The sequence below is a fragment of the Nuphar pumila genome, chromosome 7, assembly GCF_984573655.1.
Source record: "Nuphar pumila chromosome 7, dmNupPumi1.hap1.1, whole genome shotgun sequence".
NCBI classification, from domain to species: domain Eukaryota; kingdom Viridiplantae; phylum Streptophyta; class Magnoliopsida; order Nymphaeales; family Nymphaeaceae; genus Nuphar; species Nuphar pumila.
In genome coordinates, this window is record NC_143255.1 from 91,273,549 (window position 1) to 91,345,637 (window position 72,089).

The 72,089-nt window shown below is 37.3% G+C and overlaps 1 protein-coding gene across 4 annotated transcripts; it reads left to right on the plus strand.

Annotated features, from left to right (window-relative positions):
* The first annotated feature begins 6,624 nt into the window (after positions 1-6,624).
* Positions 6,625-57,403, plus strand: LOC149832462 (ENHANCER OF AG-4 protein 2-like). 4 transcript variants are annotated; one of them, XM_090014498.1, is made up of 14 exons: positions 6,625-7,022; positions 7,528-7,604; positions 17,350-19,602; positions 19,714-20,245; positions 20,499-20,607; positions 21,742-21,854; positions 21,937-22,124; positions 26,154-26,730; positions 26,827-27,358; positions 27,501-27,596; positions 27,737-27,849; positions 28,104-28,339; positions 28,756-28,974; positions 57,160-57,403. In XM_090014498.1, exons 1-11 carry the CDS (start codon positions 6,912-6,914, stop codon positions 27,814-27,816), a joined length of 4,668 nt encoding a protein of 1,555 aa, XP_089870624.1. In that variant the 5' UTR covers positions 6,625-6,911; the 3' UTR covers positions 27,817-27,849; positions 28,104-28,339; positions 28,756-28,974; positions 57,160-57,403. The 4 variants fall into 4 exon arrangements, with proteins under 4 accessions (XP_089870624.1, XP_089870626.1, XP_089870623.1 ...); XM_090014500.1 differs by lacking the exon at positions 28,104-28,339 and having other exon boundaries at positions 17,350-18,662; positions 18,759-19,602; XM_090014497.1 differs by lacking the exon at positions 28,104-28,339.
* The last annotated feature ends 14,686 nt before the right edge of the window (positions 57,404-72,089 follow it).

Consider the following 72,089-nt stretch of genomic DNA (forward strand, 5'->3'; position numbering starts at 1 on the left):
TTCAAATAGCCCTAATCAAACTAACTGATTGTGAGAACATTAAATACCAATCTATCTAAGAAAAATATAATTATAAAAGACTAATAGATTGAAATACTCTAACTAACCAGATTTCAAGAAAACAAATTGAAGTAAAACTAACTACCAGTAGACATTAACAAACTAACAAATTGATAAAAATTTATGAACTACTCTAACTAGATGCCGGAACTGCCTTTCCGGCAAGGAAGGGGGTTAAACCCCCTGCCGGAAAGCACGGCAGGGGGTTAAACCCCCTGCCTTTCCAGCAGGGAAGGGGGTTAAACCCCTTGCCGGAAAGGCAGTTCCGGCATGGGGGGTTGACCCCCTGCCGTGCCTTTACGACAGGGGGGGTCGACCCCCATGCCTTTCCGGCAGGGGGTCGACCCCCCCTGCCAGAAACGCAGGGGGTCGACCCCCCCTGCCGGAAAGCACGGCAGGGGGTTAAACCCCCTGCGTTTCCGGCAGGGAAGGGGCGTACAACGTGAAGAAGAAGAAGAAGAAGATTACCTGCGCATCGCCGGACGGTGGCGGGAGGTTGACGGGGAGCGGCAGCTGGCGAGCGTCGGCTGGCGAGCGGTGGACGGGGAGTGGCGGCTGGCGAGCGGCGGCGGCCGGACGGTGGCGAGAGCCGACGGGCGGCGGGAGGGAGCAATACAGCGAAACAGGGAAAAGAGAAAGAGGGATGGGATTAGGGATTTACGCGACATTTAGCGACGGCTTAGCGACGGAATGTTTCCGTCGCTAAGCCATCGCTAAACCAAAATACAAAAAAAACGACGGAATATATTTTGTCGCTACGCCGTCGCTAATTAGCGACGGATTAGCGACAACAGAGTTCCTTCTCTAAATCCATCGCTAAAATGGTGTTCTTGTAATAAAAAGTAGCGGCAAAAACATGCAGTCGCGAATCCGTCGCTAAGTAGCGACAGATTAGCGATAAAAGTCGTTTCCTCGCTAATCCGTCGCGAATTAGCGACAAATTCTATCTCTAGCTAATCTGTCGCTAAGTAGCGACGGAAAAAATCCGTCGCTAATTTTCGTCGCTAATTAACAATTTTCTTGTAGTGATAAAAGGCTCAGCCATATGAGCGATAAGAGACAACAAGTCCTAGTTAAGAAAGAGCTTCTGGCGGGTACAACAGGTACATCTTTGGAACCTTGTTTTCATTGCTTCCATGGTAAACAAAACAAAGTTTCTTTCTATAGAAGCATTGCATCTAAAAAATTTCATATTTTAGATCTTTGTGACTTTCATTGATGATCACTCTAGGAAAATCTGAGCTTATACACTGGAAACTAAAGACCAAGTTCTAGATGTATTCAAGCATTTTCAGACCATGACTGAAAGTGAAACAGACAGACAATTGAAGTGTGTTCGCTCGGATAATGGTGGTGAATACATTAAGCCATTTGATAAGTATTACACCAATCATGGCATCAAGCATGAAAGGACTATTAGGATGACACCTCAACAGAATGTGGTTGTTGAGAGAATGAATCACACCATTCTTGAGAGAGTCAGATGTGTGTTGTCACACTCTAAATTACCAAAATCTTTCTAAGGTGAGACAATCAGGACAACAATTGATCTTATCAACTTGTCTCCTTCTATTCCCTTGAAGGGAGATGTTTAAGAGAAAGTTTGGACAGGGAAAAAACCTTCCTATGGACACTTAAGAGTGTTCGGCTGCAGAGATTTTATTCATGTTTCGAAGGAAAAGAGGTCCAAGCTTTATCCAAAAGCCAAACAGTGCATATTTCTTGGCTATGGACATGAAGAATTTGACTACAGACTCTATGACCTTGTTGATAAGAAGGTGGCCAGAAGTCGAGATGTTGTCTTCTTGAAAGATCTGACCATAGAAGACATTGGTAAGTCTGAGCCATCAGAGTCCAGTAAACGTGTTCTTATTGACTTAGATCCCCTTGATGCGTCGATTGTTCAGGATTTCGTGAAGGAGATGCCACCTCCTCAAAATGATGCAGAGAAAGGATACAATGAGACATAAATTGAGGGGGAGCCAACACCCCAAGAGTCACTTCCTCAGACTCCGATAAGGAGGTCTAACAGAGAGAAACAATCATCCAAAAAATACTAATCGAATGAGTATATGATTATTACAGATCAAGGTGAGTCAGAAACTTTTGAAGAAGTTTTGGAGGACGAAAACCAAACTGAGTGACTAAAGGCAATAAAAGAGAAAATGAATTCATTGCATGAGAATCACACCTTTGATCTGGTAAAGACACCTAAAGGAAAGAAGGTGTTGAAGAACAAGTGAGTCTTCAGGCAGAAGACTGATGGGATTAACTCTCAACCTATATACAAGGCACGACTTGTAGTGAAAGGTTTTGCTCAGAAGAAGGGAGTTGATTTTGATGAAATCTTCTCACCAATTATAAAGATGTCCTCCATCCGAACTATGCTCGGTATAGCTGCAAGTATGAATTTTGAAGTTGAGCAGCTTGATGAGAAGACTGCACCTCTGCATGGTGACTTGGAAGAAGAAATTTATATGGAGCAACCTCAGGGCTTTATTGACAAGGGTAAAGAGCACCTAGTCTACAAGTTGAAGAAGAGTTTGTATGAATTGAAGCAAGCACCAAGGCAGTGGTATAAGAAGTTTGATTCCTTTATGACTTAGCATGAATATTCAAGAACCTCCACAAACCATTGTGTGTTTGTGAAGAAATTTTTACATGATAATTTTACTATTCTCTTGCTTTATGTGAATGATATGCTGATTGTGGACCAAGACATCAACATAATAAACAAGTTAAAGTTGGAGTTGAGTGAGACCTTTGCCATGAAGGATTTAGGTCCAGCAAAGCGGATTCTTGGGATGTGAATTGTTCGTGACATATCACATGGGTTGATCTGGTTATCGCAAGAGAAGTATATCAGAAAGGTTCTTGAGAGGTTCAACATGGACAAAGCAAAACCTGTTAATTGTTCACTTGCAGGTCATTTCAAACTTAGCTCAAGTCAATGTCCTGTAAATGATGAAGAAGGAATTGAGATGCAGAAAATTTCCTATGCTTCGACAGTAGGTTCATTGATGTATGTTATGGTCTGTACTCGACCAGACATAGCTTATGTTGTTGGAGTTGTTAGTCGATTTCTATCAAATCAAGGGAAGGAACACTAGGCAACAATGAAATAGATTTTGAGGTATCTTCAGGGCACTTAAAAGTTGAGCATACGTTTTGGAAATGGTGAACCTATTTTTGATGGGTTCACAGAGTCTGATATGATTGGTGATATAGACAGTAGAAAATCTACTTATGGGTATTTGATTACTTTTTCAGGGAGAGCACTTGCATGGTAGCCAAAATTATAGAAATGTGTAGCCCTCTCCACTACAGAAGATGAGTTCATCGCTATTACAGAAGCCAGTAAGGAATTGCTGTGGGTGAAGAAATTTTTGCAAGAGTTGGGCTTGAAGCAAGAAGAGTATGCTCTTCACTGTGATAGCCAGAGTGTGTTTCACTTTAGTAAGAATTTCTCGTTTTATTCAAGATCAAAACATATCGATGTTCGATACCATTAGATTCAAGATGTCTTGAATAAAAAATTATTGTAATTGGAGAAAGTACATACTGATGACAATATATCAGATATGTTGACCAAGTCATTGCCCAAGGACAAGCATGAAAAGTGTCGGTTCCTAGCAGAAATGGAATAAGCTTCTACATAAGTCAGGAAGGAGGAGAATTGTTGGGTTCCCCTCATTTGTGGGATTCATTGGTTCGATGCACATTCAGTATCGCTGCAGAATTTCAAACACGATGCTTGATCTTCTTGAGGACGATTTTCGTATTCGCTGGATAGCAATTTGTAGAAGTCCTCTCAGCTGAATGACAATTCAGTTGTTGAGAGTTTGAGGATCAGCAATTTGTGGATAATGATTTGATGAATAGTGCTTTAACCTGGATAGCGATTTGTGGTATCACTGCATAATGATTTGTGGTATCGCTATATAGCGATTTGTAGTAGTCGTTGAATAGCGATTTGTGGTTTCAGATGGATAGCGATTTGTGCTAATGCGCTTTAGGCGCATTGTAAGTTGTGTAAGATGTTTAGTCTTTCACATTAAATGCGGGTCTCATCCTCTATTTAAGGGATGGATGGGAGAGAGAAAAGAAGAAGCTGAAAAGAGCGAAAAGGTGTGAAAAACTTTTTTACGATACCGAAAGGGTGTGGAGTGAACAAAAGCAAGAAGTGCGGCTGCACTTCTTTCAAGATAATTTCGTCAAGCTGGTTCTTCAGATCATTCATTCTTTGTTTCTCAATGAGATATATCCTCTTGCTCTTTTCGTTACACCTTGTGTGTTTGTAAGACTTTATGTCTTTTGGCCGCTCTGTGATATTTGTTTGAAGAAAGTGAAAGTTGTTGACCTATTGGTTGCCGTGGACGTACCTCAGTTGAGAGGGAATCACGTAAATCGCTCTGTGTTGTTTTGTTTTCGCTGTTGGTTTATTTTGGTTTTATTTCTTTCACTGTCATTGCATTATTGTTTCCATTGATTCACACTTGTGGGGAGACCCGGGTCCATTTTAACCTCAACAAATGTTTCATTAAGGTTTGATAATGAAATGAGGCAATGAACTCACAATCTTTCACGACAATTAGTTCAGGCTTGTTGTCTTTAGATATCTAAATTGGATCAGAGTTGCAACCTGATAACCAAGGGACCTTGAGTTTGAATGACGACTATGAGGATGCAAGTGGGTGGGATCCAGCTGGGATATATGACCTGACCAAAGGTATTTTTGTTGGATATGGTTCATAAAATGACATCTGTTTTAGGAGCGAATTGATTCAAAACAAACAATTTATATTTAGTCAGATCCGGGTTGGAATAAATGATAAGATCCAAACCATGTTGGAACTGTCTGGTTCAACTAATTTTATCCGTTTTTACAGGTCCCATTTTCTGCGGGAACCATTAGTAAATTAATGTATGTAAGCTTCCCAACATAACTGGGAAATGGACGATTAGTATCGAGTTGCCTCATGCAAACAAGCTGTACGCTGGTTAGTACAAAGTAGGTCAGGGTTTCGGATCTGGATACTGGGATGAATTCATAACTTATTTCCTTGCGATCAGGAAATAAGCTGCATAAGGATCTTATGAAATGGATATCTGGTTACTGGTTAGTCATGGGTCTGCATCGAAAACAGCAACAATCCCGGTCTGTACCATTGTTGGCTTTAGTCATTGCCTAACATGATCTCCTAACTTAATTGAAGCACAAGATGGGCATGGATCCAGCCTGGTCAGGTCGGATTCATCTCAAGATCCAACCCCACTGTTAGCCCTACAAAGTAGGGCTGGTAAACTTGCTAAACGTTGGCTCATTCTTGTGGTGAGCCAAGCTGAGTTCAAGCTCATAATGAGCCAAAGTTAATATGAACTAAGTTCAAGCTTTGTTTGTACTAAAAAATGCATTGCTTCTGAGTTGGGAGAACTAGTATTATAAAAAATTACATGTAAAGTGTGTAAAATATATTTCTGACAACGTAAGGAGCTTATACGAGTGGAGTTGAGCCGGCTATCTATTGTTCATATTCAGCTTGCAGAGCCTATTTTTTGAGCTTGAACCAGCTCTTTAAGAGCGAACATGAGCCGAGCCACCAACGGCTCGGCTCAGCTTGTTTGCACTTATGAACAACGCCAGAATTACTCTAAGGCGGACAACAGGTCGGATACCCAACCAATTATTGGTGCACTTTAACCTTCCCAAATAATTTGCAGTGTTCTTCGGATTTGAGTTAGGGTTTTGGTAGTTCAACAAAATGGAATATTAAACCCATCCCATATGATTTGTAACTTTTACTTAGAAAACATACAATATACCAAAGTACGGTCTATAAGTCAGGTCAGTACATGGGAATTCGGGTTCAAATCAAGATGGATACCTAGACATGTCCAACCCGTTGACAGCAGCCACAAGCTAGGTGTCCCCTCAGTTTGGGTGTGGAATCCAATTCTAAATCCACATATTTGGCAGCAATTCAGAATCTATATTCGGATTTGAACTATGTCCAATTTAGTGAATTTAAATGACAGTACTGGATCCGATACAAAAATGTTGAAAACAAGTATTGCATGTAAAAAACGTGCAAATACATTAGGGCTGACCTGCTCCTGATTTGGATCCGACATAAATTATTGGTCGGGATTTGAACCAAATATGAAGAAAATCCAGGTTCTAATCTGATCCAAATATACATTGAAGATCCAAATCCAATAATAATATAGCGGATTGGAAATGGAGGTCCGAATGAATCCGATCCATTTGCATCCCTAACACAACCACAAATACAAACTTTTAGTTCAATTTTGAAAAATCATGCAACGCGAGATATTCACCGTCCATTTTTCAGACAGACGGCCAATAACGATATACCGTACCGAAACCGAGACCATGGACCTAAAAAACGTCGCACGATCGGATCCACTACCGACCTAAACCGCCGTGGTCGGCTCTTAACCGCAGTAAACAATCTCTACTTGACGATACTAACCATGGTTAATAGTCAGAAACTATATAAGACACCCTCAACCCTCTTCCCATTCTCTCTCCTCCAAGGCGTTTTCTCTCGGAAGTAAAAAAAAAAAAAGAGGGAAAAAAAGAAAAAGAGGGAAAAAAGAAAAATAAGAAAATTAGGCCAAAAAATAAGCATCCCTCCACCGCCGTCCTCCGCCACCGGAAGTCCGCCCCCCGCTCCGGCGTCTCCCCTCTGAGACTCGTCGGAAGTCCTCCGGCCGCCGGACTCCCTCCTCGTCCAGCCAGTTTCCAGGGCTCTATCGTGGCCATTGCTCTTCTAGGGGTTCTAGGGTTTCCTTCCGCCGGAGGGAGGCCGGGCTAGGGTTTTCTCCCCATGGCTCCGGGGCGGAGGAAGGGAGCCGGAAATTCCAAGGAGAGGAGCCAGTTGACCCTGGGAGATCTCGTCCTCGCCAAGGTGAAGGGGTTCCCGGCGTGGCCTGCGAAGGTATGCCTTAGATTTCGTTGTTGATGCGCCTGTTCTGGTTCGTCCTTGCTTCTATGTATATGGTGCGTTTTTTGCTTTCGGTCTTGGCACGGATATCTTGTTTGTTATTCCTTTAGAATTTGTTCTGTGGACGAGTTTTTATTTGGCTAATAAGCGGGAAACTGGAAACGGGTGGACATTGCAGTGTTTGTTTCACATGCTAAGCCTCTGTTTATTCTGTACATAAGTTCTGATGAATATCTTTTTGCATTGTTTTTACACATCTATTTTTATTTTTTATTTGGATGTTAAAATATAATTGTTCGAATGTCTTTTGGGATGTGGTTTGCGGTTTATGTTTTTTTTTATTAGTCATGTTTATTCTGTAGAGGAACCAATGCTTTCCTATTCTCTTTATTTTCCTTTTTGGATTTAATTGATGACGAGACATTTCAGTTTGGTAATGTTCTGAGAATGAGTTGCTTTGCAAAACTTTGAGATTATACCTTTTGGGTTTTCCTTCTAGATAAGTAAACCGGAAGATTGGAACAAGTCGCCGGATCCAAAGAAGTACTTTGTTCAGTTCTTTGGCACTGCAGAAATGTAAGTTATTTGTTCTTCTTTTTTTAAATTAAAAATTATTTTGTGTTAATATTGGTGGGCATCTTCTGTGTGAGAGTTTTATTATTGCTACGATATTTGCTTGTGTAGTTGTAGGTGTAACTGAAACTGGGTATTGCAAACAAAATCAAGGAGGTTTGAAGATAAATCTAAAACACTACCCTTGTGCATATTTACGGTTAGTCTGGTCCTCCAACTCTGTGGTTGCCAAGATAGTAACCTTCATAATAATTGGTGTAAGATTTGGACCTATTTGGCCAAATATCGTAGGTTAATGCATTGTTAATATAACATGCGTTGGATTTCATTAGTTAGGCCTGGTATATAAGCCCATCAATGGTTGATGCCTCCGTATCACTTGATTCCAGTATGATAATTTATCATTGATACCTCCATATCGCGTAATTCCATTAAGATAGTTTGTCATTGATACCCCCATATCGCTTGATTCCATTAAGATAGTTTGTCATCAGCGTTGAAAATTTAACCTGATGGGTTTTTAAATATCCTAGCCCATCAGGTGCATTTCTGTGGACTGCTGTTTCTGTGTAGTCTCTATGTTGTAAAATTTATTGTTCATTTCTTGTGTCATACGATTGCCCATTGGTAACCTTTTCTCGTTAAAAATCTTATTGTTTATTTCTATGCTTACTGTATTTTTTATCTGCATCAAATTGTGCAAGATTAGTGTAATTTATTTTTTTCTGAAATATTGGTTGAATATGTTAAAAACAGATAGTGTTATAGACTTATAATCAATATGAATGTTAATGTTATCATTGTTAATTATGATCCATACATCAAGGTGTGACTTAGTGCTTGACTTTTTGATAGATTGTTATGTCATATAAATTCCTTTGTGAATCCATGCTTGTAATTCTTATTGGTATCTTACAGTTGCTATCCTCAAATGTTTGTTTCATAGTGATAAAAAAGCATAGTCACCAATATAGCCACTATTTTTAAAATGTCATGATATTAATGGGGTTTTCTCAACAGCTGATAAAAATGTGAAAATATCATGATAAATATAGGTGATGACATAAATATTGGTATAATATCACGATATTTCTTTTAAAATTCTTGCACCCAAGATTTTTTTCCTGGATTTTCTCTGGAAAACCACTTTCTAGAAAAACTCATGGGAGAAACGTAGCCAAGAAATTGCTGAGTACGACACTGGTGACTATGATTTTAGGTAATAACATTTGCTTGCTACTTTTCATTATTTAATGCAATCCATAGCATAGGTATATTTGATGCTATAGCAGACATGGTTATAAATCTTTTATCCCACACTTTGGTATGTTGCTCTATTGTGTGCAGTTTTTTTTGTACTAAGCATGCCATAGGATGATCAGCCCGTACGCATGAACATATATGCATTCATTCATGTTTCTGTTTATTTATGCTATGACAGATACACTTGCCAATACCTTTTGCATAGCCTGCCTGCGCAACCCAATGGGCAGGCACTGCCTCTGATAGTTTTTACAGGTTTCTATAGGAAAGAAATCATTTTTTGTTTTTTTCTATGAAAATCATAAATAGGTTAGATATCACTTTCTTTCTGTTATATAGCCACATGTGCTTGGTGTCATGCATGATGCGTGAGAAGTATGTGGTATGTAATAGTGACATGATTTGCTTTCCACTCAATTTTCTAAGAAATTGTAGAAGACTGTAAAATGGAGAGATAATTGATAATTTTCTGTTCTGATTGTGTAACCAAGAATGAATAAAAAAGTCAGCATATTTAAAAGTGAGCACCTTATCATGTAAAAGATATTATGTACCAAATTACTGTTCATGCTCTACCAAAAGATATCCGAACCATTGAGGGAAGGGGAGTTCAAAGATGATCATGGAAACTGATATATGTTAATTAGATAAAATTAATTCGCCAGCAGGCACCCTTTTTATTCCTATTGGCAAGAGATAATTTCCCATGAAATTCCTTCACCAGTGATAGTACTAATGTACTCTTATTGTATAATGTAACCAAAATGTACCTGCCCACCTACCCCTAAAATCTTAGAAGTTCCACAAAAAAAGTAGATTTTTTATCTGTTTTTATTTTATTATCACAAAGAGGGGACTTTCTGCCAAGAAGTGTTCTTGTTTATACAGACGTTAACAAATGATTGGAAAACAAAAATATACGAAGGAAATAACAGGTTTTGTGGAGATTATAAGTTTTTAAGTAGATACAGTGATAACCAAAAAGGACTAAGCATAATGTTTGCCCTGATTCTCGTTCTCTCTTTCTTACTCTTGTTTTGTTGATGCACCATGGAAAGTCGAAAAAGAAAAAGAAAAAAAGGGAAAAGACTAAATAACAACCACATGGATTTTTACAGCATTGAGCCATCGTATCAAGAGTCAATATAAAGAATTTTGTTGGAAGAAATTTTCATTATGTATTTGTGTATAAAATCAACAACATAGTTATTCCAAATTTATTATTGTATATAAATTTTGTTGCAAACTAATCCAAGTTCTGACAATACTCATTATCATACATAACATACAAATTTGTTCAAAGATAGGACATAGACAATGTGACATGGACTGCATTTTACACAAAACAAATTGGTTGCAAGAGTGCACTGGTTAAGAGAGAGAAAGAGCAAAGTATGGGGTGGACAAAGCTATTTGACAAGAAGATAATCACAAAAACATTAAAACTTATCCATTGTCAGTTGGAAATTGAGCAAGTCCGTTATATACACACATGTGTATGTATGCGAGTCTGTAAATAAATAAATAAATGTGTGTATATGTATGTATGTATATATTTGTTATGGTGCCATGATTCCATGCCACATCTAGAGATCATAGGTGCAGGTTCTTTTGACCCAATTAGACCTCATGGATGTGTTCAACATGTTCCAAATGCTGGGGATCGGTTCTTGGATTATGTTTTTTCATACGAAAAAATACAATTTTATGAGTTGAGAACATGTGCACATTGTAGGCCATTGATTTTTGAGGCCTTACAAAAACTTGTCTACATGTTGCAATTGGACAATCCAAGAGCCTATTCCTGTTAAGCAAAATATGTCGATCACATCTTTAAGGTTAGTTTCATGAAAAACATCTACCTCATGGCGATATGAGCAAATATTAACCCATATATATATAATGTGTGTGTGTGTGTATTGCTTGAAAACCTAGTAAAATAAAAATACTTCAAATTTCTTTTCTTAATTGCTTAATGATTCACAAGTGTATTTCAAAGGCTTTGAGATAAACTATTCATTATTTTAAGGGTTTCGTCTTTTGGTTTAGATTTATTGATGGAAGGGAAAGGTGACCTGGCTTGGAAATAATTGTGAACTGCATGCATCTAGAATGATTCACTTTGGCATATGTAGGTTCAAATGTCATTGTAGGGCGTGACACCTTTGCACAACCTTGTTGATGTTTCTATATTTCAAGTTGTGTTTGTGTTGAAATAGCTATGAGTTTAAGAGAAGTAGATGAATTAAGGAAGTGGGTGTAAAGAAGTATGCAGAAATGTAATACAAGAATGCTAATGCATTCACAATGTCCAATAAGGGACAAGCGCCTTTAAAAGGCTACACACATAAAAAAGTAAAGAGCTTTATTGAATGAGAGCTCACAAAGCTTAAGAATACAAGGGGAGAACACCCCTATTTATACACAAAGAGAGTGGGAAAAAAGGGAGCCATTGGGGGCTCCCACATGTTGTCGTTGGGAGCCCCCAATGGTCATATTTATGACTCTTGGGGGGTCCCAACGATTATAATGTGGGACCCCCCAATGCATATTAAATAATGAAAAATAAAAGAAAATAAAAAATAAAAAAGATAAAAATAAACTACCTATTAACATAGTTATTTCTAGAAACAACTATGTAAAATGACCAAAATACCCCTATCGCGTATTATATATATGTTTATACATATATTTTAACACCCCTCCTCAAACTTTACGGGGAGATGGCCAAAAGTTTGCTAAGAAGAAAAATAAAACGAGGAGTAGAAAGAGCTTTAGTGAAGAAGTTTGTCAACTGATACTCTGATGTGACATATGACATGGTAACAATTTCTCTCAGATGTTCATCATGTACATAGTGACAGTCTATCTCTATATGTTTGGTGCGCTTATGGAAGGCGTGATTGTTGGCAATGTAGATTGCACTTTTGTTATCGCAACATAGCTTCGAAGGACTCGAGATGTCTACACTCATATCTTTGAGAAGACTTTGTAACCAAACGAGTTCCATAATGGTAGTTGCCATAGCCTGATATTCAGCTTCAGTAGAGGATAGCGAGACTTTTTGTTGCTTCTTGCATCTCCAGGCAATTAGAGAATCTCTCAAAAAGACACAAAAACCAGTAGTTGAGATTTTATTACGAGGATTTTTTCTTCAATCAGCAACAATATAAGCAAGTAAATTTAATGAAGAGGATGAGGATAAAAATAACTTTTTAGTGATGGTATTCTTGAGGTATCTGACGATTCTTAGCGCAACACTCATGTGGACAGTTGTAGGAGCATGCTGAAACTGGGTAGCAGAGTGAACGGCATGAGCAATATCTGGTCTGGTAATGGTGAAGTAGATTGAAGAGCCAATGAGTTGTCTATAGGGTGTGGGATCTTCCAGAAGAGTCCCATCCTCTAGTCTTAATTTAGCATTGATCACTTTAGGAGTTTTCACCTTATCATCTAAAATTCCAGATTCAGTACATATATCTGCAACAAGTTTCATTTGAGAAAGTATATATCCGCGGGGAGAGTATGCAACTTCAATTCTTAAAAAATATCTTAAGAATTCTAAGTTAGACATATCAAAATTATTTTTTAACATATTTTTAACATTACGAACACCAATTTGACCATTCCCTGATATAATCATATCATTTACATAAAGTAGAAGAATAACAATACTAGTTCTTGCAATTTTCACAAAGCGAGCAGTGTCAGTATAACATGAACGAAAACCCAGACTAGTCATGACATCACTAAATCTATCGTACCAAGTCTTGGGAGCCTGCTTAAGACCATACAATGCTTTTAAAAGTTTAAGAGTTTTTTCCTGATCGATGTTAAATCCCGGCGAAGGATTCATCTAGACTTCTTCATTTAGGTTTTTATTAAGGAAGACTTTTTTAACATATAATTGATATATAGGGCATTTTTTAGTTGATGCCACAGCTATTAGGGTCCTAACACTAGTCATTCTAGCCACGGGTGCAAAGGTTTCCTCATAGTCAATACCATATTCTTGTGAGTATTCTTTAGCTACTAATCTTGCTTTATATTGTTCTAAAGTTTCATCACTTTTAGTTTTAACTTTAAAAATCCACCGGCAACCAATAGGTTTCTTGTTGGGAGGAAGTTTAACTAATTCTTTTTGTTCGCTTTCTTAAGAGCATCTAGTTCTATATTCATGGCTTCAATCTAATGTGGTATATTTTTGACTTGACCATAATGTGCGGGCTCATGATGGGAGTGTAAAGTTATTAAGCAAGCCCTATAATTAGGTGTTAGTGTTTCATAGGAAACAAACCTATTTGGTGGAATGGATTCTCTAGTAGATCGTCTAAGAGAGGTTTCTTCTAGTGACTCATTGTTTTGAGAAAATTTTTCTAAGGCACTAATAGGTTTATTTTGCTCACGCCGAGTATAAACTTGATTTTTAGAATTATCAATGATGTCATCACTACTTGGTGATGTTTCAATATTAGAGTTTTCATGATGTGTGTCATCTATGATTTCAAAATGATTCAATGAATCATCACTAGAATCCATATCTTTCGTTGGAGAAAGATCATATAAAAACATGTAGTCAATTTTACCTTTCTTATCAAGATTTTCAAAACCATTTTATTCTTCTAAGAATGTCACATCTTTGGAAACATAAAGTTTGTTATTTTTTGAAATCAAAGCATCTATATTCTTTTTTATTTTCACCGTATCCAAGGAAAACACATTTAATTGCTTTTGGAGACAACTTATCTCTTTTGTGTAAAAGTACAAAGCATTTACAACCGAAAACGCGTAAGCGATTGAAGTCAAGTGCCATGTTAGAGAAGTTTTTCATAAGGAGAGATGTTTTTCAAAGTAGATGATGATATATGACTTATTAAATAAGTGGAGGTTAAAATGGCTTCGCCCCAATTTTTTTTGGGGATATTTTTAGAAATAAGCAATGTTCTGGCGATTTCTATAATATGCCCATGTTTTCTTCTCGCTAGCCCATCTTGTTGAGGTGTTATAGGACACGATCTTTGATGACAAATTCCATTTATCTTTAGGTAATTTTGAAAATCATTAGATAGCTATTCTCCACCTGAATTGGATCTAAGAATAATTATATTGCTTTGAAATTGATTTTTAACTTTTATGCAAAACTCTTTGTAAAAGAAAAAGACTTGATTTAAAATTAAAAAAAATAGATCCATACATACCTAATAAAGTCATCAATATAATATGAATAACCACTCTTAAACAAAATCGGAGATGGACCCAATAGATCGGAATGCACCAATTCAAAAGGTCTTGTTGAAACAAAGGTTCTAGTTGAAAATGAAATAGATTTCATTTTCCCATGAATACAATCTTTGTAATTTATATCTTTTTCTTTACAAAATTTGTTCTCAAAAGGAAAAAGATACATTTTTGAGTAGCTTGGATGTCCAAGTCTTTTATGCCAAGTTTCAATGCTCTTGTCTTGGATATATATACAGAATGAGTTGGAAGGAAGAGTCAGATAATCCATAAAGTAAAGGACTCCCTTCTTATGGCCTTGCTCAATCTGCTTCTCGGATTGGCGATCCAGCACAAAACACCCATTAGATGAGAAATATATTTCACATCCATGGTCGACAATTTGAGAAACCAAAAAAAGATTTAAGTTTAGTTTTGGAACAACTCTAACCTTTGGGACAAAAAACTTTTGAGAATTTTTGGGATCTAGTGTTCCTATACTTTTTATTTTTAAAAAGGTTCCATCGGCTGAAGAGACATATGATATTTTTGAATTGGTGCATACATTGGTTAAAGCATTTTCATGGGGAGTCATGTGAAAGGATGCTCTCGAATCTAAAATCCAAGAATACGTACCGGGTGGTGATGTAGAGGCAATGGCGACACCTGATGTAGAGAAGGTAGCATTGAGGATTTGTTGAAGAGCCATGAAAATTTGTCTAAGTGTATCTTTAAGATCTCCACCCTTGCCTTCGTTTTCCTTTTTGATTGTTGATTTTTCAACGGAAGTAACCTTATACTTGAAAGTTTCATTCAATTTTGGGCAAGCGGGTTTAATGTGACTCGACTCATTACATTGATAACAAATGATCATCTTTCTACCTCTACCATAGTTATCATTGTTGGTATAGTTACCTTGTCTCCCAAAATATGGAGGCTTATATATTTTAACATTGTTGCCGGGTTTAGACATGGCTAAGACCTCATCAATACTTTTACTCATGCCAAGTCGAGTTTCTTCAATAATTTCGGCAATGACATCCTCCAAAAGAGGAAGAGTAGATCTATGTAGAAGAGAGGATCTAACTTGTTGAAACTCAGGATGATGCCCAAATAGAAATTGAAAAAACTTTTCTTGTTCCATTTGCTTTTGCCTAAGTTCCACATCCTCAATGGCAATCCACTTAGGCTCTGAGAGTGCTAATTCATTACATAAAGGATTTAAAACACTATAATAATCTTGAATGCTTAAATCACTTTGTTTGGTGGTTCTCACTCTTTCTTGCAAAAAATATACTCTTGGAAGATCTTTTTGGGTATACATACCCTTTATAGAGAACCAAGTCTCATTGGCTTTATGAAATTTGGCAATGTTAGCACATACCTTGAGTTTTACTTTGTTCATGAACTATGAAAGTATCTTTGCATGATTGTTCTCCCAATCTTTCATCATTTTTTATGTTCTTCAATGGCCTTGAGGCGAGCATCTCCCTCAAGAGCTTTCTCTTGACCTCCTTCTATCTTGGTGAACTCTAGTTGAGGTTCGGGAATAGAACCCATTACATAACCCTAAAGTTTTTTTCTTTTGAGATTATTCTCCATTGCAGATGCACACATCATATGATTCTTGCCATTGAGTTTGAAGAAGAGATCAATCTTGGATTCCATTGTACGGAGAAGTGATAGAGCGTTGTCACGACTTCAACTCCAAGAACCATATGGCTTTGATACCATGTAAAGAAGAGTGCGAAAATGTAATACAAGAATGCTAATGCATTCACAATGTCTAATAATGGACAAACACAAAGGCACAAGAGAGATAGTAAAGAAGTCCACTAAGTGACAATATAAAAAGCCTTTAAAAGGCTACACACGTAAAAAAGTAAAGAGCTTTCTTGAATGAGCGCTCACAAAGCTTAAGAATACAAGGGGAGAACACCCCTATTTATATACAAAGAGAGTGGGGAAAAAGGAAGCCGTTGGGGGCTCCCACATGTTGTCGTTGGGATTCCCCAACGGTCATATTGATGACCGTTGGGAAATATAACCGTTGGGGGGTCCCAACGACTATAATGTGGGACCCCCAATGCATATTAAATAATGGAAAAGAAAAGAAAAGAAAAAATAAAGACGATAAAAATAAGCTACCTATTAAAATAGTTGTTTCTAAAAACAACTATGTAAAATGATCAAAATATCCCTATGGGGTATTGTGTGTGTATATATATATATATATATATATATATATATATTTGAACAGTGGGCTGCAGAGTTAATGTCGGAGTTGCAACCTGCTGAGCCACTGCGGGAGGTCATCCTAGATTTAGATGATGAAATTGCTGACGAAATCCCATCATCACACTCATTGCTTTTAGGAGTCAAAAAATCCCCCAAGCGTACGAAAGAACCAAGGGAGATATATAGATGAAATTTTAACAGCTTCTATTTCAAAGTATATGAAGTAGCTTAGTCTTAGGAATTAGAAGTTGGGGTATTTAGACTTTAGAGTTAGATTTAGGAAGTTGGGCAACTAGGAAGTTGTGGTTGAATGATATCTCTTATCTTTATTTTGTTTGAAAATCTGTGGATGCTGACTCTCCAGGAAATGTTGCAAATACTTCAAATATTTAAATATTAAATATTTTGATTGCTTATATTTGCTTATTGGGACCTATGACTTATTAGTTTGATCCTTAGAGTATTGAATAATTTGCTTTTTTTAATAGTTATGAATGTCATTAATAATTTATTATTTTGATTATTTGGTATTTGGTGTTTTATGTGGTTGATTATTATTTGCTATGTAATATTTTCGTTTTATTTTGTAGATACTAGCATTAGTTTCTTGCATTATGAAGTTATTGGATTATTTTATTTTGTTTTAAGTTTTTTGAATTTGTAAGTATAAATTTGTGATTTTTTTGATATGTTACGTTATGCATCTTATAATATTGGTTGGGTTAGTTGCATTCATCAACAGCCACTTCTAGCTGTTGTTTAGAGGACACTGTGAGGGTTGCTGTTGCCGCTATGGTAGTCACCTTTGTGGTGATGGTCGGCATTTAGGTGGTATATTTTAAGTAGTTTTCCATCTGGGAACAGCATGCATTGGGTAATCCCGTTTTTTGGAGTTATTTCACTTTTTATTATTTAATCTGTGTTTAGCAGTTATGTTTCAATATTCAGTGCCTGATTATGTGACTTTGCACAGTTTCTAAAAAGATAGCTACCAGCCCTTTAAGCACCGTATTATTTGTTTTTGATCCAGTGGATTTGTTGCCCCTCCTGATATTCAAGTGTTCACTCATGAGTCAAAGAATAAGTTGTCAGCTCGATGTCAGGGTAGAACTGTCAAACATTTTTCTCGTGCTGTGAAGGAAATTTGTGAGGCCTTTGAAGAGTTGCAGAAAAAAAAGACTGCAAGTCCGAAAGGAGACACTGATGGACCATCTCAGCAACATGAACCCTCTCAAAATGGGGGTACTGAACGTCCCATGCACGTGGAATGCTCTAACTTGGCTTTAACACGGGACAGTTATCTGGAATCTTATTCCAAAGAGCAGCTTAATGAGACTGCTACCAGTAGCGAGTGTCCAGATAGTGGAGGTCATGGGTTGGAACGCTGTTCTCTGAGTCGTTCGGCGTCTTTGGATGCCAAGGATGGGGCTACGAAGGTCATGGAAGGGCAGACATCTCCACTTCTATCTGTCAAGAAAAGGGTTAAAACTGCCAATAGAACCCCACGTCCACCAAACAAAGGTGTGGTGCCTTCCAAGAATGTTTCTAGGTTCTCTCCAAGAAAGGAAGGACTTTCTCCAGATCATGATCAAAGCAGTAAGCTTAGAAATATTAATTTTGGCAGCATTTTCCCAGAGCTCAATAGTGTGGATGTTTGCTCAAAAGGCACAGTTGGTGGTAAAAGTCTTGGTGCTTCTGATACTTCCCCTTCTGATCCTGATGACAAGGAACATGTGGCATCTCTGCCTTTGTTCACATCCATTGGTTCTAAATATTCTACTTGTGGAACTAGAAAAGGGATTCATGTTTCTAAAGTAAAAGTTGACACCTCCTCTGAAGTAAAACGAAAGGCTGTCGCAGGTCCCAAATTGAAACATGAAGATTCTAAGGGTTCTAAGCCAGCATCATCAAAGCGTTTGAAAGAGGAGAGTGCCCATAGTGACATGCTGCAAAAAATAGCCTCCAGCAATAGCAAGCAGGAGTCATCTCCAACATCAGATGTGGATGTTATAAGTTCAAAAAAGTCAAAGAGCATTTTTAGAGATAACAGGATAGCTGATAAGAATGATCTAAGAGGAGCAGAAAACTTGCTGAATGTTGATCATGGTAAGGAAGCTTTTGATCACTTGGAGGACCCAAAAAGTGTTAAGTTGTTGTCATCAAAAGATCAAATGAAAAAGTGTAAAACAAGCGGAAAAGTCATCTTGGATATGGATGAAAAGATTCGTCCAGCAAAGAGATTGAGAATCTCAGAGATGGACGATGACATTGTTGAGGAATCACCTTTTGTTGGTGGAAATGATAAGTCAAATGACTCTCCACATGTAACGATTGACAAGAAAGGTAAACTTTTCTCAGATTCTAAGAAATTGGATTCCGACTCATCTAATGGTTTAGCTTTGAAGCCTAATAGATGTAAAGGTGGAGGCCATTCTTCAGGTGATGAAGATATCCTTCCATTGACAAAGCGACGTCGCCGGGCGCTAGAAGCCATGTCAGCCTCTGTTGCTGACAGTAATGCTGATTTGCATTTGGGGAGTCCAACTTTGGCTAAAAGCAAATCTTCCATGCATGTTGATAATGGTAGGTCTCCTGGTTCTGGAGTTGAAAGCAGACAAGCTTCTTTTGGTTCTGTCAGTGTTAACGATGAATGCAGGGCAGTGGTACACAGTGAAACTACAAGTCTTGCCTGTAAGGCTTCTGAAAAAAATCTAGATTCTCTTCAAACTGTCCATATGCAGTTGGAAAGTTCAGGTAAATTGTTAAAGACTGAGACTATCAAGGGTGAATATCTGAATTCAGTTGATGATGCACAGAAATCTATCAATAATACAGTATCTCCTGATGGACCTGCAAAGGAGCTTTTATCTAGTCCAAAGCTAGTTGAACAGAAGAGGATGAAAGGTACTGTTGTAGAATCTCAGAAATCATCTTCCAAGCCAGTAAAGTCACCCTCCTCTCCTCCAAAGAACCTGGTTGGGCACGTCAAACTTGCAACTAAGCTACATGATCAAAAAATCAACAAGTCTCATGCTAAGACATCAGATTCTCCAGCAGTGAAGAAAACTCAGTTTGGATCCTATAGAAGTTCTTACCAGGATTCAGAAAGTTTAGGCAGTGGGCATGCTGCCACTCCACAAAGAAATAAGACAGATGCCACATCTGAAAAGATGAAAATTTCTCAAAAAACTAGTTCACGGTTGCAGGGGCCTATTGAAAATAGGCCCAGGATTGCAGTTGCAACAAACCACAGTGCTGAAGGGGATGTTCTGCGGAGAGAACGGTAATCATAACTTGCACTTAGCTTATTGAGTTTTCACATTGGTAATCTTTGTGTAAAGTGTGGTAACGTCATTTTCCTTACTCTCACTTGGTTTTCTGTGATTACTTTCAGTATCGAATCTGGAAAAGAGTTTAAACCTGGTAGTTCATTAATAGAAACAAAGGCCGCAGAATCTTCTCCATCCATGAGGAACCTTATTGCAGCTGCTCAGGCCAAGAGGCGCCAGTCACGCTCTCAATCTCTTATTCATGATGATGTTGATGCTCCTGTCACTTCTCTTATGTCCACCACCCCTGTACAGGGAAAGACTTTCAGTCCTGTTCCTTCACTTCAGCCATTTTCCTTGAGCAACGGTGTGCAAGAGAGTTTAAATGGATTTTTTCTTCATTCATCATTTGAATCTCCATCAACCCATGCCCATCAATTCGTACCACAAGAGCAGATGGACCCGAAAGAATATGATGAAGCTAAAGTTGGGCCAGAATACAAGGGAATCAGCGGCTCATTGAGTGGTGGAACTGAAGCAGCTGTTGCTCGTGATGCTTTTGAGGGAATGGTGGAAACACTATCTAGAACAAAAGAAAGTATTGGTCGAGCTACTCGCCTTGCAATTGATTGTGCCAAGTATGGGATTGCTGGAGAAGTAAGTTAATTAATTTGCATGCACTTGCATTTATATTTCACTTATTCTTGCTGTTGTCTGCCATTCATTTTACTGGAATTATTGGTCTGTAGATTATTGAATTCTTTATTTAGAAACCTTTACCTTGTGTGAATAGAATATCCTACAGTGTTCCTTCTCCTTTGCATTTCCTTTTTTTCCTTGGTTTTTTATTTAGGACTGGATATATAAACTTTTGCACATGTTGAGCATGATAAACATGTTTTGTGTGCAGGTTGTGGATATTCTTATTCGGAAGTTGGAGAATGAAGCCAGTTTTCATCGAAGAGTTGACTTATTTTTTCTTGTTGATTCCATCACACAATGCTCACACAGTCAGAGAGGTATTCATTTTGATGGATATTTCCTGTTGTGCTTTCAGTTATCTTTTTTGTCACATTTTTTTGAACTAATGGGTCTCACATATGGTACAACTGTTTTCTGCAAAAATTTATTTTTGTATGGACGATGTTATGAAGTTTGTTCAAGTTCTGTTAATTTTACATAATGTCCGCAGTTTGATGCGGTCACCTAAGAATACTAATGCAGTTGTTTTATTCAGTCACAAGGTTCTCCAACATTGTGGTGAAATTTTAGCCTTATGGTAGTCATAAGCCATGGAAAAATTGACCAAGAAATTCCCATTCAATAAAAATCAATAAGGATTGAAAACAAAATGAACTTATCAAAAGTGAAAATGTAATGCATGGTTGCAGCTGTACATGAGATGCGTTTATTCTGGTTATGGCCATGATTGTGTGTCTACATGTGTGTGGGGTGGCTGGGTGCTTTCTGGCTTGCCAAAAGCTGCAACTATCTTTTAGCAACATCAGTAAGATCCTGCTATAAAAATTCCAATGGAAACATAATCAAAAGGTAGCACCGTACTTGTTCTTTTAATAAAACTATATACATTTAAAGTGATTGTGCTAAGCTTGATTCTTTTAATAAATGTCAATTGCATCTATATTTACCCAGCATTAGATTGAATGAAGCTGTGAGAAAAAAGGGAAAACAGTCATTTCATTTGGCCTTAAATATACTAGAATTGTAAGTTGTAGTGCTGAAGTCATTTGTTATAATCACTCTCACACATCCCCCCTGTTTTGAGAAGCATGAATTGAATGTGAAAATTAAAAAAATTCTAATATTTGGGTGTTAGTGGAAATGCTAATATCTTACAGCTGTTGGAGGATGACTCCTTTTCCAGGGCATATGTTTACTGTCTCCAGGGTTGTGTGACTCTTGGATAGTGGAGATTAAACCCCCTTCTGAATTAATAGCGCGTATATCTATGGTACAATTTCACTTGTGTACATCTCTTGGCTTTATGAAGCATAAATATCTGTTTGGCTTCTGTAGCACCTCAAGGTGTTTCATGTACTATTTGATTCAAATTGTCAGTGTTTGATAAGCTTTACCTGTTTTACCATTACATTATTCATTTTCACTGCTTGCAAAATGTCTGGTTGCTGCAGGTATTGCAGGGGCTTCATATATTCCAACAGTACAAGCAGCTCTTCCACGGCTCTTGGGTGCTGCTGCCCCACCTGGAGCTGGTGCACGTGAAAATCGTCGTCAATGCCTGAAGGTGATCATTTTGTGGCCTTTGAGATGTGGTTATGATCTTTTGCTTTTTCCTTGGATATTGATCACTTTGTTTTCTTTGATAGGTCTTGAGGTTATGGCTTGAGCGGAAAATCCTTCCAGAATCAGTTCTTCGTCGCTACATGGATGAAATAGGATCATCAAATGATGATATTACTGCTGGTTTATTTCTAAGACGTCCAACTCGAGCAGAACGTGCTGTGGATGATCCACTCAGAGAAATGGAAGGAATGCTTGTTGATGAGTATGGCAGGTATGTTGATTAATTTTGTCCCTTTCTTTGGGTGCTTACATAGAGGAGCATGAGAATGCATTATTGCTGTGCCAAATTATTTTAAATGAGTTAAAATATTTATGTTAAGTAGTGAACATAATCACAAAATAAGATATAGGGTATATCATATCCGTTCCGTGTTTTGTTTTTATCTTATTCAGGAGATTGACATTAACCAGTATGTATATGAGGGAACCGTTTTTGCTGATTTATCTTGTTAATACTTTAAGGCCTTGTTTGAATCTGTTTTATTTATTGCTTACAAAAATAAATTAAAGCACATTTTATAATGAAGATAATTACCCTTATTTTTAATTTTGTGAATGTTTGGATCAGCAACTATTTAAATTTTAATGAACAAGAAAAAGAAGGCTAGTTCCTTATGAAAAAAATAAAAGAGGATTTGGCAGTGGTGATGATGGATGGTCGCAATGGTGTGGGAAAACTATGTCTATTTTGAGGAGGTGTAAGGCACACTGGCCAATTGTACCAGAATCCGGCGGTGTCAACCGTTTTCTAGTGATCTGTTGTAGTAGACACCCTGTTCCTGTGGTTGCACTACTTTGGAAATCCATCCCTGAGATTCTACTCGTGCATTGATTCTCATTTTCGGTGTATGGAGACTTTGATATGTGTAGGAGGAAGTGAGGGGTGGCACAACTGTGAATTGTAGACAGTTTTCAGCGTTGCACAGGTGTAGCCTGTGTTCTGCAGAAACTGTGAAGTTTATTTTTTGGCCGACTTTGTGCAAGTATATCTCCAAATCCGCTTGTATATTTTGTCTGAAGTTTGGTGTGTGTTTTCATTGTATATCAAAGAATCTGTACCAATTTTCAGCTCTAGAGTCCCTGTATTCTGTCTTTTGTGGCTGTGTAAATTTCGGTTCAGAATATAGGTTGAACTGTGTAGATTGAACAATTGTATAGTTTCCAAAGTGTTCGATGATTTGTATTTTCTTGGTTTTTGAGTTGTAATGAGCTGAATGCAACTCAATCTAGTTGTAAACATTGTATATGAGTGTGTGGGGGTGGAGAAATGTGGATTTTGAACAACTTGAAGGGTGAGGTACAAAGTAAGAATCGAGTGAGGCAATTTGGTTTGCAAGGCACCTACTTGGATAGCCGACGAGTTGCGCACTCTTGTGAGGGTCACCTTGGGGAGATTTTGGAAGATCCTAGTGAGGGCCTATCGGTGGTGGTAGTGGTGATGGTGCATGATAGTGTTGGTGGTGGTGGTTGCAATGGTGATGATGGTAAGTGGTGGCGGTGATAGTGGAGAAGTGGTGGTGATATTGATGGTGGAGAAATGGTGGTGGTGGTGATGGGGGTGGAATAGAAGAAAATAAGTAGGTCTCCCCCTATTTTCAGAAAAGGGGGTGAAATTTATAAAATGGCATTAAAAAATAAAAGTAAATGATCCAAACACCAAAACTTGCTATTTAAAACAGGTATAAATGGCAAAGAGCAGTTTATAAAGTGGTCCAAACAAGGGGTGAATAAGTTTTCAAGCTATCCTGTTGTTTACCATAATACATAGTTAAACAGACCAATCCCTTAACACGTGTGAAGGCGCTAGAAACTAGAGGTAAATGTGGAATTAGTCCAATTTTCAGGAGTCCATAAACACAAGATTTTTGGTTTGTCTGTTGAGCATAACCTTTTTAATCCAAGTGCTAATATGTGTGGCCTGCTATGTTTCGTGGACTAATATGAGTGTCAGTGTCAGGCACAGGTATGAAGTGCCGGACACATTGAGCTTTGCAAAATTAGATATGGGGACACAAATTTATAAATATAAATAAAATAATAATAAATACGTGTATATAAATCATTCAGGAAGAGGAGGTGCCCAGGTTTGAAGGTCAGCCATTTAAGATAGGTCAAATCACTACTAGAAAATTGACATTTAAGCAAGAAAAGCCATTTCAGAACAGCCCACAAGCTATCCTCCACCTCCATCTTCTGATTTCATGTGTGTGTGTGTGTGTGTGTGTGTGTGAGAGAGAGAGAGAGAGAGAGAGAGAGAGAGAGAGAGAGAGAGAGAGAGAGAGAGAGAGAGAGAGAGAGAGAGAGAGAGAGAGAGAGAGAGGTTACCAACCCCCTATGTTGTGACATTAAGTGATGAGAGAGAGAGAGACCATTTACCACAACATCGAGTGACCAGCCCTTGGCCTGTTGTGTCTAGCTTGTCCAACAGCATTGGACACTTCTGAAGTTTGAAAATAGCCATCTTCAAACTGTCAAATAGTGTCAGTGTGAGACATTGCTGGACGCTAATACGGTGGACCTCCAGGAGTGTCCTGGAAACAAAGGTGGCTTGGCAGTGGACAAATTGGTTTAATTTTTGTTATTATTTAATGTGCAATACTATTGAGAATTTGAATGCATGAGGCCAATTAGGATGTAATGTCTTTCTAACAGTTATGCTTGGGTCTTGGAGGTATAAGAATCACGTGACCTGATGTTGATATAAGTCTGAATAGCAGTCCTCTGCTAATTTTGAGATGTGAATTATGCAAGCTGAAAATCTAGGATAATAGTGCAATGCTTTTCTTAGCTCCTCTTTGCCAAACTATCTCATTGTATTGTTATATTAATCACCGTTAGGTGTACTAACCTAAACATAGGAGTTTCTTTGTTGATCCCTACACTGTTTTCTTGTTATTGTGCATATTTGTGCTGCTTCTGTAAACCTTGGATTTTTTCTGATGATTGGTCTACTTTTCACACCCCAATTAATGCTTGACTTTTCCTTTCTTCCAAAGTATTGGAGCAACTTGTTGCAGTATCTGGTAACTTTACGGAACAGTTTGAGATCACTACTCTTGGGCGTAAAATTGTTCCAAGTGATATACTAAGTTTACAGTGATTGCAACATACAGATAGCTCAGACATCATTACTGTATTTCAAATTTTAAGAATTACTGCCTTGGTGAATCTCTATTATTCAGCATATATTTCATTTTTCAGCGCTTGATTTTTATGGAAGAAAAATACATTTAAATTAAAACGGTGGCACCCATACTGTATGAGTGCATGTTGCACATTGAGCGAAGGGATATTTTTTCAAGGTCAGTTTGAATCAGAGTTACCGGAAGCACCTAGCCTAGTGGGGAAGCGTGCTTCCCCGAAGCGTCATTTTTTTGGGAAGCGCGCTTTCCATCTATGGGAAACACGCTTCCCCTTGCTTCCCCCCTTTTTTCATTTTTGTTGTATTTTTATTTTTATTTTTTATTTCGCTTCCCCCTCGCCACCTAGGTCGCTTCTTAGGTTGCTTTCGAGACGATTCTTGATTCTCTTTTAAGTCGTCCCACGCTTCCCGCTTCCTAAAATTTTGAAAGTGCCACACTTCTTGTATCGCTCCCCGCTCCTGCTTCCTCGACTGGCAACCATGGTTTGAATCCTCTAATGATGATAAGGGAAAATTCCACTTATATATCCATCTTTTTACCTGATTTTTTAAAAATGGACCCATATTTCTTCAGCAGTTATTTCAGAACCTATCTTTTTGCATAAAACTGTCGAATAAGAGACCTGAAGTTGATTTCATGGTTAAGATGCATATGAAATATCTTTTTTAACCTTGTTTTTTAAAAGTGTGTTTTGCTTATGCTGTTACAGAATAGGGGTGTTTTTGTAACCTAATGATATGTTAATCCAACTTAATCAGAATGAGGTCCCCATTTGACTGTTCCATTGAAAAATCAGGACCTCAAATGTCTTTCCAGAAAACTTGAGACAGTTTTTGGTAAAGATGGGAATCCCCCATAACAATGATGTGGTGTATGGGTTTTAGGGAGGCCGATGTTTCAGCATGTCTTGGTTTGTAAATTCTCTCACTTCTGTTTTCTAAGATTAACCTATTATATTTCTGAAGTCTTCTGATTCTCATTGTTACTATTTTATGACTGCATTTTGTTTATTGTTTTTTGCCAGTTTGAGCTTGTTGTGCATGTAAATCTATGGATTGTAACTTTCATGTTACTAAATTGTATTTACCTCCTTTCAGCAATGCAACATTTCAGTTGCCTGGTTTCCTGGCCTCTCAATTCTTTGAAGACGAAGAAGCTCTTCCAATCAAGGAATTTACTGATAAATCCTCAACGGAAACTGCTGAAGTTTTGGAGGAGGCACCTGAATATACTGATACTCCAAGTGATAGGCGTCACCACATTTTAGAAGAAGTTGATGGCGAGCTTGAAATGGAAGATGTGTCTGCTTCTTCCAAAGATGAAACCATAACCCATAATCTTTCTGTTGAACCGGAACCTCAGCAAAGTGTTTTGGATCAGGTCACAAGTGCTTCCAGTGATGATGAAACTGAGATGTGCCCATTAATAATGGGTTCTCCACCATTACCTGCTGATTCTCCTCCTCCATCCCCGCCTTTACCTTCTTCCCCACCTCCCCCTCCCCCTCCCCCTCCCCCACCACCTCCGGAATCTCCATCCCCACCTCCACCACCTCCACCACCGCCACCATTGCCGCCATCTTCCCCGCCTGCCTATATGTATGGTCATTCCATGGCTCAAGATTATTGTAGACCTCCAGATTTGAGCCGTCAAGATTGTCATAGGCCTCCAGATGTAAGTTTCTTGGTATGTTCGCTTTATATTATAACTTGCATTACTAAGTTTACAGTGATTGGGCTTACAATTACTAACCCTATCTTCTCTGTGCAGGTTACTGGGAGCATCCAAGCAACTGGGAATGCTCCCCCTCCAAGCCATGTCAATGTCATGCCTGTGGGAAATGAAAGGGTTCAACATAACGCTTCCTCCACCACTCCTGGAATGTGCCATGTTCAGGATCTCCCCACCATGCATTCTTCTAACTTTGAATTTGGAAAAAATAATATGCATTTAGTTCCTCAAGCCACTCAAGTTACTCAGCAGTTCCAACCTGGTAACACATCATTCACTCAACGACCTTATCATCCCACTCCCCCTCTACAACCGCCCTCCATTCATTTCTCCCCTCCACAGCCGCCTTCAAATCATTTTGCATATGCAAGGCCTGTAGCTCCACAGTATGCCCCACAGCCTTACCAGCAATATCCTTTGACATCTGTCTCCAACAGTTGGCGGCAGCCTGTTAATGAGGAACAGTGGAGGCCGCATCCTAATGATTCTGTCACTAATAATCAGCAGGCTGTTTGGGTTCCTGGAGGAATGGCAGCACCATCATGCTCCGGCCCACCAATTGTGCAAGATGGTATGTTAAATTTGTGGTTCTGCCAAGTGCAGATTTGATATTAGCACTCAGGTTTCAGATTTTTTGCTTTTGCAAGAATGAGCATTTTATAGTGAAACTGATGAATATAGAACTGTATCTGCTTCTTACTTTGTGTTATCAGGCTATTTTCGACCTCCAGCTGAAAGGCCTTGTTTAAGCCCCATGGGATTTCAGTACCCTGTACAGAATTCACTTGGCTCTGGAGGTTCAATTCCAGGTGACCTATGCTTGCCCAAAAAATTGTGTAACATGTTGATGAATGGTTCCTGGGAATCTGTGGCAAACTTTTAAGATCTTTTGACATATCGTTATTGCTTTGTTACGTATATTATAGCTTATGTCTCTTGTTTTCTGTAGTTCCACAACCTCATGGTGTCAATCAGATGCAACCTTGTAGATCAGATATTGCAGCCTTTAATTGTTGGAGGCCAATGTAAAATCAATTTTGTCTCTCATACCTCAAAACTTATGTAAGTTGCGATATTTAAGATATACATGCTTCCACATTTCTTTCTGATTCCAGTATTTTTATTAATGTTATAGATCCACACACACACATGTATGTACGTAAGTAAGTATATATATGTATGTATCTATCCTGTTTATGAGCATGTAGGATTTTTGGACATGGTAAAGGTGTGAAATTGGTGGGTTGCACCATCTTGAAGGTTAATTTCCCTCCACCAATATCTGACCTTGCTCAATGGCCTCGTGCCTTTTTCAGATAGATTTCTATGTGGACAGTTGGGTTGGTTCTAGGCTCAGTCTGCCAAGCTAACATCCCTTCTGACTGTCACCATTATGGGCTTACTTGACTGGAACTTGATTTGGTGGGAATGTCTACCATCGATTGTGCCTCCTCACTGGATGTAAGCCAGGTCCATGGCAGGTGGTGCTTGAAATGCAAGTGTTACATCTACATGATATAGTTGTCCAAGAAAATTACTCTCTCTCTGACGTGTATGTATCAAGTAACTGTTTATTATGATATTTCAGTTCTTTGTGTTATGAAAGCTTTTGTTAAATATCTTAATTTTTTTTATTTTATCACAATAACTGCAAAATTCAATTATAATTAAGAAGGCTTTGCAAAAGTATCATGAAGTTCTTATGAGAAGTTCATTCTTGAGGCAAGTTAAGCTTTTCTCAAAAATTTTCAAATTTTGTTTATTTTTAATTTAAATATTCTGATGTTTTCAACAAAAGCCTGCTTTTTATAGACTTTTCTAAGAAACACCATCCTTATGTTGTCTTGATAGCTGTAAGTGTATCTGTTCTGTGCACTTGCACGTACATGTGTGTATTGTTTGTTCATGACATGGTAAGCTTGTGTAAGTGTGCTGATATACTTGTTTTTAAATGTCTGGTCAACGCAGCTCTGATGGATGATGAGTTTATGGTATATGATCCTTGCATGTGACATACTGGTCTGGTGGTGCTGGTTGTCGTAGAGGTCCTTGCCTTGCTGATGGTTTCAAGTTTTTGATTGTTGCTAATGCAGCCTTGAGATCTAGCAAGAGTCTTGGAAGGAATTGTATATAGTCTGTTTTTCCTGGCATCTCTATCCTACTGGTTGCGCGAGCCTCCTGCTGCACGTAAGCAACAATTTGTGTTTGCTTTTATGCTAGTTGAAAGATTCATGTCGTCCTTTTCTTAACTTTTTGTGAACCTCTTGTTTTTATAACATTAATCTTCGAATGTAAAAGACTCAGAATCTGTGGACTTAGCCCCGGGCTTTATGCTTCCGTCAGATGTACTATCAAATATCAATGCTCTGGTGTATTGTGTTTCCAGATTATCACCTCCTTTGATATGTCTAATTGTGTCATTCCATGTTTTCTCATTCTCCTGTTTTCTGCTCCATATTTTTTTGATAGATGAATATAGTTGCATATCTGAAAAAGGTTTGCATTTATTCCATAAATTCTTGTGCTTTTAGTCATTTCCCCTTTTCTATTTACAATAATTAATGTAGTCTTGTATGGCAGATGTGCATATTAGGACACTTCCCTATGTATTATCTGATGAATTGATATGTTTATCTTTGTTGTTGTGGTATTTAACAATGGACTCGTGACTGTCCCACTGTTTTCTATGTCCTGAGAGTTAATCCAGCATCTGAGGTTAATTGAATTTTGTGATCTTGGATTTTGATGGTTGTTGTCATGTACAGTATGTGGATGATAATTTCTAGGATTTATATGATTATGCAAAAGTGCATATTTTTTGTGAAATATTGTACTAATCAACGCTATTAGTTGCTATAGCTTTATCAGACTAGGCTTTGGATAAGATCACCAGCTTTTATAACTGACCTGATATGCACATGCTGTTAAAATTGTACATGTACGTCTATAATGTATCTATATGTATACATACCTATATACATACATGTATACATATATATACATGTATACATATATATACATGTATTGTATATACTATTTTTTGTATCTTTATTTTTTTTCTTTTTGTCTTTTTTGTTTGGTCAACACATGGGTTGACTAGCCGTCGGAGCTGGTCCAATGGCTAGAAATCTAGCCATTGGAACAATTTGAAATGCCTCTTGGCTTTTATAAATAGGGGAATCCCCTCTTTGTATGCATTTTGCATACTTGTGAGATTCATTTTGTCTTTTAGTGGACATCTTGTTTGTGTTTGGAGTTTCTTGTTTCTTTACGTGGTATTAGAGCAAGGGTGCTCTTGCTCATTGGTGGCTAGCATTCACATATTCACGCACTTGTGTATCTCTCTTTGAAGCTCTCCTTGAAGTTGGCTAGATTCATTGCTTGGGTGCCATGGATGACTTCTCAAAGTGTTCGTTGTGCAGTGCTCATGCTCTCTACCTCTATCTTCTCTTCTTTCTCTCTATCTCTCACTCTTCCTATCTTCTTCTTTGTAAAAAATGAAAGACACAAAAAGTGTCTCCATCATGCCCATTAAACTTAATGATACAAACTATATAATGTGGTCTTCAATCATGAAGCCACCATATTTGGGGAATGCTTTGTGGGGATTGGTGGATGAATCCAATCTGAAGCTTAAACTTTTCTTCACTAAGGTGGAGAACGAGAGGTAAGTTGCTCTTTTGGGTGAGGAGAAAACCAAAGTCATATCCGATTATGAGAAAAAATGGAAAGAGTAGAGAATGAGACATGTAAGGATTATGTCATGACTTATTTATAGCGTTGACATCAAAAAATGCTCTGCTATGGTCTTACCAAATTTAAGCATGCTAATAATGCATGAGAATACCTAAAAAATATGTATTTCCTTAAAGATATTGCACATGTGTGCAATTTACAAGACATGGTTTAGACAAAGACCCAAGGTGATAAGGGCATTAGAGAGTACTACAATAGGTTATCCGAACTTTGGGAAGAGTTGGCTCTTCTTGAACCAAAGTGGCATTGCCTTTTGGATACTGAGCTCTGGCAAAAACAAATAGATATGGATCACTTTTATCGATTTATAAATGGATTAAGGCCCAAATTTGAGGCCACCAAGTCAGTTCTTACATAGAGAAAAAATTTCCTACCTTCTTGATTCTGGTGCATCGTTTTACATGACCCCAAATCTTGATATTATATCTGAATATCGTACTAACTCAAGTGTGCCTAATGTCTTCATTGTCGATGGTATATCTCTTGAAATCAAAACAATAGGGAATCTTGAAAAAACCTTTTAACACTAAAAAGATTTCAATTCCAAAAATTAGATATATTCCCAAATTGAATTTAAACCTCTTATGTGTTTCGCAAATAGCGAACCATTATTGTAATGTCTCCTTCTCATCAAGTGGTTGTTGGGTGCAAGATCGCCAATCAAGGAAGCTGATTAGGTAAAGCCATAGAGAATGAGGCTTTTACTACAAGGATTTTTTGGAGATGCCTAAGACTACATTTTATTGTAATGTCCAAAAATTAGATTTAGACTTATGGAGATTAGGACATCCAAATGTATCCAAAGTTTCATATTTTCCAAACTTGAATTTTTTTTAACATTGATAATTTTACTTGTGATGATTGTATTCTTGGCAAAATGAAGAGGTTACCATTTTATGAAAGAACTTTTGTTTCTACTAGACCATTTGAGTTAGTTCATATGGATGTTTGGGGTTTGACACCAATTATGTCAAAAGGTGAATATGCATATTTTGTGATATTTGTGGATTACTTATCTCGATATACTTGGATCTACTTAAACATAAATTTAAAGTTTTATTGGATTTTCATAACTTTCATAACTTAGTCAAAAATAGGTTTGACAATATCATTTCTATCTTTCGCACCGATTCAGAGGGAGAATTCTTGTCTAAAAAATTTAAAGAATATCTCAATTTACATGGCATTACACATCAAAGATCTTGTCCATGTACAACACTACAAAATGGTGCAGCTGAAAGAAAACATAGGGACATTGTGGAAACTACAAGAACTTTACTTATTCCTAATCATGTTCTTAAGGTTTTTTGGTCCGAAGATGCTTTAACCGTGTATCTTATAAACAAAATGCTATCATCAATACAAAATATCTCTCCCGTTGAACAACTTTTTAAACTCACCCTCGATTATTCTAGATTGAGAATTTTTGGTTGCAAGTTTTTCATCTTAACCAACAAAAATGATAAGCTTTCACCTAGGGCTATTTCTTGTGTTTTTTTGGATATGGTGATAACCAAAAAGGTTATAGATGTCATGATTATAAGAACGGTAAATTATATGTTTCAAGAAATGTGACTTAAAAAAAAAAGAAAACTTCTTTGATGGTGAAAAATATAAGGAAGTAACTAAGTACTCTGTTTTACTTGATTTTATTTTAAGCATGATGTTGATGATTGTGATTGTGATATCGAAAATGTTGATGAATCATGGGATAAAGTAACTCTTGAAAACAATCCCATAGTGATTAAACCCGCATGCAATATACTACACGTAGGGTTCAGAAACCTCCATGTGCACTTGAAAAGTATTCAAGGATTGAAAGCGAAGATGATATGCAAATTAGGAGATCCTCTAGAATATCAAAATCCTCAGATAAATATGTATCTTATGATTCATTTTCTTTCAAGTACAAAGCATGTATAACATTGATTCACTCCTATTTATAACCCTCATCAGATGCCCAAGCTAGAGAGCTCTGAATGGGTAAAAGCCATGGAAGTAGAATTAGAGGCATTAGAAAATTCCCAAACTTGAACCCTTAAAAACCTTCCATAGGAAAAGAAACCTATAAGATGTATTTGGGTGTACAAGATAACAACCCGAAGTGAAGGGACACTTGAGAGGTATAAGGCTGGGTTAGTAGCCAAAGGATATTAATACAAATATGGCATAAAGTATAAAAAAGCCTTTGTTCCCGTTGCCTATATGACCATTGTTAAAACCTTTATAATTGTTGCATTTCTTCAAAACTGATCTATATACCAAATGAACGTTAAAAACACTTTTCTTAATGAGAACCTTGTTGAAGAAGTATACATGGAGGCACCAACTGGTATGAGCATTCCTGAAGGGAAGACTCTTTGCCTAAGAAAGACACTTTATGGTTTGAGACAATGATGCAGCGGAAGGGAAAATCCGAGGTCGACCTTCACGTAATGGGCACCGGACACGCTTCAGTGCAGCAAAGGGGTTGTTGACTGTGCAACAAATGTTACCCAACGAGCGAAGGAACAAGGGAATGACTCAAATCACATGACCACGATGAAACAACACGCGATCACTGATGTCGTGATGGACTCGGTATCACCCCAATATGGACGACCACTGGTTGCTCTCTTTGCGACGCACAGTCGTGCAATGTAAAGTTACGCAGAAACACGTGAAGCCAAGAAAAGGAGAACCTCAAAACAAAAGGGTTCGACCACCATGGATTTAAATAAAAAGACCAACCAACGATGCCCACATATTGTGTTTTATTAACAGGGAATGAAACAGAAAAAAAAAACAATGACTGATAGAGCAATGATAGGGTATTCAGACTGATAGAATAAATCAAGCACTAGATGACAAAAGGAAACAATAAAGGAGTCCGGCTGAATGCAAGAAATAAAAAAAAAGAATATCCAAAAAGGTAAAACTCTGTTGAAAAGGAAAAAAAGACGGCTGCTGCAATTCTGAAATATTCTTCTCCCCCTCGCACGCAACCCTAGAGGGGTTTTTAAAGACTGCTACTGGACCCTGGTATCGGGTCCAGTATTGGACCTGGGTCTTGACCCGAATCATCTTCATGCTGTTGATGGATCGGGGTGCTGTCAATATGTAGACCGGATCCGATCCTGCTCTGCATCAGACAAGTGCCAAAAGTTTGGTACAATAGATTTAGTAGAGTTATGCTTGATATTGATTTTAGATCTTGCTTGACTGACACAACTTTGTTTGTTAAGGAAACTGATGCGGAATTGCCATTCTACTTCTTTACGTGGACGGCATGATTATCACTTGAGGAGACAAACAAGGAGTTGAAAATATTAAAATGATTTTTAAAACTAATTTTGAAATGACTTATTTGGGTTTCTTAAGATACTTTCTAGGGATTGAAATTGCTTATTCGCCTAGATGGTATCTATTGTCTGAGTCGAAATTTACTTATGATATTGTTACAGGTCAAGAATGCCGAAGTTACTAATATCAAAATGAAAATTGATGATGGAGAGCCTCTTGTAGACCCAATACTCTATTGAAAATTGATTGAAGCACTCTCTTATATGTCAATCACTTGGAGCACTTTCCTATATGTCAATCACGAAACCTGACATAGCTCATGTTGTCCACACATCTAGTCAATTTCAGCATGCTCCTATATTTATTCACATGGGGGTAGTGTTCTTCGTTTGCTTTAGATTTAATTGCTTATACTGATGCAAATTTGGGGAGGTGATCCCAACAATAGACACTCAACCGTGGGTTTCTTTCTATGTGTTTTTAGGTGAATCTCTGATCTCGTAAAAGTCCAAGCAACAAGTCTTTCTTTCATCAACGAAAGATTAGTACCAAGCCATGACCACTACTACGATGGGGGTGGTATGGCTAAGAAGACTGCTGGCCGACATGAGAATTCAAATAAAAGCTTCAAAGATGTATTGTGATAATAAAAGTGCTATTTACATTGCCAACAATCATACATTTCACGAGAAAACAATGCACATTGAAATGGATTGTCACTATGGCCGTGTTTGATGCACCATATTGTGGATGAACTTCCTTAAAAGTCCATTCTGGGATGACACAATTTAAATGTTCATCTGCAGGATAAATAAGTTGTTTGGAAACTGTAACTTGAAAGGACTTTTAAACATTAATGGTGTGTTTGGCACATTAGTTAAGAAGTCCTTCTAAAGCACTGTTTTTGTAGTAAAGGACCAACTTACCCTCGACCTTCTAAAATGGGTCGGGTTTGGGTTGGGTATAGGTTAAACCCACCCAGCCCAACCCGAACCCAACTGGAGGTGGGTCTGGTCTGGTCATGGGTCCCGCCAACCTGAACCCAGCTCGAGGTGGGTTGGGTCTGGTCATGGGTTGGGCCAACCTGAATCCAACTAGAGGTGGTCTGGTCATGGATCGGGCCAACCTGAGCAATCTTTGGATTGTGTGTTTTCAACATAAAAACCTGACCTTTTGAGGGGTGAAATTTTGGCACATTGTAGACTGTTGATTTTTCAGCCTCTAAGAAAACCTTCATACACACTGAAAAACCATGATCAAAGAGCTCGTCCCTACTCAAAGAGCATGTAGATTACATATGGAGGGTCTGATCTTTAAAGAAAAACAGAAAATTTTAAAAATAATGTTTTACATTCATGGTCTGGCTAAGATCAGGCCCCAACTGGCCTTTTGATGGAGACACTATGACATCAGCACTGCAGGGAACTACAACCTTCACATTGTTTCATAGATTTGCTTTAACTAGTGTTCCATGGATGTTGCTCAGTGCACCGATTACAAAGGGCTGAAATTGCCTCCATAGCTCTGGAGGAATGACTCATTTCCAACAGCAACATACCTGCAATATCAACCAATATCAACCACTGGACTTGCAGAAGTTATTTTTCAGATGAATATCTTAACATCCTTCTTATCATCATTTGTTATAGCTCTCTTAAGATCACAGGAAGGAAGCTTTTGTGATAGCTTTCTCATCAGACAAGTCTAAAGTAGACAGAGACAAATGATGCTCTGAAGTTTTCACACCACAATTATGAGCCTTCTCCAGTTCAGCGGATCAAGTTCCCATACTAAAAGTGCTCCTGAAGCTATGTCCTAAGCATATGATACCCTGCTAGCAATGAAGCATCAGGGATCTGCAACATACATGGTGAGATGAATCCTACCATGTTCAATAAGGTCATCTGTCCAAGGAAACAATCAAAGATAACTCAAGAGGCAAGAACTGAAGTTTTGCATGTCCAATTTGAGGAAAAACACAATTTATGCCCTTATTTTTTATTTTCTTACACTTTCTAATTCATGCAGTTACTTAGTTATTTCCAATATGCAGGTCCAACCTTTTTAGCCCATTTTTTGACTGTATCATCTCCATATGAAAACCCAAATCAACTATTTATCTCTCATAATTTAGAGACAAAACACAGATACTTTCAAGATAACTGTGGAGATCTAGTAAGCCAATAAGCAATATCTAACTCTGCATCAGGCCCACAGGTTGGCATGGAAATTCATAAGCAAAGGTTACACAATTGTGGTACTTGACACACCAGCTACATGGATAGATGCTCAAGAAATGAAAAATACATTTAAAGGAACGTCATGCTCAATGAAATCCTTACCATTAACAGATCCAACTACATCAGGCCCAGTTGTATGAGTCAGGGATCCACTTGGACCATCTAAAGTTTGGCACCTTTAAAACCCGCCACCTTCAAGCCAGTCTTTGTTAAGACCAGCAACAAACAAATCAAACTAGGAAATCCAAGCATCGTAATTTAACAAAAAAATATGACAGCAATTGCTGTGACAATTTCAAGGATAAATAAGAACAATCACCATGAAAATTTCTAAGATGAAAACAAAATGTCCATGTGAAATTGATAGGGTGACTGAACCACTGACCCATAACCCATGAATATGGATACTTATAGGAGTATGAGTAATCCTGTTAGATGAATTTGAAAATGCTTCAGAATCCTAAAAAGAATAGATGGATAGGCAAGACCAGCTATAATCCCTGGCTTGAGCTAAAATCAGATGCAACTATTATTTATGGGTTTACAGATGTCAATTAGATGGCAAACTTATCAATTATTGCCTAAATTAGATGATTGGAAGCACAGTTCTCTCTTCTATATTAATTTCTGGTCAATGAAATATATTGGTCTAGCGGGTCTAGTAACCTGTTTGATAAGCATGCCTTTTTTCACCAAAAAAATAAAGATGCAAGTTGCAGGTCAAAACTGCAATAGTGTAAAACAACCAAAATCAAAGATAAACAATGGGGGCCCAATATCCAGTTCTCTAAAGGCCGAACTGGAGCCAAGCAAAACCAATATAGGAGCTTAAGCATTTAATAAATTAGTAACAGCTTAGCATTATCAAATGAATAGCTCTCACAAGGACACAGACACGACACATATGGCATGCAGATTCAAAGGTTTTCTAAAAATTAGGACAAGAGAACTAAAAGCACCCTTGAGTCATCTTGTTTCCAAGATGTGTCAGTTCTACTGTGAGATATAAGATTTTAAACAGGAGTCTTGGGAGCACTTGGAACCTGCTACATTTTGCTTTCTCCTCAAGACTTCCACTCTACTCACAAGGTGCCTTAGTTAACCTCTCTAATACATAGGGTACACTAGATAGGCAGTAGAACATGTAAAATTACTTCAAGGTCTCCTTGTCTTACATAGAGAGCAACGAACCCGCGTTTCTTGAGGCCGAGGACTCTGGCACCATCATTCACAACGGCTAACGTCAAGAACTTGTGGTTGCCAGAGAGATTGGGGACGACAAGGTCTGACTCTGAACTTCTAGTCCTTGTTAGGAGGAGAGGATGTGAAGAGGGTCGCGTAGTTTAGCAGAGATGGAAACAAAGCGTTTAAATACATGGCATCTCTGTAATATTGGGTTAAATAGAAGGGTGTTGATGTCCAAAATGAAACGAAACCTTCGCTGGTCCTCCATCTCGCCCGTTAAATTAAGCTCCTTCCATGAGGAGCAAATTTCGCCTTCCCATTTTATGCATTTCATCATGGCATTTCAGATGGGAAGGAGCCATAAACTTTACCATCCAAACACCTTCCCATCTGGATTGCCTGGGATCCACTCTTAGAAGGCCTTTCAGGCTCTAAGAAGGGGTGCCAAACACAACCTATGTACAAGAGGAATATCTTCAAGGCATCATTGATCTGCCCTATGTCACCTCGGTGTACCCATTGGTAGACTTCTTTACCAAACCTCTCTCAGCTTCTAGATTCAACTTAGCAAACCTTCGGTCATTTTATCGTAAGTTTGAGGGGGAGTGTTAAAATTGTACATATACATATATAATGTATCTATATGTATGTATACATATTGACTACGTATATACATATATGTATTGTATATACTCTTTTTTGTATCTTTATTTTTTAGTTCCTTTTGTATTTTTTGTTTTTTAGTTTGGTCAACACATGGGTTAACTAGCCATTGGACTAGTTCCAACGACTTTTTGGAATGCCTCTTGGATTGTATAAATAGGGGGAAATCCCCTCTTTGTATGTATGCATTTTGCATACTTGTGAGAGCATAATAAAATATTATTTTTATATTTGTGCCTTCTCTTGTGTGAGCCCTTTGTGGCTTTTGTGAGTGTTCCCATAGTGTCATTTTTTGTGCTTGTCTTTTGGTGGACGCCTTGTTTGTTAGAATTTGAACTCTCACGGAAGACGGTCATACGGATTTCGGCGAGCTTGAACCGCCGAGTGAAAAGCTTCTATCCATAACTCGATAGGAATATGACTGTTATGCAACATGCTCACCGCACTCTCAACAATGTGGCGGCGTTTCCGTTCAGCCACACCATTCTATTGCGGTGTGTGTGAGCAGGAAACTCTGCGACTTATACCATTGTTTCGAAGAAAAGCAATAAAGTCATTTGAAGTGTATTCACCTCCCCCATCACACTGAAAATTCATAATACTTGATGAAAATTGAGTTTTAACAAAAGCATGAAATATTCTAAACAATTGAGGAACTTCATATTTATGTTTCATAAAGTATATCTAGGTATAACGAGAATAACTATCAATGAAAACAACATAGTATTGGCTACCCGAAGGAGAACAAGTAGGTGCAGGACCCCATACATCAGAGTAGATAATCTCAAAAGGTCTTGAAGTTCTTTTATTAATTGAATTGAAAGGAAGAACATGACTCTTGCACAATTGACAACTTGTACATTGCTCATTGCCAAAAGGAAGACTCAAACTAGATGAGGAGATAAGATTATCTCTTACAAGCTTTTCAACAAAAGAGAAACTACAGTGACCAAGTCGACTATGCCAAATATTTGACTTATTACATTTAGACAGACTAAGAAGACATTTATAAGAGAATTCATCGGACTCCAACGAAGGCTTCATGACGACAGGAGCAGAAACACGAACAAAAGGATCTTTCTTGAAGATATACATATTTTCTCGTCGCTCCCCTTTAACGAACGTCTCCCTCGTTTGAAGGTCCTTGACATACATAGAAGAGGGAGTAAATTCGACAGAAGAATGTGTATCAACAAGTTTGGAGACAGAAATAATGTTCTTTTTGATATTGGGAGCACGTAGAACATTGGACAGTTTTATGGATGAATTTAAGAAGGGTATTATGGCATTCCCAGTGTAAGAAATAGAATGATGAGTTCCATCTCCAGTGACAATACTGTCGTTATCGAAATAAGGAGATAAGTTCGAGAGTTTACCTGCATCTCCCATGACATGGGTGGCTGCCCCAGAGTCTATATACCATACTCCCTGGTCATCTTGTGCTATTGTCATCTTTGAAAGGGCTGCCAATAAAAGTTGTTGCATATCTCCACTAGATTTACTCCCATCAGTCTGCCTGTTTGACTGAATAATAGAATTCTTGCCTTTGTTCTGAGGGTTGAACCAACAATCCGCTTTAATGTGCCCCTTTTTATTACAGAGGAAGCTTGTGGGAATATTTCTTGGATTTCCTACATGAGCATTAGGAGGCATGTTTGGGGTAGGAAGCAACCCACGTCCCCTTTGTCCACCATATCGTCCTCGAGCTCTACCTCCACGATGATTATTTCCTCCACCACGACCTTGTCCATAAACCAGCTCAGTAGCCAAAACATTTTGTGAGTCAAGTTGTCCACCATCACCATTAGAAAGGTTCTTCAAACTGATCTCATAATGTAGAAGTTTAGCCCGTAAGTCTTCAAAACTAGGTAAAACAGGTAAGCATGTGAGAGACGTGACAAGAACATGATAGTTTGCTCCCAATCCGCTTAAAACTTGTTGCACCTTATCTCTCTCTGAGATCGCACATCCAACAAGAGCCAACTGATTTGTGATACTTTTTACCTTGTTCAGATATTCTATAACAGACATAGTGCCCTTCTTTAATGACTGAAATTCTCGCTTGAGATACAAAACTTTTGCTTCCGACATTTGAGAATAGGTTTGAGGCAACATATTCCATAGTTCAGTTGCTGAACAATCGTCTGGAATTGCAATAAGTATTTTTTGGGATAAAGTAGAAGTGATGTACGTGACTAGTGCTTGGTCTCTTTTCATCCAAACCGTGAAGTCGGGATTTTGAATAATCCAAGATGAGACAACCCCTTTATCATCCTGTATTTCCTGTGTGATAAATTGAAGTGGGCCTAGAATTGATCCATCTAGGTACTCAGAAAGATCTTGGCTTCGTATGAAGGAAATTATTTGCCTTTTTTAGGTAAAGAAATTTGAATAGTTGAGTTTTTCAGAGACAAGTTGACTCAGAAAGCTAGAGGAAAGACCAGAATGAGTAGAGGACGAATCCATATCTTTCAATTATGGATTGAAAGAGAGAAGAGGAACTTTCAGATGTCTTTAATTTCGGACCCTGTGCTGCGCACCTTTTTTTTTGCGGAAAATGAGTTCTAGTTAATGGTTATGTACCAGAACCGCATCACAGGTCTTTATGAAGATCCAATATACCAGGATAATCAATGACGTGATTCCAAAACAAAAATAATTGACGTCAAACAGAGAAAATTCCACCCAACAGTAATAATATGCAGAATCAAGATTGTTTATATGAGAAATATAAAGGAAGAAATAATGAATCAAGATAAAAGATGATTATGAAGGACAAAAGATGATTTGAGAAGAAAAAACAAAACAGATTTAACGTGATCCGATTTTAGGATTAGTTAGAAAGAATAAGGGTGATAACAGAAAACAACACCAGATCTGACGTGATCTGTTCTTTAGACAGAAAACAGCACGTCAGATCTGTTCTTTAGACTGAAAACAACACGTCAGATCTGTTCTTTAGAAAAAAAATGAGAAGAATGAGAGGTAGATTAGAAGGGACCCAGATCTGAAGAGAAAACAGATCTGTCGTGAAACAGAAAAGAAGATAAGAGAGGAAGAATAAGGAATAGAAGAAAAGAAGAGAAAATATAATGAGAGGTAGATTAGAAGGGACCCAGATCTGAAGAGAAAACAGATCTGTCGTGAAATAGAAAAGAAGATAAGAGAGGAAGAATAAGGAATAGAAGAAAAGAAGAGAAAATATAATGAGAGGTAATCCTCCAAATTTGTTGACCAGCATTTTGTGAGTAGAAAAATAACGATCAAAGTAACATTTCACCATTTAATCAATCAAGACTGATATATATTCTCCTTCTCTTGAGATACTGTAAAAGATTAATTAAATAAGCATATAATTAGATTCCAGAAAATTTATCCACATAATTGAAATGTCCTGCCTTCTTCATAAAAGGAGAAGACTCAACCTACATCTCCCGTCACCATCTTATTTTGTGTTCCGACTCGTGGCAAATTGTCATCAACCTGAGATATCAAGTTTCAAATTGGACAAATGATATTAAATCTTCACTTGAGACCTGCTCATGATTATCTTAAGCTAACACTGTTTTGAAAATTTTCAGACTTGGAGGGGCCAAAACCGCAAATAGCCTAACGGCCTCCCATTGCAGAGGAGAGACCGCATGAGAGGGCTCCATCCACCCTTCGATCATCTTCTCCTTCCTTGCCCGTCGATCCCTAACCAACCTCTTCTTTCTCGATCCTTCCCTAACCTCCCCCTTTCTCGATTCCTCTTCCAAGAAGTGGCGAGGGAGAAACACGTTCCCTCAAAGAACACGAACCAAGAACAAACCTTAGAGAAATCTCTGAATATACTTCATTAAAAATAAGCTAAGCATGATACATCTATATATAGATTACAGAGGGCAAAAGGGTAAAAATACACAGGGCGTCCCACAAGAGTCCCAGCCCCGGCAGGACTCTAGGATGAGCTGGTTTCTATGGGAGTCCTGGGAGAAAGGAAACTCCCCCTGCTTAGTCCCAGTTGGGCGGGTCTTGACTGGGGCGGATCTAAATGGTCGGATCTGGAGTAGGAAAGGGTTCGTAACAAACCACCTCTTTCAAACTGGTCTTGCCCTTAAGGTGAGAACTCTAGAAACTGAGCTGCAATTGATCTTCTTCCTCCCCTTCCTCTTCTCCTGGATCACACACTAAGGTAGGATATTCCTCTTTCGTTGTGAACCAACCATCTAAGTGGTAACGTAGATAGTGCTCAAGTAATTGTTTGTCAATTGTACCAAACGTCGCCTTGAACACATCACTTGCATTAGGTTGCTATAGCCTCACCGGTGACGTGCTGCAGTGATGACCTGCCACTATAGTAGTGTGAGAATTGGTGACAAGGGACGCATGAGCACAGGGCGTAGCGACAATACAGGAGTGCGTGAGCGCAAGACGCTATTGCAACGCGAGGGCGTGTTGGCTGTGTGGTTGCTCTATGAAAACACTAAGACGCGGCTGTCACAACTTGCTTACAAGCAGAGTGTTGGTTGTTGGACGTTGAATGGGTGATGCTCTTTACTAACTGGTATGGATGCTCTGTAGAGGCAACAATCAGCATGGTCAAATCAACACTCATTCTGCCCACAGCTGAATCGACCTCTTGCTGCATTTCAATGCACCCACAACAGGCATTGGAGGGTTGTGTTTCAGTCATGCCTTCTTCAAAGAATGATGCAAGATTCACATAATAGAAAACAAGATCTATTTTATGACAATCTTCACATGGTCCCTCGAAAAACGATGAAAGATTTGCAAAATAAATGATCCAGTCTAGATCTATTCTTTTCATTCACTCAGCGAATTCGCGCTGACACAAGGCATTGTTTATCTTGCACCTTTCATGCTTCTCCTTGAAGCATTCACGACACTCCTTTATGTAATTAATGAGCCGGAGTCGGTTGGTGTCCATGCTAGGAGGTCCAGTTTTAAGTATTTTACGTTTTGTGCACAATACGCGCCAAACTTGAGGCTATGATGCACATGGTTGGCTAGAAAATTTAATTTTGAATCTAATGCAACAAATCGTGCTGCGCAATTCCTCACGGGAGGTTCACAATTATGTTGTGCTAGACTGGGTACCACACTACAGTGCTATGCTACAGTACTGCAGGAAGTTCGGATGGCGTGGAGGGGTAAGCTAGGGTTTAAGGCTGAATCTAGGATTGGTCGTCTGGTCTGTGGTATTGGGTATGTAAAATTTTTTTTGGGGATTTTTCAAGGTTTTTAAAAGGTCAAAACTAATTTATTTCTGGGATAGGCTAGGATGTTACAAGTTATGTTCGGTTTTTTGGGTTCTGACATGTTTCAAAGATCGGACCGTCAGCAATTCAAATGAATTTTTGGGATCTGTAAATTGAGTTTGAAAGCTAACAGATGTACGTTTCTCGGGTAAAACTTTCAGGATTTTTGGGCTTAGGATTAACCCTATGGAATTTTTTGAAGTTTGAAAAACATTAGGTTGTCAGGATCCAAACGCGAGATCTGACAGGTTTCGGTAAAATAGTGATATCTATAGATCGAGACATGATTTTTTTGATCTGTAAATTGGGTTTGGTTTAGGACAGGTAAGGCTAACTACGATTATTTTTTGAGCTGTCAAACTACCGAAATGAGATTTTTGTAATTAGACTGAGATGTAGGTTTGTGCCGATTCTTCCTAAGAACAAACAAAATGAGGTTTGTCTTCCAGAAGTCGGATTAGAGTCACCGGTGGTTGGATTCAAACGAGTCAAAAATAATTTGGAAGTACGCGAATCAAAGAACATGATGCCAATGTGATCTCCTTGAGAGGAGATATCCTGCGGTGCAGATCAATATATTTGATGCAGATCACCGTTGGTTGGGGCTAGATATGTCGTGCGAAGCTGTTAAGGGCTTGAGCCCTTGTTGTCGAAGGTCCTTCCGGTTGTTTGATCAACATGGTTTTCAGAAACGGTGCTCTGATACCACAGTTAGAACCCGAACTCCCATGGAGGACGATCCTATGAGTTTCGGCTAACTGGATGTGAGACACGACTCCAGAGTAAAGTGTGCACCATGAGCAGGAGGGGCGTGCAACATTGGGGGGAGAGTTGTCTCTCCTAGTCGGCCGCACTCAGAAGCATGAGATGGATGTTGAGAAATTCGGTTTTGATGTCACATAATATGATACACTGTCTTATTTGATTTTGTATGATATGATAATATGTTCTCTTGAAATAATGTTATATTATGACTGAATATGTTTTGCCTTAAATCTAACGAGTATTTGATGCAAGGATATCTCACCCAATAAGGATGGAGACTTCCTGTTCAAGTACAACTATGGTGCAATCATACTCCTTGAAGAAAAAGCTTGATGAGCCATGCTTTCCTAAAGCTCAAATGAAGAAATCGGCTACCTCAAGATGAAGATTTTTTCTCTCTTTAAAGTCATATGTAACAGAACCTTCAGGAACTTGCATTTTGCATATTACATACTCATTCATACATACTATATCATAAAAGTATACGATAGTTTCAAAAAGCTTCTTTTTTGAAAACCAATAAGTGTACCTTCTTACAACCTTTTATGAAAAAGATATTTTGTCATATAATAATTGTACCTTCTTACAACCTTTTATGAAAAAGATATTTTGTCATATAATAATTGTACCTTCTTACAACCTTTTATGAAAAAGACATTTTGTCATTGTACCTTACAAGACAACATGAAAAAGGAATGTAGGAAAAAGACAAAAACATAAAATCGGCTACATAAGAAAAATAAATTAAAATCTTTAAGGACTCTAGTTACCTTTTTCTCATAACCATAGAATGTCGACTTACTTGAAGTCACCATTCTCTCTACAAAGTATTAAATGCCTTCTGTAACAAATCCCTTCTAAATATTCTTCCCAAAGAATGTCGACCTTCTTTTTGGTCCTCATTCTCTCTGGAGACTTTAAAATACACTACATAAAGAATACACTTGACATGACTATGTACAAATAAATATCTCAAAGCACTCATAGTACTTACACTCATTTAAAGTAAAGAAGTACTAATGTACCTCAAATCATTAATTAGAATAAAGACAAAACTACAACCCAACGTTCAAATGTACTATTGTAAGAAATAGACTTTCTTACATAAAATATGTATTACCTAAAACACTACAACGACTAAGTGTATCCTCTATTTTACTCTTCTGGAAAAAGGCATTCTCGATCTTCTCTAAAAGATATTTTTGAAAAGACATAACATTTCATATTTCAAAAAGTTACAATTTCAAAATGTAACGACTACTTTTTATAAGCTATATAAACACACACACATAAACTATTAAAACGAGAGGAATGAAATAGACGTGTGAGCTTACAAAGAGAAAAATATTCTATTCGTGATTTGAAAAAGAGAGCCTTGAAAAGAAAGAGAAAAAGAAAAAGAAAGAAAAGAGAAAAAGTCAAGTCCAGCTCTTTGACAAAGAGTATCCTCTGAGTGACAAACAGAACATTCTTAGAATCCTTCATTCGTGCATTCATATCATTCTGAAGGTTCTATAGGAAGTATTGTAACTCTGTTTATTCACTGTACTCCTTCTTTGTTTAAAGAAGTAGACCTCTGTGAAAGAGGGTGTTGCCCTTCTCTGTTGAGAGAAGAAGACCTCTTGGGAAGAGGGTGTTGCCCTTCTCTGTTGAGAGAAGAAGACCTCTTGGGAAGAGGGTGTGCCCCTTCTCTGTTGAGAGAAGAAGACCTCTTGGGAAGAGGGTGTTGTACTATTTATCCGGTAACTCGGATGTTATAGTGGAATCTCAAGTGGTTTGCTTGGGGACTGGATGTAGGTCTGGATATTGACCGAACCAGTATAACTTCTGTGTTTTATGTGTTGTGCCTTATTGCTTAATTATTTTATTTTATCGATCATAATCAAATTTCACTATTCACCCCCCCTCTAGTGGAATTTCATTTGGTATCAGAGCAGGTTTGCTGGTTTCGACGTAACAAGTCTTCCAGCACAAATGGCATCTACCTCTTATGCTCGTGATATTGAAGGTCAACACGCATCTCGTCCTCCCTTCTTCAATAGCTCCAACTATGGATATTGGAAGTGCAGAATGGCTATCTTTCTAAAATCCATAGACTTTGCTGTATGAAAAATTGTTGAGCATCCATACACATCTCCATCCGTAGACTATAACTTATGGTCTGATGAAGAAAAGAAAATGGCAAACTTAAATGCAAAGGCTATGAATGCCTTATATTGTGCCATTGATCAAAATGAATTCAACAGAATATCTATATGTGAATCTGCATATGACATTTGGCATTCTTTGGAGGTGATTCATGAAGGAACCAACAAAGTTAAAGAAGCCAAAATATCATCTCTTGTTAGAAAATATGAGTTGTTCAAAATGAACAAAGATGAACCCATCACAGAGATGTTTACCAGATTCACCAACATCACCAACGATCTGAAATCTCTGGGTGTAACATATTCCCAGACTGAAAAGGTGAAGAAAATCTTGAGATCTCTCACAACTGATTGGGAGAGAAAGACCACTGCTATTGAAGAAGCTCAAGATTTATCTAAGCTTACATTGGACGACTTAATAGGCAATCTTATGGCCTATGAAGTCCACATGAAAGAAAGAAGGGAAGAAGAGCAACCAGTAAAGAAAACTCTAGCTTTCCCAGCCCTATCTGAGAATGAAGACTCAGATAAAGAATCAGAAATTGCGCTACTTACCAGAAAATTCCAGCGCTTCATGAGAAGGAACCGGCTTCCAAACAGGTACAAGGAAAGAAAAGATCTTACAGAAGATCCCATGTGCTTTCAGTGTAATAAGCCAGGGCACTTAAAACGTGACTGTCCCCTTCTCAAAAGAAAGTCCAAGACTGAGGAACTAAAGAAGAGGTTCTTCAAGAAAAAGGCTCTGCATGCTCAATGGGATGATTCAGAACCATCCACTAGTGAAGAGTCAAGTGATGATGAAGCCGAAACTGCAAATATGTGCTTCATGGCAAACAAAAGTTCGGTAAGTGAAATCTCTGATTTTTCCTTTGAAGAACTTCTAGATGCTTTTCAAGAACTATTTGAAGAATCTAGAAAATTGAGTTTCAACAATAAAGCTTTAAAATCTGAAAATTTAGAGCTTTCTCAAGAGAATGAAAAACTCAGCAGTGAAAATTCTGAGTTGAAAAAGAAAAATCTTTTGCTTATATCTGAAATTTCTTCTACTAGCTCCAAAACTAAAGATATGCAAGTAGAAATTTCAGAGCTAAAAAGTAAAACTGAGAACCTCATGAAAACGGTTTTCAAGTCTACTAAAGGTAAAGTGAACTTGGATAAACTCTTATCCTCTCAGAAGGTCTCCTTTTACAAGAATGGGATTGGCTATTCTCATTTCAAAAAACCTTCTTGTATAAATCAAAAGACCACATTTGTGAAAAGTTCATCTGAACCAAATAAGGAGTATTATATTGATAATCTTTTTAACTCCTCTAAAGAGATAGACAAACCCAAATCCAAATGGATATGGGTTCCAAAGTCTAACAAAAAAGGACCCGATTGGGTACCAAAAAGAAGATTTACTTAATGTTTTGCAGGCTCCAAAGAAGAACAGATGGATACTAGATAGTGGATGTTCAAAGCACATGACAGGACATCCAGACCTTTTTGCTGTTCTTCATCATAAAGAAGGAGGAACCGTCACCTTTGGAGATAACAACAAAGGTTTGATAATTGGTATTGGAAATATTGGTAACATAGACAAACCTCTTATCAAAGACGTTCTCCTTGTTAAAGGCTTAAAACATAACCTACTAAGTATCGGTCAAATGTGTGACACAGGTTATAATGTTAGCTTTAATCATGATGCATGCCTCATAGCTGACACAAATGAAAACATCATCTTAAAAGGTATAAGAAAGAATAATATATACGAACTATACCTAGAAAACATCACAGAACATTGCCTTATAGCTAATAATGACACTCAACATCTATGGCACATGAGAATGGGCCATGTCAATTCAAAATACATGTCCAAACTAGCTAAAAATAAATTAGTACGTGGGTTACCCAACATATCTTTTAAAAAGGATTATTTTTGTGATGCATGTCAATTAGGAAAATTGTCAAAATCTCCTTTCAAATCAAAAAATGTCATCTCAAGTAAAAGACCTTTAGAGCTTCTCCACCTGGACCTTTTTGGTCCTTCTAGGGTAGCTAGCCTTAATCATAATAGATATGTTTTTGTCATTGTAGATGATTACTCAAGATTTACTTGGGTAATATTTTTGAAAAACAAAAGTGACACGTTTTGTCAGTTTGAAATCTTATGTAAAAAAATTACAAAACGAAAAATCATGTTCTATTGTTAAAATCCGTAGTGACCATGGAGGAGAATTTGAAAATGAACTCTTTGAAAATTTTTGTAACTTGCATGGTATTTCTCATAACTTTGCCTTCCCTAGAGCTGCACCTCAAAATGGTGTAGTAGAAAGAAAGAATAGAACCCTTCAGGAATCTGCCAGGACTATGCTCCAACACAATAATCTTGTAAAATCTTTTTGGGCAGAAGCTGTTAATACTGCATGCTACATAACAAATAGAGTTCTCATTAGACCTTTATTAAATAAAACTCCCTATGAACTATTCTATGACAGAACTCCAAGAATAGACTACTTCAAAGTCTTTGGATGTAAATGCTTTATCCTAAACACAAAAGATAGCCTGGATAAGTTTGATGCTAAATCTGTTGAAGGCATATTCTTAGGATATTCAAGTCATAGTAAAGCATACAGAGTTTTCAATAAGTGTCATAATACTATTGAAGAATCTATGCATGTTAGTTTTTGTGAATCTATTTATCAATCTGTTCATATACAAACTAATGATGATGTTGAAAGTACAGATTTATTTTTAGATAACACAGCTAAGTCTAATGAAGATGATCACCAAAGAACCTTTGTCGATATCAAAGATCATCCTCAAAAGCAGATTTTGGGAGAACTAACAAAGGGGGTTCAAACTAGAGCTCAGCTAGAACGGATTGCAAACATGGCATTCATTTCTCAACTTGAACCAAAGAAGATTGATGAAGCCATCATTGATGAGTTCTGGATGCTAGCCATGACTGAAGAACTGAATCAATTCCAAAGAAATGACGTTTGGGATCTTGTGCCGAGACCAAAGGATCATCCAATCATTGGGACAAGATGGATCTTCAGAAACAAGCTAGACGAAACAGGTAATGTTATAAGAAACAAGGCCAGACTAGTAGCTCAAGGATACAACCAGGAGGAAGGTATTGACTTTGATGAAACATTTGCTCATGTTGCTAAACTTGAATCTATTAGAATGCTCTTAGCATATGCAAGCTATATGGATTTCAAATTATTTCAAATGGATGTTAAAAGTGCTTTCTTAAATGGTTTTATAAATGAAGAAGTCTATGTAAAACAACCTCCAGGATTTGAAAATGAACAATGCCCAGATCATGTTTTTAAACTCAAACGTGCTTTGTATGGTTTAAAACAAGCACCTCGTGCTTGGTACGAAAGACTTAAAACCTTTTTATTAAAAACTGGTTTTTCTGTTGGCAAAGCAGATTCTACACTATTTGTCAAAGTAGTGGATAATCATACCCTAATTGTTCAAATCTATGTCGACATCATCTTTGGATCTTCTAACAGCACTCTCTGTGAAGATTTTTCTAAGTCCATGCAGAAGGAATTCGAAATGAGTATGATGGGAGAACTCACCTACTTTCTTGGACTGCATATTAAGCAAACCAAGGATGGAGTTTTCATCAACCAATCTAAGTATGCTCATGAACTTCTGAAGAGGTTCAACATGAACTCAACTGCTTCAAAGTCCACTCCTATGAGCACTACTACTGTGTTGGACAAAGATGAAGATGGTAAGACTGTTGATACAAAGGTATACCGAGGTATAATAGGATCACTTCTTTATTTAACTGCTAGCCGTCCAGATATAATGTTTAGTGTTTGCTTGTGTGCTAGATTCCAGTCAAACCCAAAAGAATCACATCTTAAAGCTATAAAAAGAATAATGAGATATTTAAAAGACACAGTTGATTTTGGATTATTCTATTCAAAATCCTCTACATTTGATCTAATCTCATACAGTGATGCTGACTTTGCTGGAAGTAAATCTGACAGAAAAAGCACAAGTGGAACATGTCACATGCTAGGGCACTCACTGGTATCATGGTTCAGTAAGAAACATAATTGTGTATCATTATCAACTACTGAAGCCGAATACATTGCTGCTAGCCTAGCTTGTACTCAAGTTATCTGGATGAAACAAACATTAAAAGATTTTGGTTTAAATTTTGAAAATACAACTATTTTTGTGATAATACAAGTGCTATAAACCTATCTAAGAATCCTATTTTACACTCACGAACTAAGCACATTCAAATAAGACACCACTTCTTAAGAGAACAAGTCTTAAACAACATAATTAAACTAGAATTCATACCCACTAATCAACAGTTAGCAGACATATTCACTAAACCATTAAAACATGAAGACTTCACACGAATTAGAAGAGAACTAGGAATATGTAAACTAAGTGACTTATAAATTAATCACACTTAATATAATACTTTTTATAATTTTTGTTAAAATCTTATTTTAAAAGTCTTTTTCTTCTTATCGATTTTTGTTAGTCAAACTAGGTTTCCATATTCACGTATACTCTAAACTCTTATAAGACACATTCTTTATGTCTTTCAACTTGTCATCTTTCAAGTACACATCCATAATGACTCCTTGTCCTATCTCCTTTCACTCATATCCATAAGAACTAATTATATTAAAAGCTATCATGACATTGTTCACATCACTCATCTCATATCTCCTTTATTATTTGTTGTCCTTTTGTGAAAACTTCTCTTACGATAAGTTGATTCACCCTCAACATGATAACATATTATTTTATGAGAAATCTTACTTTTCAAATTTTAGTCAAAATCGAATGATGTTTTTTGGTTCTTTTTACCTTCTTCTAAAGATCTAGTTGCTATGTTTTTACATATAAATTTTACTATATCATTTGTTATATCATATAGTATGTACACTCTATTTTTATCATGTCTTCTTTTCCTCCTATCGAGACACTTCACTAAGACATTAATGCCTTTCATGAAAAATTCAAATGATTATCCTCTCGTACCACCTTTTAAGTTATTATATTTCACATAAACTTTTACTATATCATCTATTATATCATAGCCTAAGAACAATCTATTATCATCTCTTCATAGTTTACATCTTTTACGAAAAAGTACTGTAAAATTCTCTTTTCAAAAACTTGTACTCCACTCATTAGTACGTTTTGTATCACCATTTTATCTCTCTCTCTACATTATACGAAGTTCCTTTTCATCCGTGACCATGACTCTCTCATATATTTTATATCTCTCTCCAATCGAGATTCATTAACACCTTGTCCTTCACTCCACTTTATGTCATACAATTTCTATCCAACTTCAAGTGATTGGTGTCCTTTATGACCACTTTCATTTCTTTTACATATCCGTATCACCCTCCTTTATATCTATTCACACTCCTTTCACGTATATCAAAATATACACTTCTTAAATAAGAAATTATTGCATTTCCTCATACTCTCATGTTTGTCCTATTCCAAACTCCCTCTTCACGATTTTGGAATGCTTTCACATAAAGTAAATTCTTGAAAAAGTTGTTTGTTCTTATTAGGCCATTATTCACTCTCTATTCTTCATGATCTTCACGAAAATCTTTAAAAACTCTTGAATCATTCTTTCTCTTACGTTTAATATGACACTCCATACTCAATTCATGACTCTTCTCACTATCCAACAAGATTGCCCATAGTAAATTTGTTACATATATAGAAAAATTATTTCGAAACTATGTCCTTAATATCTATGCTAATATAATACACTTTCTTCCAAAATTGATTTGATTTGTCATTCACAAGTCTCTTATTTTACAACTCACGCATTTCCTCATTTCATATCAACAATTATTTTCTTCCTTCTATTTAATCAATTGGTTCATCTCTTACCATTCCATTCGATCTTTTCTATCCTTATACAAATTTTCTCTCGGTTCTAGCTCCTTTCTCTCCTAGTGCTTTATTTTCAAGACACTCGAAAATGGCTTCCTCTTCTACCAATGTGATCACCTCCGCCGATCTAAGGTATCCTGATTTGTTTCACACCTACACCTCACTCTGCTCTCGCCCCATTCATGAAGGAAAATTGATCAACTTTGACGACTTCATGTTCTTCGACTTAGACACCTATCTCCCCCAACTCAAACCTCTCATAGGATCTTCATCCCCAGCCGCCTATTATCCTGAACTAGTTCGACTGTTTTATACCAACTTCTCTTCTGATCATGAACAAACCTCAATCACCAGCAAAGTCCGAGGACAGCTGATGATTTTCAATGCTTTCGACCTAGGTAGAATTCTAAATCTACCTTCCACCGGTACCGACCTTAACGCCATAGTACCAATCGACCGATCGGTACTTCGAAAAATACTTCTCTGCACCAACTGCTACCAACTTCCGTGGCACATGAGGAATCTCCAACCTCAAGCTCAGCTACTTGCCCAGATTCTCTTCCACAACCTCTATCCCAAGCATCCCCGCCATGGATTAGTTCCTCGAAAAATCCCTCTTCTTATCTACACCATCCTTTCTTCTCTTCCGATAAATTGGTCATCCATTATTTTCAACCTCTTTATTCGTTATCAGAAAATTGAGCCTCTTCTTTTTGGGTGTTTTATAACTCCCATTTTCAACTACTTCCAAGTACCACTTCACAACGAAGTCATCCTCCGACCCTCTCACGTCCTCGATGCTACCACCTTCAATCTAAGGTCCCTGCACATACCCGGCTCTGATGAAGCAGATCCAATATCCTCCTTCAATTACTTTTCTGCTATGATGGATATCGAGCAAACTCAAGATCGAATCCTTCGTAATCAAGCCCTGTTGCAGCAGACTCGCAAGCGGAATCGTGCCACCCGGACGCCTTCACCTTCTCCACCTTCGAGATAGACGCATTTTTATATTTAGTCTGTAATAACTTTTAAATTATTTTTTTGGTCTGTAATAACTTTTTTACTCTGATCCCTCCTTTTTGTCCATGACAAAGGGGGAGAAAACCTGTCTCCATTATTGGAGAAACATTCTCTCTTTAAACATTATTTCACATTTTTATCATATTATTATTTCTATGCATAATGTCTTTTTGACAGGGGGAGCATATTTTGTCATCATCAAAAAGGGGGAGAATGTTGAGAAATTCGGTTTTGATGTCACATAATATGATACACTGTCTTATTTGATTTTGTATGATATGATAATATGTTCTCTTGAAATAATGTTATATTATGACTGAATATGTTTTGCCTTAAATCTAACGAGTATTTGATGCAAGGATATCTCACCCAATAAGGATGGAGACTTCCTGTTCAAGTACAACTATGGTGCAATCATACTCCTTGAAGAAAAAGCTTGATGAGCCATGCTTTCCTAAAGCTCAAATGAAGAAATCGGCTACCTCAAGATGAAGATTTTTTCTCTCTTTAAAGTCATATGTAACAGAACCTTCAGGAACTTGCATTTTGCATATTACATACTCATTCATACATACTATATCATAAAAGTATACGATAGTTTCAAAAAGCTTCTTTTTTGAAAACCAATAAGTGTACCTTCTTACAACCTTTTATGAAAAAGATATTTTGTCATATAATAATTGTACCTTCTTACAACCTTTTATGAAAAAGATATTTTGTCATATAATAATTGTACCTTCTTACAACCTTTTATGAAAAAGACATTTTGTCATTGTACCTTACAAGACAACATGAAAAAGGAATGTAGGAAAAAGACAAAAACATAAAATCGGCTACATAAGAAAAATAAATTAAAATCTTTAAGGACTCTAGTTACCTTTTTCTCATAACCATAGAATGTCGACTTACTTGAAGTCACCATTCTCTCTACAAAGTATTAAATGCCTTCTGTAACAAATCCCTTCTAAATATTCTTCCCAAAGAATGTCGACCTTCTTTTTGGTCCTCATTCTCTCTGGAGACTTTAAAATACACTACATAAAGAATACACTTGACATGACTATGTACAAATAAATATCTCAAAGCACTCATAGTACTTACACTCATTTAAAGTAAAGAAGTACTAATGTACCTCAAATCATTAATTAGAATAAAGACAAAACTACAACCCAACGTTCAAATGTACTATTGTAAGAAATAGACTTTCTTACATAAAATATGTATTACCTAAAACACTACAACGACTAAGTGTATCCTCTATTTTACTCTTCTGGAAAAAGGCATTCTCGATCTTCTCTAAAAGATATTTTTGAAAAGACATAACATTTCATATTTCAAAAAGTTACAATTTCAAAATGTAACGACTACTTTTTATAAGCTATATAAACACACACACATAAACTATTAAAACGAGAGGAATGAAATAGACGTGTGAGCTTACAAAGAGAAAAATATTCTATTCGTGATTTGAAAAAGAGAGCCTTGAAAAGAAAGAGAAAAAGAAAAAGAAAGAAAAGAGAAAAAGTCAAGTCCAGCTCTTTGACAAAGAGTATCCTCTGAGTGACAAACAGAACATTCTTAGAATCCTTCATTCGTGCATTCATATCATTCTGAAGGTTCTATAGGAAGTATTGTAACTCTGTTTATTCACTGTACTCCTTCTTTGTTTAAAGAAGTAGACCTCTGTGAAAGAGGGTGTTGCCCTTCTCTGTTGAGAGAAGAAGACCTCTTGGGAAGAGGGTGTTGCCCTTCTCTGTTGAGAGAAGAAGACCTCTTGGGAAGAGGGTGTGCCCCTTCTCTGTTGAGAGAAGAAGACCTCTTGGGAAGAGGGTGTTGTACTATTTATCCGGTAACTCGGATGTTATAGTGGAATCTCAAGTGGTTTGCTTGGGGACTGGATGTAGGTCTGGATATTGACCGAACCAGTATAACTTCTGTGTTTTATGTGTTGTGCCTTATTGCTTAATTATTTTATTTTATCGATCATAATCAAATTTCACTATTCACCCCTCCTCTAGTGGAATTTCAATGGATGGGGAGTCGACGACATGGGAGAAGAAAAGACGTTCTTTCTGGTTGATGACATGCATGAAAGAAGATGCGAGATAGAAACACATTTCCTCAAAGAACAAAAACAAGAACAAAAAACGAAACAGAGAAATCTCTGAATAAATTTTATTAAAAATAACTATGCAGGATACATTTATATATAGATTTACATAAAGCAAAAGGCTAAAAATACACACAGTTCTCACCCTATAGAGGACTTTAGTAGGCGTCCCACCAGAGTCCCAGCTTGGGCAAGATTCCAGGCTGGGCGGGTTTCTTTGGGAGTCTTGGGAGAAGGGAAAACTCCCTCTACGCAGTCCTAGCTGCGCGGGTCTTGGCTGGGGCAGATCTAGCTGGTCAAACCTGGAGCAGGAAATGATCCGTAACATTGTTCGTGTTTGAAGGCTCTTGTTTATTTACACATGGAGTATGATGAATTGTCTGAGGGATTGGTTTTAAAAAATGAATTGTCAATTCGATAAGTTTACAGGATGTTTTGATTGGTCTTCATATCATTTCATCGTGCTTCTGAGAAATGTAAATGAGGTCAAAGTCTATGTGAAATTGATCTGCCAATAAGATGTTTTGACATTTATTATATTTTTTGGGGAAATATAGATAAGGCATAAAAGTAGGGCTCCCAAACTTGATGTTTTTCTTTGCAGTGGTTCAGTTTTTTTTCTTTTTCTTTTTGGTGGAACTTTCGTGTTCTGATGCCTGTGTATGGCATCCAAATTCGAAAGGTAGTTAGAATGCAACACATTTATTGCACAAGAAAAATCTTTAACCTTACAATTCAACCCGTTGGAATATTTCATATTTGACAATGCTTCTATCTTCTGTGAATATGCTATGGAGAATGCCATCTTTCTCTTGATGGTGTGCATGTCTCCAAGTGAATTTTGATAGGCTGATCTTGTGGGCTTGAAGCCTCATCTCATAATGGGCGTGAGCCATTAAACCAAGCCTTGTCTTGACTTGACGTGTGACATGGCCAGGCTTAGATCTGAATCTGAGGTTCTGTTAGATATAACAAATCTCTGTTTCCTTTTTTCCCCCTCTGTATTTAGCTTTCTTGGGTCACTGTGTTTTATTGAGGCCAACCATTTATTTCTTGGATCTGTTGGTGTCTTGAAATGCTCTTCTATGTCACACATGTGAGTATGACGTGGTATGGCTGGTACACCACAGTTGTTTTACACAAGAAATTTGTAGTGCGTGTGTGTGTGAATTTCTTGTGTAAAACAACTTTGTAATACCACGTAGTACTCACATGTGTGACATAGCAGAGCATTTCAAGACACCAACAGATCCAAGAAATAAATGGTTGGCCTCAATAAAGCACAGTGACCCAAGAAAGCTAAATAAAAAGAGAGGAAACAAAAGGAAGCAGAGATTTGGTACATCTAACAGAACCTCAGGTTCAGATCTAAGCTTGGCCATGTCAATTCAAGACAAGACTTGGTTTAATGGGCTAAAGCCCATTCTGAGACACGGCTTCGAGCCCACAAGATCAGCCTATCAAAATGGATCAGGTCACTTGGAGACATGCACACCATCAAGGGAAAGGTGGCATTCTCCATAGCATACACACAGAAGATAGAGACTCGTTTATGGAAACAAAACTTATCTATAATCCAATTGAGAGCATCAGACATTTCTAATCATGTCATAAAGATCCTATTGGTGTTCCATAAGCTAATGGTAGAACTGCTTTATATAGTTGGGAGGTGTCAGAAAGATGGATAATTACTACCCTTAGTTAAGTGCTAATTTAGTGTTCTTAGATTGTGTGCATGATCGTTAATCTAGTTGCATCATTCTTCCCTTTTTCCATACAGTATGTTCTTTGTCAAATATGCCAGTGTTTAAATTCACATATTAGTATAATTGTCATTAGTGATTCTGCTGCACATACTGCTGCTTAATTCTGTCTCTATGAATTTTTTGTAGAGTATTTGTATGTTTTCAAATCATCCCTATTTTTTTTCTTTTTCATTTTCTTGAAGAACGTTGAAGTTTGACTTGTTGACGACCTGTTAAAAAAATTAGATTAAAAGTTGTGCTCATCGGCTTGTTATGGTTCAACTTTGTTGGTTGGTACAGCTTGAGGAGAGACTGGAGACAGAAGGCTGAAAGTGGAATTTGGCAATAATTCATCTGTAGAGGACCCTCACATGTAAAGTTGGAATTTTTTCTGATTAACTGCTGCAATTGCGGAGGTAAATCTTAAAAAATGTTATTATTAACTGTGTACTATAAAATATCAGCTATGTACATTCTCTAAAGCATAACAGATTCAAGAACAAAATGGAGATAGCTTCATCTGAATGATCCTTTTTCTACCAAACCAACTGTTTGCAGTTGTGTCAAAAGTCACCAGTAAAGTGGCTTCATAAATAAACTCGAAGCTGTGTAGTTAAATTGGATTTTCCCCTGATTTCCTGCGAATATCGTTTGGTGCTACCATGAGTTGTCAATCATAATCCATTTAATGCTTGTTTGATCGAGTTGGCTGGGTTAACATCAGAGCATTGACAATGTTATCAACTTTATGAGTTGGTGATGTAATTGCGGCGGAACTTTGTGTGCATGGCTCTGTATGGCTCGTGGCCTTCTGCATTCTCTGCAATCCTTTGTTTTGTTTTTGCTAATGACTGCTAGGAAAGAGATTTGCAAGATGGGGATGTTAATCACTTAAATGTACACAAAATTTCCATTTGAGTAGTAAAATATTTGTTGTTATACTGCCCAAGGTATTCTTGCTCCTTCAAAATAATTTCTTTTCATATGCAATTACTATTCAGACCATTGATGGGATTTGCAACTAGAAAACCAAATAGTTTGAACTCATCCAAAACCATTGTTCATCCAATGGATTTTCCCGAGTTCCTTGCTATTACTCCTAGTCATTTTTCATATGCAGGGTGGGTACTTTGTTCAAAATTTGTAATGGGTTATCAGTAATGGTTATTAGAAGCTTCTACTTGGGAAGCTCACTTGTTGGGAAGCCGTTTCAGATGCTAGTAGTTGAGCACATTCAATATTCAGTTTTTTGGTATAAACAGGTGGCATTAAAATGCTATTTGCTGTCTTCAAGCCTTGATTCTCTAGCATTTTATGTTTGTGGCGGGTTCTGTTTCTGGTTTATCTGAACTATTGACCTTCCAGTCATCCATATTGCTCTGAACCACCTGGTGGTGTGTTAATGCTTTGATGATCTCTTGGGATTAATAAGTTCTCGCAATTGTATGTATTTCTTGTTCTATGAGGTCCTTTTAGGATTTTATCTTTGTTTATGTTCCAGGAGGAACATGAAAATACAAGTCTTGATTCCAAACCTGTGGGTTGATTCAACATCTCTAAACCAAGGTAGATGACTGGCCTGTAGTTTCACAAAGAATTAGTGCGACTTCTTTGTTTGTTTGATTTAATAAGTCAGCCTTGTTAAAGTATGGGTTGACTATATATGTGTGTGTGTGTGTGCGTTTTCAATTTCTTGATGTAAATGTAATATGTAATGTCCTCTAGGGGCATTTTTGTCTTTTATTTTATTTAATAGGTCCTGCCTATTTGGGGCATGTTTTGTCTATTTTATTTTTATTTATTATGACTTTTCTAGCCATTGGGACTAGCCCAACTAGCTGTTGAACTAGTCTGTCAAGTTGAATGGCTCCAACCAATGTTCTGAAAAGCATGCCTCAAGGCACAAAATGCATGTCTTGCCCCAAGGCGAGTGTCTTTACTCCTTGAGGCACGCTGATATAGCGCAGTTTGCCTGAGGCGTGCTCCTCAGGCCATGAGGCGTATGCCTCATAGCGAGGCATGCTTAAGGTTATTTGGGTCAAATGGGGGTCAAAGCCCACATTTAACCCAAATTAGGGCACTCTCCTCGCGTGTGTGTGTGTCTCTCTCTCTCTCTCTCCAGGTACACACCTCTTTCTCGTCTTTCTCTCTCCCTCTCATGCTCCATTTCTCTCTCTCTCATATTCTCCATCTCTTCTGTCTTGTTTTTCTTCTTCTTGCTCTGTTTAGTCCTTCCAACTGTAAATAGCAAAGGAAACTGCTCATAATGTGTTTCTTTTTTTTCTTGCTCTGAAAATCAAGAAAATTCTTTCCAAAAGATGATAGCCATGTGTGGAACTTCTGACAGTTCTACAATTATGAATATGTAAAAGAACATAACATTGACTGTGCAACTGAGTTATCGGATTTGTTCTTAAGTATGTTAAACTGTGCAGGTTTGTGTATTAAATTTTAGATGAACTCTAGTATGTAATAAGTTTATGCAAGTCATATTATGCAAACTCACGGTGTTGACAACCCAAAGAGAAAAAGTAGGCTTGTTCTTTTCCTTTGTTTAAAGCATAGTCACTTTTATTAGTCTCTGGACATTATAAGTTTGTGAATAATCTTGGGAAATTTCACTTTAAATTTGAAGGAATATGAAATATAACATAAAAAGTAAGACGAGATTTTTCTTTTGGCAAAAGATAAAGAAAGAAGTGTTTAAAATGTATGTGATAAAATAAAAATATATAATTACATTTTCGCTTCTCTTTTGATTCTTATTCTCTTCCCTTTCGCTTCTCATTTGAATCCTATGTCGCTTCCTTCTTCGCTTCTTAGTTCACTTCCGGTTCGCTTCCTAGGTCGCTTCCCGGTTCGCTCCTAAGTCGTCTCGCGCTTCCCGCTTCCTAAAATTTTAGAAGTGCCTCGCTTCCTGTATCTCTTCCCGCTCCCGCTTCCTCGACTGGCAACTCTGGTCCGAACCAAACCCAACCCGTTGACACCCCTAATGTGAATACACACGTATATATACATGAACATAAAAAATATGTACATAACAATATATATACGTGTTACATATTCATGAACATATTTTAACACACCACAATTTGGAAAGTAAGATTTTGTTGAAAGAGAATATATGTCACTTTTGCAATGAGCCGAAGCATATCAAAGTTCAAACTAGCTTGCCCCAAACTGAAGACTATGGTGGCTTTAGTTGGAGACATTTCATCCAAAACTAGTAGTGAAGCCAATTACAAAAAAGGTGGTGAACTTAAGTATCTGTCTATCACACAATTGTCGGAGCCTCTTGAACAATTCTTGAAGACGTCTGCATCTGCTTCGAGAGTTGCCGTGTCATCCACTTCTCCTTCTGGTATAACATTTTCGATCCTTGACTCGGGATCGTCTTTTCACATGACACCAAATGTGGGCCTCTATTATTCAATTGTTGCACCAGTAAACGCTTTTGTAGTGTTTCTGCCTGGTGGCACTTCTTTACAAATCACTAGCTTTGGGGATTTAGTCAAAAGTTAGAGTTATTCTAAAATTAAATTTAAAGTTACTTTTAGTTTCTTAAAATTATGATCATGGATATGAAATGTCCTCATCTAAGGGTTGCTTGGTGCATGATCGCCTGTCAGAGAAGCTTATTGGGGAAGGCCATAGAAGAGAGATTTATACTACATGGCCTTTTTGTGTATTCCAAGAATTTTTCTTTTGTAACTATGCTCAAGAGAAAAATATTGAAACTTGGCATAGAAGACTACTACAACAACAACTACGCCTTCATCCCAAAACAATTGGGGTCGGCGATATGAACCAAAAAAGAAAATCATTTTGGGTCCTCCAGATGAATCCTTCTCCTCCAATCATTTCTATCCAATGCCATGTCCTTGGTGAGGTTCAAAGCATTCATATCCTTTCCTATCATCTCCATCCAAGTCTTCTTAGGCCTACCTCGACCTCTTTTGACTAATATATTTTTTCATTTGTCCATCCTTCTAACTGGAGCATCATTAGGCCTTCGCCGAATATGTCCAAACCACCGTAAACGATTTTCTCTCATCTTATTTTCAATGAATGCAACGCCTACCGTCTTACGTATCTCCTCGTTTCGAATCTTATCTTTTATTGTATTTCCACACATCCATTGAAGCATACGCATCTCAACTACACTCATTTTTTGAATATGATGTCTCTTGGCAGCCCAACATTTCGTACCATATAATAAATCGGGCCTAATTGTCGTCCTATAAAACTTTTCCTTCAACCGCAATGGCATTCTACGATCGCACAACACTCCAATTGCACTTTTTCATTTCATCCACCCAACCTTTATCCTATGGTTTACATCTTCATTAATTTCTCCATCATTTCGAATGATAAATCCCAAATATTTGAAACAGTCATCCACCGATATTTTTTGCTCGCCAAGCTTCACTACACTCTCATCAATACTGCATTGCTTACTAAACCGACATTCCATATATTCTGTCTTACTCTTACTCAACGTAAAACCTATTGCTTCCAATGTCTGTCTCCATAATTCTAACTTAGCATTAACCCCAACTCTAGACTCATCAATCAAAACAATATCATCAGCAAACAACATACACCACGACACATTTTCTTGAATTGATTTCGTAAGCTCATCCATCACTATAGCAAATAGGAAAGGGTTTAATGTAGATCCTTGATATAACCCAACTGTTATAGGAAAATTGTTTGTCACCCCTCCACAAGTGCGGACATTGGTTACCACTCGTTCGTACATATCTTTAATTATACTAATGTACTTGAGAGAAACACCTTTCTTCATCATTGTCCTCATCATTGTCCACCAGAGAACATCCTTAGATACTCTATCGTATGCCTTCTCTAAATCAATAAAAACCATATGCAAATCTTTGTTCCTCTCTATATATCTCTCAATAGTTTGTCTAAGAAGATGTATAGCTTTCATATGTGATCTTTCAGGCATAAAACCAAATTGATTCTCCGATATCATGACAACCTTCCTCAACCTATGCTCAATCACCCTCTCCTAAAGTTTCATAGTATGAATCATGAGTTTTATACTACGATAGTTTGTGCAATCTTGTATGTCACCCTTATTCTTGTATAGAGGCACCAAAGTACTCTTCCTCCACTCCTTGAGCATCTTATTTGTCTGCCAAATCTTGTAAAAAAGATTTGTCAACCATTCTAAATCATTCTCACCCAAGCATTTCCAAGCCTCGATAGGTATACCATCTGGTCCAACTAACTTTCTTGATTTCATTTTCTTTAAAGCATCTGCAATTTCTTTCTTTTGAATCTTGCGCATGAAGTCACAATTCATCTCATGAGAAGGAATTGAGAAGTCTCCAAGATCCTGAGCATGACTTCCATTAAAAAGCTTATCAAAATAATCTTTCCGTCTCTCCTTAATCTCCTCATCTTTAACTAAAACCCTTTGAGTTTCATCTTTGATGCATCTCCTTTCAGTGCCCACCACTTAATTCTAGGATCTATCTTATGTCTATCCATTTTGCGGCATTTTCTAATTCTAAGATCTAAAATTAAGACTCTATGTTGTGTAGCTACACTTTCTCCTGGTATAACCTTACAATCGATGCAACAACCCCTATTTCTCTTTTTAAGTAGGAAAAAATCTATCTGACTCGTATTAACCCCACTTTTAAATGTTACTAGGTGAGACTCCCTCTTCCTAAACCAAGTGTTGGCTAAGATCATATCATAGGACAAACCAAAATCTAAAATCCTTTCTCCACTTTTGTTTCTTTCTCCTATATCATAGCCTCCATGGATACTCTCAAATCCATCCCTACTAATGCCTACATGTCCATTAAGGTCACCGCCGATGAAAATCTTATGTCCATGAGATATCCCTTGTACTACTCCGTCTAAATCTTCCCAAAATTGACGCTTAATGGAATCATCTAAATCTACTTGAGGTGCATAAACACTAATAATATTAATGATATACGTACCTAATACTAATTTAATAAGTAAAATCCTATCACCCTTCCTACGGACTTCAACTACATTATCTATAAACTCATGACTAATAACAATCCCTACTCCATTCCTATTCCTATTTATTCCTGTATACCAAATCTTATATCTCCAAGGGTCTATCACTTTTGCCTTTTCACCTACCCATTTGGTCTCTTGTAAACACAAAATATCAATCTTTCTCCTACACATAACATCTACTAACTCTACCAACTTGCCAGTTAAAGACCCTATGTTCCAAGTGGCTAACCTAATTTTATGGTCTTGAACTATCGTCTTTACCTTCACCCATCCAACAAAGTGAGGGAACCCTTGCCTATTTGACACCACACTCGGGCACCGGTGTGACCCGACGCTCCTGGCCGATGACTCCGCAACCCTTGGCCATTTATCATTGCCTCCCGGCCTATAGAGTACAGCGCGTCGCTCAGTAGGGAACACCCCAACAAAATTCTCATATTGGTTCATATTCAAAGGGTGTGACTAAGTTTTTATGCTGGCTGCCACTGGCCTATCGCAACCCTCCTCCTATATTAGGGCTTGGGACCGAACAAAAAGAGAAAAATGATTTACACACAAAAAAACCCTTGATGATGAATCATAACCAAAACAGAAATGCAACACAATGATCAAATCAGATAAATCCTATTTGTGTGAGGAAAGCATACCTGGAGGCCTCAACAGTGCTTGGAAACCGAAGATCGTGTAGGGTTCTCCGACGAACCGTGGTCGGTGTTTCCTGAAAAAACAAAACAAAACAAAACAACATAGAAAGAAACCACCGTGCAGGAAAATGCCCCAATCGTGAGGGAAGAGGCTGGAACCCACCGTGCAGGAAAAGCCCCAATCGTGAGGGAAGATGCCTCTTTCTGATCTGCCAGGCCCCAGTATAGATGGGAAAACAAAAAAGAACGATCTGCTGAAACAGAGGGCTCAAGCAAACTCTAGAACGAGAGAGGCCTACTTCTTGAGATGCCACTCTGCATATCGAGTTAACCCCTGACCAGATGCACCTGTGGGAGACGACGTCGTGGGTTCTCCGTCGAGGGTCGTCGGCGAGTGCCGAACGGGGTGTTGCCGAAAGAAGTCTCAAGACTATGACATCCAAATATATTTAAATTGTCTCATTTTCCTTTTTTGGAAAAATTAATGAGAGATTTTTTTTTTGCAAAGATTGTGTACTTCGAAAAATGAAAAATATTTTGTTTTCCTTTTATAATTATGAGACAAAGAAACCTTTCGAATTGGTGCACTTGGATTTGTAGGGACCCGCACCGATCATGACAAAAGGAGGATTCTCTTACTATATTACATTTATTAATGATTATACTAGATATACTTGGATATATTTTTTATGCAAAAATCAGAAACTTTCTCTTGTTTTAAAGAATTTCATAATTTGATTAAAAATCAATTTCAAACCAACATTCATATCTTTCGTTCAAATTCAGGAGGTGAATTTTTGTCTAATGAATTCAAAATTTATTTAAAAAAAGGTGTTTCACATCAACGATCTTTCCTAAAAACCTCTCAACAACATGTTCTTGCTTAAAGAAAGCATAGGCATATTATAGACACTGCTAGAACATTTCTTATTTCAAAAAATGTTTCTAAACCTTTTGGGCCGAAGCCACTCTTACTGTCACTTATTTAATAAATAGAATGTCATCTTCTGCTTGTAAACGTTTTGTCGTTCGTGAAAAGAATGACGAAGCTTTTACCAAAAACCATTGAATTTGTTTTTCTTGGTTATGGGGAAAACCCAAAGGGTTATAAGTGTTATGTCTTAAAAAATGAGAAACTTTATATTTCTTGAAATGTTACTTTTCTAGAAGATGAAAATGGATTTGAGAAAAATGTGACTATAAAAGATATTGAGTGTTCTTTTTTGTTTGATTTATTGCGTAAGGAAAAGAATGAATCATCTAACTCTAATGATGTTAAGAATGATTGTATTATTAATGGCAATATTGTTGATGATGCAGATTTTTTTTTTTTCACAACCACCTTAGTGATAAGATAATGATGTTCAAAAATTTAATGTCTACTCCTGACGTAACAGTGAGGAACATAAATTCTTGCAAAACCAATTTATAGGTGAAACGGATGTTAGGAGATCTAATCGAATATCTAGGCCCCAATGAATCTTTTTTCTCCTAAATATAAAGTATGTCTTTTGGCTATACATGCGTTTCATGAACCTTCCTCATACAAAGGAGCTAAGGACCATCCTCATTAGGTAGAAGCTATGAAGGTCGAGTTAGATGCTCTCCATAGAGCCAAAACTTGGGAACCTGTGAATCTTCCTTTAGGTAAAAAAACTATAGGATCTAGGTGTGTATTCAAAGTTAAAACTAGGAGTAATGAAACTTTAGATAGATATAAGGCTGGGTTAGTAGCCAAAGGGTATGCTCAGGAGTACAAGATTGATTATGAGAAAAAATTTGCACGTGTTAGGACCTTCATAGTTGTTGCCTCTATTAAGAAGTGGCTAATTTACCAGATGCCAAAAATATCTTTCTAAATGGGAATCTTAGTGAAAAAGTGTACATGGACCTTTTGCCCGGGCTTGAGGTTGAGCAAGGTAAAGTTCTTAGATTTAAAAAGTCTCTATAGGGTCTTAAACTGGTTCATAAGGCTTGGTATCACCGATTTAAAAAAGTTATGATTTAGCTTGATTTTATATCCTGTTATTCTGAAACTGCTCTTTTTGTGAAGAATGCCAAAACACACACTATTATTTTACTTTTATATGTAGATGATATGATTATTATTGGGAGCGATAGAAAGGGGGTTGAATTCTTTAAAAATATTTTGAAAGAAAATTTTGATATATCTGTTCTTGGTTTTGTAAGATATTTTTTAAGTATTGAAAGGGCCTACTCTCCCAGGGGATATCTACTCTCCCATAGGATATGTACTGTTTCAAATGAAATTGACTTATAAAGATAGATCATGTCTGACGGATGAAAAAGTGGATACTCCCGAAGTAATCAACACAAAACTGAGAGCTAATGATGGTAATCTATTAGAGGACCCCACACCTTACCGTCAATTAATTGGATCTCTCATATACATACTTATCATCCAGTCCAATATAGCACACTCAGTTCACAACACAAGTCAATTTCAACATGCACTTACTACAGTCCACATGACCGCCATTATGAGAATCATCATATACTTGAAAATGACTTTAACTAAAGGGATTTTTTTATCTTATTCATCGTCTTTAATTTTGATTGCTTATACCAACTCTTATTGGGGAGGCAATCCTAATAATCAAAATTCTACTATAGGTTATTGTATATTTTTTGGGGGTTCTCTTATATCCTGAAGATGTAAAAGGCAACAAAGTGTGTCACTTTCTTTCACCGAAGCTTAGTATCGGGCAATGACAACCACCACCACTGAAATTGTTTGGATGAGAAGTTTGTTTAATGATATGGGCGTCGACATCTCTACACTTACAAAGATGTGTTGTGACAACGAAAGTGTTATATACATTGCAATCAATCACACCTTCCTTGAACGAACTAAGCACATAGAGATGAACTGTCACTATGATCAGGAAGAATTTTTCAAGGGAACCATTGAGTTACCATATGTAACATTTCAGCTTGTCGTCTTTTTCACTAAAGCCTTGTCATCATCTCAATTCTCCTTTCTTTTAAGAAAATTGTCGGTCATCTCCCCGCCAGTTTGAGGGGGGGGGTGTAAAATGTATTGGTTGACTATATCTATCTATATATATATATAATGTCTTGATGTAAATGTAATAGGTAATGTCCTCTAGGGGCATTTTAGTCTTTTTATCTTATGTAATAGGTCTGCCCATTAGAGGTAGTTTGTCTTTTTTATTTTATTTTTTTTTTATGAATTTTCTAGCTGTTCGGACTTGCCCTCTTCTTCCTCATATATATACGGGAGCTCTCCCATATTTTTTCTTATGCTTTTCTTAAGCATTTGAGAGTTAATAAAATTATATATATTTTATTTTGTGCTTAGCCCTTAGTGGCTTATAGTGTGTTCTTGTGCTTGCCCATTAGTGGCCTTGTGATTGTGCTCCTTCTCTTGAGTTCTCATTACAGGCCTATCATTGCCCTTGTTCTGAATTGTTGTATGAAAAGTTTGTCTTTGTGCTAATTCATATGGTTTCACTTTTCATACATGTCAAGGAAACATCTTTCACGTAGTCTCACATTGGTCTCTCTCTCTCTCTCTTTGACTGCACACGTGCATGTGTTGTTAAGGATGTCTGTGATCCCTTCCCGCCATCTCCACTCATTCTGCTTGTTAAAAGCCTTGTCTGTGATCCCTTCCTGCCATCTCCAGTCATTCTGTTTCTTAAAGGCTTTGCTTAAAATATCAGCCTTCTTTCATATAAGATACTTTAATGGCATGGAACTCCCACTGCTGTGAGCTTGCAGTTTAATTTCCTGTTTTCTTGTGTAATATTGGTATGTGCAGTAGTTCGTGTAATACTGGAACATTGAGTTGAAAGGACTGCTAACTTTTTTGTAATAATGAACCGTATGGGTTGTTGTTTGCATGTGCATAGAACGTGGTTTATGGTTAGTGAGAGATTGTAGGCTGGAAGCTTGGGTTGAGCTGGTTTAAACTCCAAAAGATACAACTAGTTATCAGTGGTGATATTTGTATGACCAGCAGTTCCACGTGCAAAAAGAACGCAGTAACAGATGCATCTGACATCCAGGAGATCACCTAGTTTCTCTCAATCAAAGCCCGTTCTGTCTTGAGGCTGCTGTCTTGTAATTAAACTTTTATAAACTTCTTTTGAGTGGTGGAACCTGTTCACAGACATATTCTGCTTTGCTGTGACAGGTGACAAGTTGTATTTACTATAATGGCTATTTTAACCAGGTGATGGGTGCTCGTGTCTAACGGAAGTTGAAAAGGGTTTGGTTTAACTTTGGTGCTGTTAAATTGCTCATATCATGTATAGGAAGCATCATGAATGACGTTATAAAGAAAATAAAACTAAGAAATTCCCTTCATAGATCTATGATTCTATAAAGTGCCACTCCAGAAGAGTAAGTTATCACAAATGCTGATTAGAAGTATTCTAGCTGGTCTTACTGCGCATTGCTTTCAACTCGGGTACCTTAGCATTGTAAATGTAATATTCTAGCTTAAGAATTTAGTAAATGTAGTCTCTTCTGGCCTCTTTATCTTCTTGACCAGAGGTACTTTTCTTGCCCACTGTACTCTGATTCTTTATTTTAGTCCAGCTATGTGACTTTAACGTTCTGTTTTTTTAGCATCTTACCTTTTTTCTAGGAATTAATTGATAGTGACATTTGAAAAAATCAGATGAACAGAAAACTTTGCCCGAATATAAATGTGGCATTGGTTGACATAATAACAATACTTTAATTAGATTGCTTGTATTCCAACAGCCCGACCAACTGCAAGCGTCGATGAGGAAGGATGACCAATGAACGCTTGAACTGCTTTATTAGGTTAAGTCGTCCATGGTTGATAAGTCTCACTTAATTATGTATCGTTGCTTACTGTGCATTTCCTGTCAAAATATAAACCATATCAATCTTTACACTAATCTGAGCATTTGAAAAAATGATGCTCTTGCTTCTATTACCATTTCTCTTTGTTGTTCCTGCGTCTGTCTGAGAAGGTACAGCATAAAACCTTTTACAAACGATTATAGTGGGATATGGTGTTGCAATGCCTGAACATCAGTAAATATCTAAAATTATAAAGCAGCTCTTCCGCTAGACCAAATGCGGGTGTGATTTTGCTGCTTCAGGCGTTGTTTCGTGCTAGTACGTGTGAGATACTTAACCAAAGTCCAGACGGACCAGACCTGTGCTTTGGTTTGGTTCACCAATAACTAAGGAACGCCCTTAGTCTCACCTGTTTCAGATGTGGATAAATTTCATTTTTGCGTGCAGGAGTCAGATAGATGTTTAAAATTGATCCCAACGGAACCAGAAAAATGTCTGCTTCGCTCGAGATAAAAAAAGTCAGGTATTTTGATGTAGGCAAAATATATGGTGGTTGCCTATTAAATATATATGGTGGTTCTGTACCATGATACCTTATGGTGGTATGCCCTTGTTTGTATGGATTTAGCCATTAAATGATGAATCAAACCTTTACATGCATTAAACATGGTTTATTTACTATGTTAGAAGGTTTTATCATGTTTAATACACCACAAGATTCATTTCATTTTTGACATACTAACTTTAGCACATGAAAATAGTAAATAGAGCATGCTAAACATAATCCAAAGGTTAGTTCTTGGTTTTGGAGCTTATATCTACGTAAATCAAGTGTGTTGTAACACCATAAATTGTTACAATAATTAAAGTTTGTGCGTAGAAAGGCATACAACAAGAACCACCATAGGTTAATTTGGTACATTAAAGTTTGTGCGTCAAAAAGCATACAACAAGAATTAATAAACATAAATTAAGATACCCAAAAAGGAAAAATCATAGGAAAAAAAGGGGGAAATTTCATTTAGGGTTCAATCTGTTGCCCCTGATTATAAAAATCGCCCTTATGTTTCTGAATTTCTTGATATGGGCTTTTTTTTCCTGAAAACTATCAAACAAAGGCCTCCCTCTTTTTACAAGGATGTTCTGCTAACTAAAGTAAGATTATAAATCAAAATGACAATAATATCCTTCTTAAGTAAAAGATTTACCCGTTTTCATTTTTAGATGTAGGATTTTTCATTTTCAAAGGATAATACGGGAAACCAAAATAGTCAATGTTAACCTGAAGTCCTTATTTGACAGTTTATAGGAAACCGTGGCCCATATTCGTATGAATTTCAGATAAGCGTACCCCGTCTTTAGGATTAGGGAATAAAAGTTGGCTAAGGGCATGTTTGATGGCTTGTTCTGTGCGTTGCGTGGGATGAAAAAATGAAAAGGACTTATTTTTTAACAAACGTTGGAGGCGGACATATGGAATGCTGTCTGCTGCATCCATATACCTATGTTGTTTCCGTTTCACCCCAGCCCTATTACAAAAAGAGCAGGGATGGGGGAACGGGGGAACGAAGTTGCGAAGTAGGTTATATATTCCCCCTTGAAACACGCAGGTGCGTGTTCTAGGGTCTGAATGAGCGTCATGTATGTAAGCACGTGGGGCTTGTTTTTTCGTGTGTCTGCATCACTTAGCATTGAAGTCTGATGCGTTTGCAAATATTTAAGTATCGTAATGTAACAAAATGTCTTCCAGCCAAAAAATGGAGGATAACCTTTTGTTTTTGCCTTAAGCATTAAACACCTTTGCTTGAAGAGTCTAAACCTCGAAATATGTCGCCCTTTTCATTTTGGATCACCCTTACACATTTGGAGGAGCACCCTTTGCAGTTGCCTGCTGCCACTGGAGCACCCTTTGGTGTCGTCTGTTGTTGGAGCACCTTTTACCATCGTCTGCTGTCGGAATACCTTTTACCGTCGTCTATTGTCGGACCACCTTTTGTCGTGCAGTTGAGGATCTATCAGATATTAAATCAACAAGAGCAGATTCAAAAGTATATTCTGCAGCTGGTAGCTCCATGTTCTTTTGCAGAAGTTCTGCCAACTCTGTATCAGGGGTCAGATCCCACATATCCTTTGCAAGCAAACAAGCTCATTCGTAATGGTTGTACATATTCATCAAAGAGAAATAATCAAAGATCTTTATAAAGAATGGGTTGACCGTGCCAAAGGTGGTTGGAAGCATGACAAAGCATGATAAGGTATCACTCGTGAGGAGTGTAATAAATTGGAGTTTATTAACTTAGTATACAAACTTTGTAAACTTTGTTCAACATTCAATGCCATCCAGTTATTTTTAATGATCTTCGAGTTATTATTTACCATGCCAATAAAACTAATGATTTATAGTATTAATATATTTTGACGTGATTCATATGACAAATATCATAATAATTGACACTAGCAAACACATAATATCTATTTACAACGATTCATACTTCAAATAATGTGCAACAATTTTAATAAAAATCGTTAAATGAGCAACAATTTGAACACACAAATCAATGTACATATTGCACAATATACTACAAATCGATATGACAATTCTGCATAATCGTTTATTCATATTACAAATTGATACGATAAACGTAAGCATAATAACTTACAAATCGATATTAACAAACAAAACAATATCTCTTAAATCGATATTATATTACTACAACCGCGATTTGCGTTGTACTATTCCAATATTTTCTATACAACGACAAATTGTTGTGGCCGACATAGACATCATTGCGTAAATCTCATAAATTATCATCCAGAATACAGGTCTCACAAGGCATATCGATTTTTAACAACAAGCAGGATGTGAAACGGTGTTTCTTTTATAAATGAATGACACATATTTTGGTAACAAAGCCAAATCAACACGATTTATGATTTATGATCTATATATTTAAAGCATCAATGATTTATATATTTAATGTAGTAGCGATTTATGATATATAAAGTTACCAAGATTTGTAAGTTTGTTAAATCGTACAACGAGGTTTACTGTTGAAGCCCAAGCGTTACAACGATATGTACTTATGAAGGGTGCGATTTCTACATCGATTTGTTAGTTTGAAGCAACAATTTGTATGTTTAAAGTAGGAACAATTTATACATTTGATGCAATAACGATTTATTCTAACCTTAAATGAGCAACGATTTGAACATGCAAATGGCCACCTCATGTCGCTACAATTGTTATTCTTCATGCACAAGTTTCAATTACATATTACAAATATCTAACCCTAACCCTAAACCTTATACCCTCATCGTAAACCCTAAACCTAAACACTAAACCTAAACCCTAAACCCTAAACTCTAAACCCTAACCCTAAACCCTAAATATCTTACTAAACCCTAACGGCAAACACTAAACCCTTAATATATTACTAAACCCTAAGCCTTAGGCCCTAAACCCTAAAACCGAAACCTGAAACCCTAAACCCTAAACCCGAAACTCGAAACCCTAGATCCTAAACCCCAAACCCTAAACATCATGTTGATTTGTTCTTTAGTAAGACATCGTGTTGATTTGTTTATTGTTTTTCCTTTCCGCCTTTTATGAATCGGTATCAAGTAAATCACTATATGACATATCGTTCACGTAGAAAACGCTCATAAATGCAAATTGTGATAGTTATAAGTTGTAAATCGATTTGTACTTTACTAAGTATAAACATTGTGTCGATTTGT

Bases quoted from the DNA above. Each gene is read 5' to 3' on its own strand.
- LOC149832462 (XM_090014498.1), top strand. From the start codon at position 6,912: ATGGCTCCGGGGCGGAGGAAGGGAGCCGGAAATTCCAAGGAGAGGAGC. The intron at 19,603-19,713 runs GTAATCATAACT...GATTACTTTCAG, and splicing joins GATGTTCTGCGGAGAGAACG to TATCGAATCTGGAAAAGAGT. The intron at 21,855-21,936 runs GTGATCATTTTG...TTTCTTTGATAG, and splicing joins ATCGTCGTCAATGCCTGAAG to GTCTTGAGGTTATGGCTTGA.